Source organism: Arachis stenosperma, chromosome 5, assembly GCF_014773155.1.
Source record: "Arachis stenosperma cultivar V10309 chromosome 5, arast.V10309.gnm1.PFL2, whole genome shotgun sequence".
Taxonomy (NCBI): Eukaryota; Viridiplantae; Streptophyta; class Magnoliopsida; order Fabales; family Fabaceae; genus Arachis; species Arachis stenosperma.
Window position 1 is genome coordinate 114,551,602 of NC_080381.1, and position 72,089 is coordinate 114,623,690.

The 72,089-nt window shown below is 35.4% G+C and overlaps 2 protein-coding genes, 1 long non-coding RNA gene and 1 other non-coding gene across 4 annotated transcripts; 2 read left to right on the forward strand and 2 right to left on the reverse strand.

Annotated features, from left to right (window-relative positions):
• Window positions 1-21,498: 21,498 nt before the first annotated feature.
• On the reverse strand, window positions 21,499-21,606 carry LOC130983460 (small nucleolar RNA R71). The gene has a single exon (XR_009087449.1). It is a non-coding gene; the product is annotated as a small nucleolar RNA R71 (small nucleolar RNA).
• A 10,711-nt stretch (window positions 21,607-32,317) lies between these two features.
• LOC130981132 (uncharacterized) lies at window positions 32,318-33,199 on the forward strand. The gene has a single exon (XM_057904753.1). It carries the CDS (start codon window positions 32,318-32,320, stop codon window positions 33,197-33,199), a length of 882 nt encoding a protein of 293 aa, XP_057760736.1.
• Window positions 33,200-34,662: 1,463 nt separating this feature from the next.
• LOC130979148 (uncharacterized) lies at window positions 34,663-38,329 on the forward strand. The gene is made up of 6 exons (XR_009086526.1): window positions 34,663-34,995; window positions 35,694-35,739; window positions 36,205-36,776; window positions 37,347-37,413; window positions 37,670-37,796; window positions 38,091-38,329. It is a non-coding gene; the product is annotated as an uncharacterized LOC130979148 (long non-coding RNA).
• An 11,479-nt stretch (window positions 38,330-49,808) lies between these two features.
• LOC130981133 (uncharacterized) lies at window positions 49,809-50,648 on the reverse strand. Its single transcript, XM_057904754.1, has one exon. It carries the CDS (start codon window positions 50,646-50,648, stop codon window positions 49,809-49,811), a length of 840 nt encoding a protein of 279 aa, XP_057760737.1.
• Window positions 50,649-72,089: the final 21,441 nt, after the last annotated feature.

Sequence of the window (72,089 nt, forward strand, 5' to 3'; positions counted from 1 at the left end):
GGACCGTATTGCAGATTCTAAAGGAGAAGAAACTTTATGCAAAACTGTCTAAGTGCGAGTTTTGAAAGAGTGAGGTGAGGTTTTTAGGCCATGTGGTGAGTAAGAAAGCAATAGCCGTAGATCCAACTAAGGTGGAGGCTGTGATGGATTGGAAGCAACCAACCACCGTAACAGAGATAAGGAGTTTTCTGGGTTTAGCTGGCTATTACCGAAGGTTTATCAAGGGCTTTTCACAGATAGCTTCGCCAATGACAAAGTTGACCCGCAAAGACACTCCGTTTGTTTGGACTCCTGAGTGCGAGGAGAGCTTTCAGACATTGAAGAAAAAGTTGACCACTGCACCTGTGTTAGTGTTACCCGAGGCGAATGAGCCATTTGAGGTGTATTGTGATGCCTCATTGAAGGGTCTAGGGTGCGTGCTGATGCAGCATCGTAATGTGGTGGCGTATGCCTCACGACAGTTGAGACCTCATGAAGTTAGTTACCCTACGCACGATTTGGAACTCGCTGCGGTTGTGTTTGCATTGAAGGTGTGGAGGCATTACCTCTATGGGGTTAAGTTCCAAGTTTTCTCTGATCATAAGAGCTTGAAGTATCTCTTTGATCAGAAAGAGCTCAATATGAGGCAGAGAAGGTGGATGGAATTGTTGAAAGACTACGACTTTGAGTTGCATTACCATCCGGGAAAGGCGAATGTAGTGGCAGATGCGTTGAGTCAGAAGTCGTTATATGCGGCTTGGATGATGCTTCAAGAGGAGAAGTTGCTCAAGGGATTCGAGAGTCTGAAAATTGGTGCTCGAGAAGTATCCGGAACCTTGTGTTTGAGCCGATTAGAGATCTCAAGTGATTTTAAGTCCGAACTCCTAAAGGCTCATCAAAATGATGAAGCGTTATGGAAGGTGTTACCGGCTATTGAGCAAGGAAAACGGTGGAGAGTGTCGGAAGAAAAAGATGGGTTATGGAGATTCAAAGGTAGGATCATTGTGCCGGATGTTGGCACTTTGAGACAAGATATTCTAAAGGAGGCACACAAAAGCGGATTCTCCATTCACCCGGGAAGTACTAAGATGTACCATGATTTAAAGGCAATGTTCTGGTGGCCGGGTATGAAGAATGATGTGGCGGAATATGTTTCAAAGTGCTTAACTTGACAAAGGGTAAAGATTGAACATCAAAGACCTTCCGGGATGTTGCAACCTTTAGAGATTCCACAATGGAAGTGGGAAAGTATTGCAATGGACTTTGTGTCGGGATTGCCAAGGACTAGGGCTGGTTTTGATGCTATTTGGGTGATTGTGGACCGACTGACGAAGTCAGCTCACTTTTTACCCATTCGTATGACTTACACCCTTGAGGAGCTAGCACGGTTATACATAAAGGAGATTGTGAGACTTCATGGTGTACCTGCTACTATAATCTCTGATAGAGATCCTCGTTTCACTTCAAGGTTTTGGGGTGCATTTCAGAAAGCTTTTGGAACCCGATTAAGCTTGAGCACGGCTTACCATCCTCAAACAGATGGTCAATCCGAGAGGACGATCCAAACACTAGAGGATATGTTGAGAGCTTGTGTTTTGCACCAACCGGTGAGTTGGGATCGGTATATGCCATTAGTGGAGTTTGCATACAATAATAGTTATCATGCGAGCATTGGAATGGCTCCGTATGAGGCCTTATATGGGAGGAAATGTCAATCTCCACTATGTTGGTATGAAGCTGGAGAGAAAAGCTTGTTGGGGCCGGAAATGATAGCTGAGACTACTGAACAAGTCAAGAAAATCCGTGATAGGATGCTTACGGCGCAGAGTCGTCAAAAGAGTTACGCCGATCAGAGGCGAAAGCCCTTAGAATTTGAGGAAGGAGAACATGTTTTTCCTTAAGGTTACTCCGACCACGGGAGTAGGTAGGGCGATTAAAGCAAAGAAGTTGAATCCTCGATACATTGGTCCATTTCAAATCCTGGAGAGGATTGGGCCGGTGGAGTATCGGATGGCTCTACCACCTCATCTTTCGAATCTGCACGACGTGTTTCACGTGTCGCAGCTTCGGAAGTACACTCCTGATGCTAGCCATGTGTTGGAACCTGAGTCGGTTCAGTTAAGGGAAGATTTGACGCTTCCAGTGGCTCCAGTCAGAATCGATGATACTAGTATCAAACGGTTGCGTGGAAAAGAGGTTTCATTAGTCAAAGTGGCATGGAGTCGAGGCGGTGTTGAGGAACACACTTGGGAACTTGAGTCGAAGATGCGAACGGATTACCCGCATTTATTCTCAGGTAATTGCATTTGAATTTTGTGGGCAAAATTCCAAATTAGGTGGGTAGAATGTAAAACCCGATTAATTAACGGCTAATTAACCCATAAATGAGAATTTATTCTGGAAAGCCTAAAATGTGATTTTTATGGCTAAATGTGATAGAGGAGATTGAGACGAGAATTTTGGTACCAATTTTATAGAATTCGGACCAAGATTGGACCGAACGGGCCAAACCGGGCCAATTGGACCCAAAGTGGGCCTTTGGCCCAACATAACTTAACCAAAACCCTAGTTTTCAGCACTCTCTCTCCTCATTTGTTACACACACAAGCTGAAATTAGAGAGAAAGGGAGGAAGAACACTCTCTCAAGTTCTCTCCTTGGTTGATCTTCAAACCACCATAACTTTTGATCTAGAGCTCCGATTGCCGCTCTGTTTGCGGCCACGCGTTCACCGCGGAGAGCTCTACAAAACCCATACAACCAATCTTTAGGTAAGCCACGTGTTGCTGTTCGAAATCTCAGCCCTTATTTTCGAGTTTCATGGGTGAAATGTTGAGATTTTGGGTTCTTTGATGTTATAGGACCCAACTCTCTTGAAGGAGAAGGTTAATCTTGTCTTCATGGACCTTGGGTGTGGTAAGGTTCTTAACCCTAGTGTAATTTTGTTGTTTTATGATGTTTGGGTTTTGAGATGTTGTGTATGGGTATGATGGTTGTGGCTTAGGTTGTGTATGTGTGGATATTGGAGCTTGATTTGGTGATTTTGAAAAGCTTGGAAAGGGCTTGGTGGTGAAAAATCTGTTCTTGGAGGTATTGAGGCCTTGAGAGCTTGTGGATAAGTGGTTTGGAAGTGCTCCGGGTGAGATTGGGAAAATCGGCTAAGGTATGGTTTCGGTTTCCCGTATCTAATATGTAATGTGGTAGGAAATACTTAGGCTAGAGGCCCTAAGATAGGCATTGAATGGTTGATGTTGTTGAATGATTGAGATATATGATGTGGTCATATATGTGATGATGATTAATGATGCCTTGATGGTATGATGTATGAGAAATATGCATGTTGTGATATATGCTTGATGATTGGTTATGGTTGAATTGTGGGTTGAACCATGTTGATGGTGAGTATGATATTAATTGTATACCATGATAATTTATTGGAATTGGTGTTGTTGAGAATTGGCATGAGGAAGAGTATATAATATGTCAATGTGTTTGAGTTTGAGCCACTTGGGTGAAGTGGGTTAAAATGATGAGATAGTGATTTTGTAAATTGTGAAAGTGTGTCAATGTGTGAGTTGAGGAGGCTTGATGTTGAATTTGATATATTTTGATTGATTTCAAAGAAAAGGGATGAAATTGGCAAGTTTTGATTGAATTTGAAAAGGGTTGAAAATGGCTTGTTTTGAAAATGGCATATTGTGGTTTTGTATGAAAATATGGTTTTTGGGCATACTTTGGTGGTACGTAACTTGGACTACGGATCTCTGTTTTGTAACAAATCTTTTTAGAAATGAAATTGGATCCGGGATGTCCGTGCCGTTCAAAGAACGGGTGAAAAATGATTTAAAATGAGGAAGTTATGTCCGTCGGAAGATTGGGGTCCAAATCTGTAAATTCTGCAGCTTTTAACTTAGAAAATTTTTAGCAGAATGACCCCTTGCGCGTGGGCGCACCTGGCGCGTACGCGCCGTTCTTCCCGAAAATGCCATCCACGCGTGCGCGTGATGTGCGCGGGCGCGCCGATTATGCTGCACCCAATGCCCAGCCATTTTCCAGAAAGTTATGCCAGGACTGTGCCAGTTTTGTGCCTGGGGCACGAGAGCACTCACGCGTACGCGTGGTTGACGCGTGCGCGTCGATTTGCTAGTTTTCAATCCACGCGTTAGCGTGCATGACGCTTACGCGTCGATGAGTCTTTTAGGCCATCCGCGCGTGCGCGTGGAGTGCGCGTACGCGTGGGCCTGTTTTCATCCCAAAGTTGATTTTTGAGTTTTAAGAGCCAAATTTCATACTTCTAAGCCTCTGATCTCACCACTTATATCTTAAATCATTATGATATGCCTAGCTATTAGAAAAAGGCTAGTGAATGAGGTAACTTGCGAGTGAAGCAAGGGAAAATGAATAATCAATGAGGATCATTGAGGATTATGTGAGATGTGGAGGATGGTGGTAGAAGTGCTTGTTATGCCATTGGCCGAAGGGCCGTAATTGTTTATGAATTGGCTGGTTCTGGATTGAACCGTGAGCCGGAATAGCTGTGTATGCTATGAATATTGGCTGGTTATGGATTTAACCGTGAGCCGGATGGCTGATATGGATGTTGATCCATGGATGAGAATTCATGCATGTTTATGCTGAATTATTGATAATTGTGATTTGCACTTCCACTATCTGAGATACGAGTTTCCCTGGGTAGTAGCAGTGGCTAGCCACCACGTGCTCCAGGTTGAGACTTGATACTCTGTTGACCCTATGTCGTAAGTGTGGCCGGGCACTGTGAAAGACCCGGATGAGCTCGCCCCCGTATATATTCACCAGTGAAGGTGATGGATATAGATCATGATTATGATCAAGTTTATGACGAGTATAACTCGAGTTGGGGATGCATGACAGAGGGACAGTCCAATGGTTAGCGACCAGGACTTGTCGGGTTGGCTCTATAACCGACAAGATGATATCATCAGCCACTAGGAACAGGCATTCATCATATGCATACTATATGAATTGTTTGAGATTGCCGATTTGACTGCATAATACTTGCTAATTGTCTAAATGCCTTAACTGTTCCTATTTGTATATTCTTTGTTTGATATAACTGTGTTTGCTACATTATACTCCTGCTGGTGGTTGGGAGGTCTGAAGGAATTGGAAAGGGAAGTATTAGTTAGACTGAAGAAATCTTTAGTCAGATGCCCTTTATGGTTTAGCTTGTTTATAAGCGTTGATATTATCTGGAGGAAGTTCTAGGATTGCCTTTGGCTTTCCTCCATTATTATGTATTATATATGTGGAAGCTGTTACCATGCTGGGGACCTCTGGTTCTCACCCATGCGGATTTTGTGGTTTTCAGATGCAGGACGTGAGGTTTCTCGCTGAGGCATGCTGGAGACTTCTAGATTTGCGAAGATCCTTTGTTCTCGGAGCTATGTTTTGGTTTATATGTTTTGCTTAGATACTTTTATCTCCATTAAATAATACAAACTGTGATGACTCCTCTTATGGGAGATTTTGGAGAATAGGTTTTATGTATTTGTGTCCCTTTGGGTTTCCTTTGGGGTTTTCCTTATTTTATCATATGTATATATTGTTATGCTCGGACCGGTTATCTTCGCAGCCGGATCTTGAGTCTTGATATTCCTGTTTTTGACACTCCTTTGTATATATATAATCTCGCGTTGGTTATCCTTCTTCGTTACGTTATCGATCGGAGTGTTGCGCTTTAAGGTTGCGGTTTTTGTTTACCCCTTTTTCTACAAAGGCTCCTAGTTATAATCAATCATTCATACTACTATACGTACTAAATTTTTATTTTAGAGGTCGTAATACCTTGCCATCTCTGAATTATGACTTAAGCATAAGACTCTGTATGGTAGGGTGTTACACCAAAATGCAAATGACGCGTGCGCGTCGCTGGGTTGTGCGCATAGCACCCAACCCACATGGTTCCAGCACAACTTTCGGTTTGACCATGCGCGCGCGTCGTTCCGGCACTGTTTTCGCATGGTGCATTTATGGGGGTCTCACGCATGTGCGTCAGCCATGCGCACACGTGACAGTTTTTTTAAGCAATGCCAAAAATTATTAAACAACTAAACCATAACTGAAACTAAATAATCATAACAAAAAATGAAAATTTAACTTATTACCAATATGAACAAAAGGAAAATTAGAAAGAATTTACCATGGTGTGGTGTCTCCCACCTAGTACTTTTAGTTAAAGTCCTTAAGTTGGACATTTGGTGAGCTCCTTGTCATGGTGGCTTGTGCTTGAACTCATGTTGAAACTTCCACCAATACTTGGACTTCTAATAAGCTCCAACATTTCCAAATAAATTCACCAATCCTTGATGAAGTTCTTCACAAGCTTTGAGCTCCCAAAGTTGATCCTCTTGTATGTCGGGATCCCAAATCTTGTTTCTACACCCTTCTTTAAGTGGATCATCATTGTTCCAACTGGGTGGCAAGCAATCCGAATTCTCAATGAAGTACCAAACTCTTCTATTAGATCCAACCAATTGATCACTAGTCCAACCCTTGCATCTAGCTCTTGAAATCTCAACCTTGATGAGTGTTGATTTGCAACTTCAACCACTAAACTTCCTTCTCTTACGCTTCATTCCACAAAGCCTCCTAAGTTGGCCATCCGTTTCAAGAATACCACACTCAAGTGGGACAATAAATCTAAGAGAGATAAGTTCTACCCACTCAAATAAAGGAGTAGACGGCAACCTAGGTAGAGAAGTCTCCAAAGATCTTGACAAAGCATATTCAACTCCTGTCCAACCTTGCCGAAGGACTTCCACCTTTTGAAAAGATTCTTCACTTTCAAGCTCTTCCTCACCGAATTCATCTAACTCTTCTCCGTCACTCAAATCATAAATATGAGGTTGAGAGAAATGTACCTCAATGTTGTTTTCAATTTCATCAGGAGAAGGCTCTTCTAACTCAAGGATTTCACTTGTGGATGCAAATTTATTACTAGGATGGCTTGATTTATGATCATCATCACCAAGGGACCTTGCCTCTTGATCTATTATGTCCAATTCTTCATAGGGAACATGCCTTGGAGGTTGTGCACGACCCTCCTCAACATTAATTTCAAGCTTCTTGGAGGAATACTCTACAACTCTAGATTCTCATGGAGGTTCAGCATCTCCTAAGTCTTCGACCACTTCTTCCTCTTCAACAATTACGGTTTCCTCCAATTGTTCCAATACAAAATCACATTCCTCATTTTCCACCGGAGTTTCTAATCTCTCATTCATGCTACGCTCCTCATTAGATTCTCCACATGCAGCCATGGGGGTACTTTGAGTGTCGAAGCTTAGGGAAGCTAAATTATTTACTACCTCGGTCAAGGTGCAAGCTAGGCTTTCTGCAAGAAATGGATTTTTTGTTTTTAAGTCAAATTTCAAACTTCTAAACCTTTATTTTCACCACTTTTAGCCCCAAATCATAGTAGTAACTCTAGTAGTAAGTTGGAAGCTAGGAAATAGAGGTAACTTAGAGATGAAGTAAAGGTTAAAAATGATGAGATTTGGGATGACTGTGTGTGACCGGAATGGTCGAGATGTGTGTGTAGCCAAAATGGTCGAGATGGCAAGGTCTTGGTGCGATCTCGCTTGCGTGTTAACTTGAAAATGTGTTCGGATGGCAAGTTGAGGACGGAGGATTCCCTCTCTTGTCGTGATGGAGATGTGGGGAAGATGGAAAGGCACTCTCCTTCGTATTGTTTTCCCCACATTCTTCTCTGGTTGCAAGGTGGAAAAGCACACTCCTTCGATGTGGAAAGACACTCTCCTTCGTGAAACCTCCAAGGGAAGGTCGAAAGGCACTCTCCTTCGTTTATAATCCTCCTAGAGATGCGCAACCTAGAGACAAATATTTGGGTTAGCTACCAGATATGCCGGATTCTGGCAAAGTAACCGACGCGTGAGCTCACGACCAGTAGGATAGACATTCATCATATGCATTTATGTGATTTTGTCTGATTGTGCATTAATTGGGTTTGTCTAAATGATTATAATATGTTATCTGTTATACTTGCTATTTGTATTACTTGCATCCTACTTGTGTGTGCTGTTGTTTGTTTGTCTTTGTAATTTCACTAGAGACGGAGGGACGGAGGGAAGGCAGAGAGATTTAGGGTTTTAGCTGCGTTTCAATTAGATCTTAAGGAAATTGGTTAAGTTTATAAAGCCTTAGAGAGCCACCCTGACTTATGTTTTCTGCTTTATTTCTTTAAGCTTTATATCTAAGTATCGGCATTCTAGAATTGCCTCTGGCATTCCCAGGACCTTATATATTATGTGCGTGGCACCTTTACCATGCTGAGAACCCCCCAGTTCTCATTCCATACTGTGTTGTTATTTTTAAATGCAGGTCGAGAAACACTTTGCTAGGCGTCTGGACTTCTGAAGCAGAACGGTTCCTGGGTTTCTTTTGTGTTATATAGTTTATGTATACATGTACTTAACTTTCTCTCCAAATAACTTGTTTATTTTGTACCTCCTAGAGGTTTATTGAGAACTAGGGTTTTATGTATGTATTTTGGGCTTCGAGCTATGTTTATATGTATGTAAATATTCTCTGGCCAGTCTTGGTTTCGCAGGCTGAGTCAGGAGCTAGTTATTTTGTATCCTTGACTCTCTCTTCTCACTTTCTGTTTAATTATACTTATGAACCCTAGTTTTCTTAGCACGCAAGTTATCTCGTATCCTAAGCGTTGCGTTTTTATTTTGCGATTTTATTTTTCCCCTTTTTCAAGGCTCCTAGTTGAATATCTCTTTCACTATATATATATATATATATATATTCACTTTTAGAGGTCATAATACCTTACCACCTCAGTCTTATGACTTAAGTATAAGATTAAGTGTGGTAGGGTGTTACATCTACTATGCATCAGCCTGAGCGCCCCATGGGTGACTTGCACACTTCTACCGTGCCTCAGCTGATCATTTTACATCTGCGGACCAGCGCGGGTTGAAAAGTAGTTTGACGTGAAACTGCCGATTTTTAACAAGTTTGACCACCGTTGACCGATCCAATTGTAGATACAATTTAGATACTAATTTAAATTGATCAAATTTTTGATTTACTAATTTTTTATCTAGATATTGTTGACTGATGAGCGGATAATTTATACGCTTTTTGGCATTATTTCTATATAGTTTTTAGTATGTTTTAGTTAGTTTTTATTATATTTTTATTAGTTTTTATTCAAAAATCACACTTATGGACTTTACTATGAGTTTATGTATTTTTCTGTGATTTCAGGTATTTTCTGGCTGAAATTGAGGGACCTGAGCAAAAATCTGATTCAGAGGCTGACAAAGGACTGCTGATGCTGTTGGATTCTGACCTCTCTGCACTCGAAATGGAATTTTTGGAGCTACAAGAGTTTATTTGGTGCGCTCTTAATTGCGTTGAAAAGTAGACATCCAGGGCTTTCCAGAAATATATAATAGTTTATACCTTGCCTGAGTTTAGACGACGCAAACTGGCGTTTAACGCCAGCTTTCTGCCCTATTCTAGCGTCAAACGCTAGAAACAAGTTGCAAAGCAGAGTTAAATGCCAGAAACAAGTTACAAACTGGCGTTTAACTCCAAGAAAGACCTCTACACGTGAAAGCTTCAATACTCAGCCCAAGCACACACTAAGTGGGCCCCAGAAGTGGATTTCTGCACTTAGACTTATTTCTGTAACCCTAGTAACTAGTTTAGTATAAATAGAACTTTTTACTATTTTACTAGGGGTCTTTTTCCTTATTTTTCGAACTCATATGCCATTTGGGGAGGCTGGCCATTCGGCCATGCCTAGACCTTGTTCTTATATATTTTCAACGGTGGAGTTTCTACACCTCATAGATTAAGGTGTGGAGCTCTGCTGTTCCTCATGAATTAATGCAAAGTACTACTGTTTTTCTATTCAATTCAAGCTTATTCTTGTTCTAAGATATTCATTCGCACTTCAACCTGATGAATGTGATGATCTGTGACACTCATCATCATTCTCACCTATGAACGTGTGCCTGACAACCACTTCCATTCTACATGCGAAAGCTAGAGTGTGTATCTCTTGGGTTTCTGATCAACGATTCACATCGACTCCCCTCTGAAAATGGGGCATCTGAATCTGAGATTGGAACATTCGTGGTATAAGCTAGAATCCATTGGCAGCATTCTTGAGATCTAGAATGTCTAAACCTTGTCTGTGGTATTCCGAGTAGGATCTGGGAAGGGATGACTGTGACGAGCTTCAAACTCGCGACTGTAGGGCGTGGTGACAGACACAAAAGGATAGTAAATCCTATTCCTACACGATCGAGAACCAACAGCTGATTAGCCATACGATATCTGTGCATGGTATTTTTCATCCGAGACGAGCAATCCGACAGTTGATTAGCCGTACAGAAACCGTAGAGGACCATTTTCACTGAGAGGACGGGAGGTAGCCATTGACGCCAGTGAAACCCAACATACAGCTTGCCATAGAAAGGAGTACGACTGATTGGATGAGAGCAGTAGGAAAGCAGAGATTCAGAAGGAATAAAGCATCTCCATACACTTATCTGAAATTCTTACCAATGAATTACATAAGTATCTTTATCTTTATTTTATATTTATTTATCTTTTAATTATCTAAACTCTAAAACTATTTGAATCTACCTGACTAAGATTTACAAGATGACCATAGCTTACTTCAAGCCGACAATCTCCGTGGGATAGACCCTTACTCACGTAAGGTATTACTTGGACGACCCAGTGCACTTGCTGGTCAGCTACATGGAGTTGTGACAAAGTGTGAGAATCACAATTAGAGCACCAAGTCTTTGGCGCCATTGTTGAGGATCACAATTTCGTGTACCAAGTTTTTGGCGCCGTTGCCGGAGATTGTTCGAGTTTGGACAACTGACGGTTCATCTTGTTGCTTAGATTAGGTAATTTTCTTCTTGTTTTAACCATTATTTTATTTTCAAAAAGTTTTCAAAAATCTTTCAAAATTTTTTTCTTTGTTTTCATTTTTCTAAAAAAATAATTTTCAAAAAATCCAAAAAAAATTAATAAAATCATAAAATCAAAAATATTTTGTGTTTCTTGTTTGAGTCTAGTGTCAATTTTTAAGTTTGGTGTCAATTACGTGTTTTAAAAATTTGTGCATTTTTCGAAAAATTTTATGCATTGCATTCCTCATGATCTTCAAGTTGTTCTTGACAAGTCTTCTTGTTTGATCTTCATATTTTCTTGTTTTGTGTCTTTTGCTGTTTTTCATATGCATTTTTGCATTCATAGTGTCTAAGCATTAAAAATTTCTAAGTTTGGTGTCTTGCATGTTTTCTTTTCTTTAAAATTTTTCAAAAATAAGTTCTTGATGTTCATCTTAATCTTCAAGGTATTCTTGGTGTTCATCTTGACATTCATAGTGTTCTTGCATGCATCATTTGTTTTAATCCAAAATTCTTTATGTGTTGAGTCATTTTGTAGTTTTTCTCTTTCCTCATTAAATTCAAAAAAATCAAAAAAATATCTTTCCCTTATTTTCCTCATAATTCTCGAAATTTTGGATTGACTTAGTCAAAAGTTTTTAAAATTTAGTTGTTTCTTGTTAGTCAAGTCAAGATTTCAATTTCAAAATTTTATCTTTTCAAATCTTTTTCAAAAATCAATTCTTTTTCATTTTTTCTTAAAACTTTCGAAAATTTTAAAAATTGTTTTTCAAAATCTTTTTCTTAATTTCATTTCAAATTTTCAAAAACTTTACTAACAATTAATGTGATTGATTCAAAAATTTCAAGTTTGTTACTTTCTTGTTAAGAAAGGTTCAACCTTTAAATTCTAGAATCATATATTTTAGTTTCTTGTTAGTCAAGTCATTAACTTTAATTTTCAAAAATCAAATCTTTCTAAATTTCTTTTTCAAATCTTTTTCAAAATAAATTTCAATCATATCTTTTTAATCATATATTTTTCAAATCATATCTTTTTCAATCAAATCTTTTTCAAAAATATCTTTTTCAAAAATTTGATTTTAAAAATCTTTTCTAACTTCTTATCTTTTCAATATTGATTTTCAAATCTTTTTCAATTAACTACTTAACTTTCTTGTTTGATTTTAAAATTCTTATCTTTTTCAAAACCACTTAACTACTTTTCTCTCTCTAATTTTCGAAAATCACTTCCCTCTTTTTCAAACTTCTTTTTAATTAACTAATTATTTTTATTTTTAATTTTATTTCTTTTAATAAATTTGAATACTAACTATAAATTAAAATAAAATAAAAATATTTTTCTTTTATTTTTAAACAATTTTCGAAATTCTCTCCCTCTCATTTCTTTCTATTTATTTTATTTATTTACTAACACTTCTCTTCTCAAAATTTGAACCCCTCCCTTCTCTATGTTCGAATTTTTCTCTTCCCCTTCTTTTATTCTTTTTTTCTTCTACTAACATAAAGAAATCTCTATACTGTGACATAGAGGATTCCTCTTCTTTTCTGTTCTCTTCTTTTTCACATGAGCAGGAGCAGGGATAAGAACATTCTTGTTGAAGCTGATCTAGAACCTCAAAGGACTCTAAAGAGGAAGCTAAGAGAAGCTAAAACACAACACTCTGAAGAGGGCTTTTGATACGTACTTTAAATGTTCGTGATATGAAGAGTTCAAGTGTTATTTAGAAGATATTAGTTTATATTTTTAGAATATTTTAATTTAATGTATTTTGATTTTGTTTATTTAATTACTAGATTGGGCCTTATGATTATGGGCTTTAGGGTTTTTCTTTGTTTTAACCTAATAAGAGATTATAAATACCTCCTTAGCTATTGTAGTCGTAGCATAGAATGATTTAGAGGTTTTAAACCTTTTTTTGGTTTCGTGATGAAACCATGGTGTGGACAATTGAGGTTGAGGAGTCCCTTTCTTGTTGCATCGGGGAATTGGTTAGAAGGTTGAGGAGTCCCTTCGAATCAATTTCCAAATCATGGCGTTGACAAGTTAGGTTGAGGAGTCCCTTTCTTGTTGCGTCAAGAAATTGGGTAGAAGTAGAGTGATTCTCTTTGTACTCAATTTCAATCTATTATTTTTGTTTCTATTTCAATTTCAATATATTTTTTTATTTAATTTCAATTCTTATCTTATTTATCCTTTTATTTCCGTATCATTTGGTATCAGAGCTCAGGTATTAGATTAATTCTTATTAATCTATATCTGTTCTTCTTTTATCAATTAAAAAAAAAGAGTCCAATGTCTGTCGTATCTTTTTTTATGTTCTTGTGTTCTTATTTTCCGTTTGCGTTTCATTATTGTTTAAAAAAATAAAAAAGCACAAAGTGCAAAAAAAAAGGAAAAAAAGGAGAAAAAAAAAGAAATATATACAAAAAAAGAAAAAGAAATAAATTATCTTCCTTGTAATTATTGTCCTTTTCATATACTATTTTATTCCACCTACAAGATTCGAGGACGAATCTTTTTTGAAGAGGAGGAGAATGATACGTGCTTTAAATGTTCGTGATATGAAGAGTTCAAATATTATTTAGAAGATATTAGTTTATATTTTTAGAATATTTTAATTTAATGTATTTTGATTTTGTTTATTTAATTACTAGATTGGGCCTTATGTTTATGGGCTTTAGGGTTTTTCTTTGTTTTAACCTAATAAGAGGATATAAATACCTCCTTAGCTATTGTGGTCGTAGTATAGAATTTTTAGAGGTTTCAAAACCCCTTTTTGGTTTCGTGATGAAACCATGGTGTGGACAATTGAGGTTGAGGAGTCCCTCTCTTGTTGCATCGGGGAATTGGATAGAAGGTTGAGGAGTCCCTTCGATTCAATTTCCAAATTATGGCGTTGACAATTTAGGTTGAGGAGTCCCTTTCTTGTTGCATCAAGAAATTGGGTAGAAAGTAGAGTGATTCTCTTTGTATTCAATTTCAATCTATCCTTTATATTTCCATTTTCAATTTCAATGTATCTTTTTGTTCAGTTTGAATTTTTGTCTTTATGTTTATCTTTTATTTCCGTATCATTTGGTATCAGAGCTCAGGTATTAGATTAATTCTTTTTAATCTATATTTGTTCTTTTTTTATCATAAAAAAAGAGTCTCGTGTCTTTCGCGCCTTTCTTTGTGTTCTTGTCTTCGTTTGCGTTTCAATATTGTTAAAAAAAAGCATAAAGTGAAAAAAAAACAAAAAAGATGAAAAAAGACAAAAAAATAAATTATCTTCCTTGTAATTATTGTCCTTTTCATATATTATTTTTTCCACCTACAAGATTCGAGGACGAATCTTTTTTGAAGAGGAGGAGAATGATACGTGCTTCAAATGTTCGTGATATGGAGTTGAAGTGTTATTTAGAAGATACTAGTTTACATTTTTAGAATATTTTAATTTAATGTATTTTGATTTTATTTATTTAATTACTAGATTGGGCCTTATGTTTATGGGCTTTAGGATTTTTCTTTGTTTTAACCTAATAAGAGGTTATAAATACCTCCTTAGCTATTGTAGTCATGGTATAGAATGATTTAGAGGTTTTAAACTTTTTTTTGGTTTCGTGATGAAACCATGGTGTGGACAATTGAGGTTGAGGAGTCCCTCTCTTGTTGCATCGGGGAATTGGTTAGAAGGTTGAGGAGTCCCTTCGAATCAATTTCCAAACTATGGCGTTGACAAGTTAGGTTGAGGAGTCCCTTTCTTGTTGCATCAAGAAATTGGATAGAAAGTAGAGTGATTCTCTTTGTACTCAATTTCAATCTATCCTTTTTATTTCTATTTTCTATTTTTTAATGTATCTTTTTATTCAGTTTGAATTCTTTTCTTTATGTTTATATTTTATTTCCGTATCATTTGGTATCAGAGCTCAGGTATTAGATTAATTCTTATTAATCTATATCTGTTCTTCTTTTATCATAAAAAAAGAGTCTAGTCTTTAAAGTTCTTGTATTTTTTATTTTTCGTTTGCATTTCATTACATACAGTGCAAAAAAAGAGAAAAAAAAGAAATATATAAAAAAAAGAAATTATCTTCCTTGTAATTATTGTGCTTTTCATATACTATCCTTTTCATATATTATTTTTTTCACCTACAAGATTCGAGGACGAATCTTTTTTGAAGAGGATGAAAATGATACGTGCTTCAAATGTTCGTGATATGAAGAATTCAAGTGTTATTTAGAAGATATTAGTTTATATTTTTAGAATGTTTTAATTTAATTTGATGTATTTTGATTCTGTTTATTTAATTACTAAATTGGGCCTTATGTTTACGGGCTTTAGGGTTTTCTTTGTTTTAACCTAATAAGAGGTTATAAATACCTCCTTAGCTATTGTAGTCGCAGCATAGAATTTTTAGAGGTTTCAAAACGCTTTTTTTGGTTTCATGATGAGACCATGGTGTGGACAATTGAGGTTGAGGAGTCGTCTCTTGTTGTAATACCCGGTCTAACCGAAATTAATTAAATAATGAGTTAAGTAGGAGCGAATATGGTTGGAATATTTGGCAATTGGAATTTGATGATTTAAATATGATTTTTGGATTCAGTGAATTTTTCCGAGTCGGAAGACATAGTTTTCTGCGTAAAAGCGCGCAGTGGAATTTTGACCGGCAGTACCGGCTGAGACCTGTCTGGTACTGCAGCTGAGAAAATTGATTATGAGTAAATAAGATTAAGAAATGAGGGATTATAATTAGGGGAGGTAGAAATATTTGAAGTGCGATTTAGAGCGCTAATCTTAAAGGTTTTGGTCCAAAATTGGGCCAACGGACAAAAAATAAGTGAACCGGGCCTAAGTAGGCCCAAGACCCAACATATATAAATATTAGTTATGAGCATTTCAGCTCATTTTTACCCTAAAAGAGAGGTTGGGGCGCTGAAATAGTGAAGAGAGGAGAGAAGAGAGAAAACCTAACTCTCTTTGATCTTCAAACCACCATAACTTGAGCTACGGAGCTCCGATTGACGAGCCGTTTGCGGTCACGCGTCGCTCTTCTCATCCTCTACAATTATATCTAAGTTTTGTGGTGAGTATTCCATTCATCTCTGCCCAGTTTTCGAAATTCCCCACTGTTACACGTTTTTGGGAAGTTAGTGTTGAAATCTTGTGATTTTGGGTGTTTAGGGATACTCCAACATGGATTCTAAGTGGGTTCTATCCCTACTTCATATGGGCTGAGGTAAGAAGTGCTCAAACCCTTGTGATTTATCATCTTTATGAGCCCTAGGTTGATGTATGTATGTAATATTGGTTATGTTAGTGCATTTGATGGTTTTGGTGCACGATTGGGAGATTGGTGTTGCTTGAGGAGCTTTGGTGAGGCTTGGAGCTAAGGTTGGTGGAGACTCCCAAAGAAGAGGCTCAATTGATTTGGCTACAAGAGGTACGGTTTAAGTTTCATTTAAGTACCGTGTGGTGTGATGAGAATTCCTAGGCTAGATGCCCCTAGGATTAAGTTTGGATTGTGTAAATGGTTGGTGCTAATATGCATAGTGGTATGTAATGTGAATTAATGATTGGGTTGAGAATTGTGTGGCCTTGTATGTTTGGTGTATTGAGAATTGAATGTATGGGGTAATGAGTATTGATTTGTGGTTTATGCTTTTAAATTGTGAAATTGGGCCGGAGGCCGTGAATTTTGGGCCGGAGGCCGAGAAGAGGTAAGGAAGGTAAGTTGATATGTGCATTGTATGATGACACAAGTGATTGGATGAGTTTTAAATAATGAATGTATGAATGATTGGGTTGGTTATTGAATAATAAGGTTTGAGGAGTTGAAGTGTGGAATTTGGTAATTTTGGGTGAAATTATGTAGATGAGGTATGTTTGATTTTGGTTGAGATATATTATGTGGTCATATATGTAATTACGATTATTGATGCCTTGAGGATATGATGATGCATGAGAGATACGTATGTTGTGATATATGCTTGAGGAATGATTAAGGTTGATTTGTGGGTGAAACCACGTGATAGTGAGTATGATATTGATTATGTATAATGATGACCGATTGGAAATAGTATTGTTGGAAATTGGGATGGGGAAGGATGCATGACATGTTAATGTGTTGTAATTTCGCCATTTGTTGAAATGGGTAAAAATGGTCATATGGCGGTTCTGTGAATCGTGGGAAAGTATTAATGTATGAGTTGAGGAGGCTTGATGTTGATTTTGGTATATTTTGATTGATTTCAAAAAGGGTTAAAATTGGCATGTTTTGGTTGATTTTGAAAAGAGTTGAAAATGACTTGTTTTGAAAATTGCACTTTGTGGTTTTGTATGAAAAATATGGTTTTTGGACATACTTTTACGGGACATAACTTGGACTACGGATTTCTGTTTTGTGCCAAATATGTTTAGAAATGAAATTGGATCCGGGATGTCCATGTCGTTCGAAGAACGGGTAAAAAACGATTTAAAATGAGAGAGTTATGTCCGTCGGAAGATTGAGGGTTGAATCTGTAAATTCTGCAGCTTTTAACTTAGAAAATTTTTAGCAGAATGACCCTCCACGCGTAGGCGCACTTGGCGCGTACGCGTCGTTCTTTGAGAAGGCACCATCCACGCGTGCGCGTGGTGTGCGCGTGCACGTCGATGCGCTGCACACATTGCTCAGCCATTTTCCCGAGAGTTGTGCCAGAGTTGTGCCAGTCTTGTGCCTGGGGCGCAAGTGTACCCACGCGTACGCGTGGCTGACGCGTACGCGTCGTTATCTATTTTTCAATCCGCGCGTGCGCGTGGAGTACGCGTACGCGTGGCCCTGTTTTCATCCCAAAGTTGACTTTTGAGTATTAAAAGCCAAATTTCATACTTCTAAGCCTCCGATCTCACCCCTTATGTATTAAATCATTATGATATGCCTAGCAATGAGAAAGGAGCTAGGGGATGTGGTAACTTGCGAGTGAAGCAAGGGGAAAAGTTATGATCAATGATGATCAACAATGATTATATGAGATATGGAGGATGACGGTGGGAGTACCGTGTATGCCATGAGCCGAAGGGCTATATTTATTGATAAATGGCTGGTTCTTGATTGGACCATGAGCCGGATGGCTGAGTTATTGCCAGGTCACGGCAAAGCCATTATTGATTATGGCTGAGAATAATTGCATATATGATTAATGAATGAATGTGTTAAATGGATAATAATGGAAGATGTTGAAATGTGATGTGTAACCCCGGGTAGTAGGCAGTGGCGTTGTCCACTTGCTCCGGGTGTGAGACGGAAAAGGATGTTTATGATAAATGAGTTTAATTATGGAGTTTTGAATGAATGTAACTCTGATACCTGGGCAGTAGTAAGGGTTGGGGTTCGTCCCACTTGCTCCAGGTTAATGTTTGAGATTTGATAACGATGAAGATTGATAATATGGATTGAGATTGAATGAATATATGTTTAAGATACCTGGGCAGTAGCAAGGGTTGTGGTTCGTCCCGCTTGCTCCGGGTTAATGCTTAAGATACCTGGGCAGTAGCAAGGGTTGTGGTTCGTCCCGCTTGCTCCGGGTTAATGCTTAAGATACCTGGGTAGTAGCAAGGGTTGTGGTTCGTCCCACTTGCTCCAGGTCAGAGATTGTGACGCCTGGGTAGTAGCGGCAGTAGTGGTGAATCCACTCGCTCCAGGTTGAGCTTTTAAACACCCGCCTGGGTAGTAGCCGCAGTAGTGGTTGTTCCACTGGCTCTGGGTTGAGCGGGTAGTAGCAAGGGGGTTGTAGCTCAAACCTACTTGCTCCGCAAGGGGTGTTTCTGTCCAATGGTTAGCTACCAGGACATGTCGGGTTGGCTATATAACCGACAGATGATATCATCAGCCATAGGGCAGGCATACATCATTTGCATATGTTTGAATTGTTTGGGTTTGCCTATTTGTTTTGGATTTCTATATCATACATGCTATGTTACCTGATTACGTGCTACTTGTTCTACTTGTACCTTATTTGTGTATTACTTGTCTGTATTGCTTGTGTTTGTACAACTGAGAGATCCCTCATGTTGGTGTCGGTGGATGTTGGTGGCTGTTCTTGATGAGATGAATTGATAATGCGATTGCATGATGATGATGATTTTTGAATGAGATAATTTGAGTCCCCTGGGTAGACGCAGTGATGTGATTTCACTAGCTCCAGACGAGGGTATGATGTATTGATATAGAGTTGCTGAGACAGAACAACTAGTGATGGTTTGGCTTATGATTCTGAGTCTGATTCGTGTAAGAATTAGCGCGTTGGGAAACATGTGTAACATGAACTAGATTTAGTATCCCCTTACGACAGATGCCTATTCATGGATTAGTGAGAATCTAGGCTGGATACTTGGAGAAAAGGAGTTTAGGATGCTTAGTGAGTTTTTATTGCAGTGCATTGTATTTCTTTGGCACTTTTACCGTACTGGGAACCCATGGGCCCGGGGTTCTCATTCCGTATATATCTCTTATTTTTCAGATACAGGTTCAGGTGCTCAGAAGTGAGCTGCGGTTCGTCTGAGAGACGGCGAAGATATTTATTTTCTCTACTTTGTGTTTTCCGTAGAATCTCTCCACCTTTGTTTTGAAAAGATTATATTATGTGTTGAACTCTTTTGGAACTTGCCTATAGAGGCTCTTATGTTTCCTTTGGGAGAGATTAGGATGTACTGTTGTCAGTTACTTTCATACTGTACCCTAGCCGGCCTAAACTTCGCGGGTCGCGACTAGTGGCTATTTACTTATGTTATATATATCTATCTGTTATCTATCTCTTAATCTCCTTTATGCCTTGTCCATGTATCGCTTTCGGCTTCACGTTTTATCTTTTCGTTGTCGAGTCCATGAGTGATACGTCTTCGCGATTTTATTTCTACTCTTTTCAGGCTTCTCGATTAATACTCCTTTCGAAATTACCTTTGTTTATATATTAAAAATCCACCTGAGAGTCGTACCACCGTAATATCATTGACTTATGACTCGAGCATAAGGATTTGAATATTAGGGTGTTACACTTGTTGCATCGGGGAATTGAGTAGAAGGTTGAGGAGTCCCTTCGATTCAATTTCCAAACTATGGCGTTGGCAAGTAAGTTGAGGAGTCCCTTTCTTGTTGCGTCAAGAAATTGGGTAGAAAGTAGAGGGATTCTCTTTGTACTCAATTTTAATCTATCTTTTTTATTTCTATTTCAATTTCAATGTATCTTTTTTATTCAATTTCAATTCTTGTATTGTTTATCCTTTTATGTTCCGTATTATTTGGTATCAGAGCTCAGGTATTAGATTAATTCTTATTAATCTATATTTGTTCTTCTTTTATCATAAAAAAAGAGTCCAATCTGTCGCATCTTTCTTTAAGTTTTCGTGTTCTTGTTTTCTGTTTGTGTTTCATTATTGTTTTGTCATCATTGTTGATTTTATTGTTTAAAAAAATAAAAAAAGCATACAATGCAAAAAAAAAAAGAAAAAAAGAAATATATACAAAAAAAGAAAAAAAAAAGAAATTATCTTCCTTGTAATTTTTGTGCTTTTCATATTCTATTTTTTCCACCTACAAGATTCGAGGACGAATCTTTTTTGAAGAGGAGGAGAATGATACGTGCTTCAAATGTTCGAGATATGAAGAGTTCAAGTATTATTTAGAAGATATTAGTTTACATTTTTAGAATATTTTAATTTAATGTATTTTGATTTTGATTATTTAATTACTAGATTGGGCCTTATGATTATGGGCTTTAGGGTTTTTCTTTGTTTTAACCTAATAAGAGGTTATAAATACCTCATTAGCTATTGTAGTCGTAGCATAGAATGATTTAGAGGTTTTAAACCTTTTTCTGGTTTCGTGATGAAACCATGGTGTGGACAATTGAGGTTGAGGAGTCCCTCTCTTGTTGCATCGGGGAATTGGTTAGAAGGTTGAGGAGTCCCTTCGAATCAATTTCCAAATCATGGCGTTGACAAGTTAGGTTGAGGAGTCCTTTTCTTGTTGCGTCAAGAAATTGGGTAGAAGTAGAGTGATTCTCTTTGTACTCAATTTCAATCTATCATTTTTGTTTATATTTCAATTTCAATATATCTTTTTTTATTTAATTTCAATTCTTATCTTATTTATCCTTTTATTTCCGTATCAACTTTACTGAAATTCTTGAAAAAGAAATAGAGATGGCCGAACCCAATAACAATGGTGAAGGTGCAAGGAAGACGCTTTGTGACTTTACTGCACCAAATTTCAACTTCCATGGAAGAAGCATCTCAATCCCTGCCATTGGAGCAAACAACTTTGAGCTAAAGCCTCAATTTGTTTCTCTGATGCAACAAAATTGCAAGTTTTATGGACTCCCATCAAAAGATCCTTTTCAGTTCTTAACTGAATTATTGCAAATCTATGATACTGTTAAGACCAATGGAGTTGATCCTGAGGTTTACAAGCTTATGCTTTTCCCTTTTGCTATAAGACACAAAGCTAGAACATGGTTGGACTCTCAACCTAGAGATAGCCTAAACTCTTGGGATAAGCTGGTCACGGATTTCTTAGCCAAGTTTTTTCCTCCTCAAAAGCTTAGCAAGCTTAGAGTGAATGTTCAAACCTTCAGACAGAAAGAAGGTGAATCCCTCTATGAAGCTTGGGAGAGATACAAGCAACTGACCAAAAAGTGTCCTTCTGACATGCTTTCAGAATGGACCATCCTGGATATATTCTATGATGGTCTATCTGAATTGGCTAAGATGTCATTGGACCATTCTGCAGGTGGATCTATTCACCTGAAGAAAACGCCTGCAGAAGCTCAAGAACTCATTGAAATGGTTGCAAATAACCAGTTCATGTACACCTCTGAGAGAAATCCTGTGAATAATGGGATGCCTCAGAAGAAGGGAGTTCTTGAAATTGATGGTCTGAATACCATATTGGCTCAGAACAAAATATTGACTCAGCAAGTCAATATGATTTCTCAGAGTCTGAATGGATTTCAAAATGCATCCAACAGTACTAAAGAAGCATCTTCTGAAGAAGAAGCTTATGATCCTGAGAACCCTGCAATGGCAGATGTGAATTATATGGGTGAAGCCTTTGGCAACACCTATAATCCTTCATGGAGAAATCATCCAAATTTTTCATGGAAGGATCAACAGAAGTAAGGCTTCAATAATAACAATGGTGGAAGAAACAGGTTTAGCAATAGCAAACCTTTTCCATCATCATCTCAGCAATAGACAGAGAACTCTGAGCAGACTCCCTCTAGCTTAGCAAACATATTCTCTGATCTATCTAAGGCCACTCTCAGTTTCATGAATGAAACTAGGTCTTCCATCAGAAACTTGGAGGCACAAGTGGGCCAGCTGAGTAAAAGAGTCACTGAAACTCCTCCTAGTACTCTCCCAAGCAATACAGAAGAGAATCCAAAAAGAGAGTGCAAGGCCATAACCTTGCTTGGTGTGGCCGAACCTGAGCAGGAGGAGGAGGACGTGAATCCCAGTAAGGAAGACCTCCTGGGACGTTCACTGACCAATAAGAAGTTCCCCTTTGAGGAACCAAAGGAATCTGAGGCTCAAACAGAGACCACAGAGATTTCCTTGAATTTCCTTCTGCCATTCATGAGCTCTGATGAGTACTCTTCCTCTGAAGAGGATGAGGATATCACTGAAGAGCAAGTTGCTAAATACCTTGGAGTAATTATGAAGCTAAATGCCAAGTTATTTGGTAATGAGACTTGGGAGGATGAACCTCCATTGCTCATTAATGAACTGAATAACTTGATTAGGCAGACATTACCTCAAAAGAAAGAGGATCCGGGAAGGTTCTTAATACCTTGTACCATAGGCACCATGACCTTTGAGAAGGCTCTGTGTGACCTGAAGTTAGGCATAAACTTAATGCTACTCTCTGTAATGGAGAAACTGGGAATCTTTGAGGTACAGGCTGCCAAATTCTCATTAGAGATGGCAGACAAATCCATGAAAAAGGCTTATGGACAAGTAGAGGACGTGCTAGTAAAGGTCAAAGGCCTTTACATCCCTGTTGATTTCATAATCCTAGACACTGGAAAGGATGAAGATGAATCCATCATCCTTGGAAGACCCTTCCTAGCCACAGCAAAAGCTGTGATTGATGTAGACATAGGAGAGTTGATCCTTCAATTGAATGAGGACTACCTTGTGTTTAAAACTCAAGGATCTCCTTCTATAACCATGGAGAGGAAGCAAGGAAAGCTTCTCTCTATATAGAGTCAAACAAAGTCCCGACAGTCAAACTCTAAGTTTGGTATTGGGAGGCCACAACCGAACTCTAAGTTTGGTATTGGGAGGTCCCAACAATGCTCTGAACATCTGTGAGGCTCCATGAGAGCTCACTGTCAAGCTATTGACATTAAAGAAGCGCTTATTGGGAGGCAACCCAATTTTATTTATATATGTTATTTTCTTTTTTTTTAGGTTGATGATCATGTGGAGTCACAAAAATAACTGCAAAAATTAAAGAAAAATAAAAAATAGCATTAAAAATAGCACACCCTGGAGGAGAAACTTACTGGCATTTAAACGCTGGTAAGGGTAGCAGAATGGGCGTTTAACGCCTAGTCTAGCACCATTCTGGGCGTTAAACGCCAGAAACAAGCACTAGACTGGCGTTAAATGCCAGAAAGAAGCAACAAGCTGGCGTTTAACGCCAGAAAAAGAAGAAGGACTGGCGTTTAAACGCCAGAAAGAGGCAACAAGCTGGTGTTAAACGCCAGAAATAGGTTGTATCCTGGCGTTTAACGCCAGGAAAGGAATGAAAGCTGGCGTTTAACACCAGAAACACGCAGCAATCTGGCGTTAAACGCCAGGATTGCACAGTAAGGGCATTTTACATGCCTAAAAGGAGCAGGGATGAAATCCTTGACCCCTCAGGATCTGTAGACCCCACAGGATCCCCACCTACCCCGCCCCTCTCTCTCTCTCTCTCTCTCTCTCTCTCTCACTCACAAATCAAATCATATTCTCTTCCCTATATTCTCTTCATCAATCACCTCCATACCTCTTCCCCAAAAACCCCACCTACCTCACTTTAAAATTCAAACACTTTTCCCTGCCAAACCCAACCCTAATGACCGAAACCCAACCCTCCCCTCACCTTTATATAAACCCCTCACTACTCCTTCATATTCACACAACATAAACACCTTTCCCCCCTCTTGGCCGAACCACATATCACCCTCCATCTCCTTTCATTTTCTTCTTCTTCCTCTTCTTTCCTTCTTCTTTTGCTCGAGGATGAGCAAACCTTTTAAGTTTGGTGTGGTAAAAGCATTGCTTTTTATTTTTCCATAACCATTTATGGCATCTAAGGCCGGAGAAACCTCCAGAAAGAGGAAAGGAAAGGCAAAAGCTTCCACCTCCGAGTTATAGGAGATGGAGAGATTCATCTCAAAGGTCCATCAAGACCACTTCTATGAAGTTATGGCCAAGAAAAAGGTGATCCCTATGCAATTCAGTTGGAATTGTCATAGAGGAAGACATCTTCATTGAAGAGGATAAGCCCATCACTAAGAAAAGGATGGAGCAAAAAAGAGAGCCCATTCATGGACCTCAACAAGAGCATGATGAAGATCCTCATCAAGAAATCCCTGAAATGCCTCAAGGGATGCAATTTCCTCCACATAACTATTGGGAGCAACTCAACACCTCTTTGGAAGGCTTGAGTTACAACATGGACCAACTAAGGGTGGAGCACCAAGAGCACTCCATCATTCTCCATGAGATTAGAGAAGATCAAAGAGCTATGAGGGAGGAGCAACAAAGGCAAGAAAGAGACATAGAGGAGCTCAAGAGCACCATTGGTTCTTCAAGAGGAAGACGCCACCCACACTAAGGTGGACTCATTCCTTAATCTCCTTGTCTATTTATTTTCTGTTTTCGGTTTTTAAGCTTCATGTTTGTCTATGTTTGTGTCTTCATTACATGATCATAAATGTCTAGTGTCTATGTCTTAAAGCTATGAGTGCGCATGAATCCTTCACCTCTCTTAAATGAAAAATGTTCCTAATTACAAAAGAACAAGAAGTACTTGGATTTCAAATTTTATCTTGAAATTAGTTTAATTATTTTGATGTGGTGGCAATACTTTTTATTTTCTGAATGAATGCTTGAACAGTGCATATTTTTGATAGTGAAATTTATGAATGTTAAAATTGTTGGCTCTTGAAAGAATGATGAACAAAGAGAAATGTTATTGATGATCTGAAAAATCATAAAATTGATTCTTGAAGCAAGAAAAAGCAGTGAAAAAAAGTGGCGAAAAATAAAAAAAAAAAAGAGAAAAAGAAAAAGCAAGCAGAAAAAGCCAATAGCCCTTAAAACCAAAAGGCAAGGGTAAAAAGGGTCCAAGGCTTTGAGCATTAATGGATAGAAGGGCCCAAGGAAATAAAATCTAGGCATAAGCGGCTAATTCAAGCTGTCCCTAACCATATGCTTGTGGCATGAAGGTCCAAGTGAAAAGCTTGAGACTGAGTGGTTAAAGTCGTGATCCAAAGCAAAAAGAGTGTGCTTAAGAACTCTGGACACCTCTAACTGGGGACTTTAGCAAAGTTGAGTCACAATCTGAAAAGGTTCACCCAGTTATGTGTTTGTGGCATTTATGTATCCGGTGGTAATATTGGAAAACAAAGTGCTTAGGGCCACGACCAAGACTCATAAAGTAGCTGTGTTCAAGAATCAACATACTTAACTAGGAGAATCAATAACACTATCTGAAATTCTAAGTTCCTATAGATGCCAATCATTCTGAACTTCAAAGGAAAAAGTGAGATGCCAAAACTGTTCAGAAGCAAAAAGCTACATGCCCCGCTCATCTAATTTGAACTAAGCTTCATTGATATGTTGGGATTTATAGTATATTCTCTTCTTTTTATCCTATTTGATTTTCAGTTTCTTGGGGACAAGCAACAATTTAAGTTTGGTGTTGTGATGAGCGGATAATTTATACGCTTTTTGGCATTATTTTTATATAGTTTTTAGTATGTTTTAGTTAGTTTTTATTATATTTTTATTAGTTTTTATTCAAAAATCACATTTCTGGACTTTACTATGAGTTTGTGTATTTTTCTATGATTTCATGTATTTTCTGGCTGAAATTGAGGGATCTGAGCAAAAATCTGATTCAGAGGCTGACAAAGGACTGCTGATGCTATTGGATTCTGACCTCCCTTCACTCGAAATGGAATTTTTGGAGCTACAGGAGTCCAAATGGCGCGCTCTTAATTGCGTTGGAAAGTAGACATCCAGGGCTTTCCAGCAATATATAATAGTCCATACTTTGATCGAGTTTATATGATGCAAACTGGCGTTTAACACCAGCTTTGTGCCCTATTCTGGCGTCAAACGACAGAAACAAGTTGCAAAGGGCGTTTAACTCCAAGGAAGACCTCTACATGTGAAAGCTTCAATACTCAGCCCAAAAACACACCAAGTGGGCCCCGAAAGTGGATTTCTGCACTTAGACTTATTTCTGTAACCCTAGTAACTAGTTTAGTATAAATAGAACTTTTTAATATTGTCTAGGGGTCTTTTTCCCTATTTTTCGAACTCATATGCCATTTGGAGAGGCTGGCTATTCGGCCATGCCTAGACCTTGTTCTTATGTATTTTCAACGGTGGAGTTTCTACACCTCATAGATTAAGGTGTGGAGCTCTGCTGTTCCTCATGAATTAATGCAAAGTACTACTGTTTTTCTATTCAATTCAAGCTTATTCTTTTTCTAAGATATTTGTTCGCACTTCAACCTGATGAATGTGATGATTCGTGACACTCATCATCATTCTCACCTATGATGTGTGCCTGACAACCACTTCCGTTCTACATGCGAAAGCTAGAGTGTGTATCTCTTGGGTTTCTGATCAACGATTCACATCGACTCTCCTCTGACACTGGGGCATCTGAATCTGAGATTGGAATCTTCGTGGTATAAGCTAGAATCCATTGGCAGCATTCTTGAGATCCGGAAAGTCTAAACCTTGTCTGTGGTATTCCGAATAGGATCTGGGAAGGGATGACTGTGACGAGCTTCAAACTCGCGACTGTAGGGCGTGGTGATAGACGCAAAAGGATAGTAAATCCTATTCCTACACGATCGAGAACCAACAGCTGATTAGCCATACGATATCTGTGCATGGTATTTTTCATCCGAGACGAGCAATTCGACAGTTGATTAGCCATACAGAAACCGTAGAGGACCATTTTCACTGAGAGGACGGAAGGTAGCCATTGACACTAGTGAAACCCAACATACAGCTTGCCATAGAAAGGAGTACGACTGATTGGATGAGAGCAGTAGAAAAACAGAGATTCAGAAGGAATAAAGCATCTCCATACACTTATCTGAAATTCCCACCAATGAATTACATTAGTATCTCTATCTTTATTTTATGTTTATTTATCTTTTAATTATCTAAACTCTAAAACTATTTGAATATGCCTGACTGAGATTTACTTGGACGACCCAGTGCACTTGCTGGTCAGTTGCATGGAGTTATGACAAAGTGTGAGAATCACGATTAGAACACCAAGTCTTTGGCGCCATTGTTGAGGATCACAATTTCGTGTACCATTAACTGATCTAAATTTGATAACTATGGTTGGTAAATCTCATTGTAATAAGTTATTTTTAGCACTGTTCTTATAAATGCATATATTTCTTCAAAGAAGGTATCTACACTAAAATCTTATAACAAAATCAAACAAATATATCACTTCTTACCATACACAAACATATAATATTTAAATAAATTTAACTTTGTCTTAAATACAAATTATTTCAAACATAGAGTAGTTATTGTGGCAAAAAACAGTTGCACTACAATATTATAAGAAAATCAAATTTAGTCAAGAATAATCGCTATATATATGACTAAAAGAACAAAAGAATGGATAAATTAATAAAAGATGATGAAATTCTAATTTCTTTTTTAGAAGAATCAATAATTCACCAGTTTGACATGCAAAGTTTTTTTATTTGAAACAAAGCTTATTTTTCTAGTTTTAGTTTTTTATTTGTTACTTTTAATTAAATTCATTAAATTTTGTGAATTTTTCCTCAAGCATTTTATCTACTTAATATACTAAAACTGGGTTTTCCCCCAGCTACTAAAGGTGACGTGTCGATCTCTCATGCCTCCGTTTTCCCTCCAAAACGAATAATTTTTTTTTCTATTTTAAATTATTTTATTGTAATTATATTATAATTAATACTAAATAAATAATATATAATAATACTAATTTGGCAACATATCCTCATTATAATTATATCAAATCAATATTTAATGCACTATTAAACTACTTATTAATTATCAATTAAAAATACTTTTAATAATTTTAATGATAATAATAATATCAATAATAGTAATAATAATAAAAAATATTTGTTACCCAATTTACGTATATCAAATAATTTTTCTAAATTATTTTATAAAAAATATCTTTAATATAATTATATTATAATTAATATTTAATGAATAATATATAATTATACTAATTTAGAAACATATCTTCATTATAATTGTATCAAATCAAAATTTAATGCATTATTAAAAAATTACCTTAATAATAGATAGTTTACATATTTATTTTTGTTTTACTAAAGTCTATATATAGTGTTTTCCTGTGGTACATGAATCTAAATTTGAGAGTCAATTCATAATTTTATATTTAATGTTTTTTTTTACTACTTCATAGAATAAGAATGTATTCTTCGTTTTTTATTGAAGTTGATCCTTTTAAGGTACAATTTATAATTTTTATAATATTTTTATATACTTATTCTATTATATTATTCTTTTGATAATTTTTTATTTGTTGTTACTCTAAGTTATTCTTATCGTCTAATGTTCCAGTTCGATTGTCTTTTGCCACAATCATTTACAATGCATCACATCCATGAAATACCTCATCGAGTTGTCTTCACTGATTCGGGTTCCAACTACATGGATGTAAGCGTTCAAAGAAGAGGCAATAGTCTCTACTTTACCGAAGGATGTAAGCGTTCAATTTTGCTAAATTCATGACAAATTCAAATATGCAATTTCAACGATTGGTAATATATTTAAATTTTCTTAGTTTAAGCTGTTCATTATTAGAATAATTTTTTAACATATTTTAATTTTTTTCAGAAATTACCAGCTTTCTTTTGCATGCATGCAATGCCATTGAGGGGAATAAGAGTTAGTTTGGTTTCTCGGTGTGGCAATTCTATACCTTGTCGCATTGCATTGATAGCGGATGATGAAGCTTATCTAACAAGAGGATGGTCTGATTTTGCACGAATTCTAAATATTAAAACTTACGATGTTATTTCAGTTGATTGTCGTTACAAGAATGATTCTATACTATACGTGAATAAGGATTAGAATATGTTCAATATTGTTTAGGTAATTTAGTTTTACTATTAGTATTTGATTAAATTATAATTATAGAATTTTAAATTATTGCCTCAATTTATATATTACGATTATTTTTCGTGGATGTGCTATTTTTAAATAATTTAATAAAATGAAGTAGTGTAAGATATTATTAAGTTTATTTTTATCCTTTATTTCTTTATTTGTATTTTCATTATATTTAACAAAAAATGAACCTACACATATATTAAATCGTTGACCTAAAGGCAATTTATTTGTCAATAAAAACAGATTTTATTTATAATTGGAATAAAATTTATTTACCAATAATCGGTAGATAAAATTGAAATTACACCCGTGTCATATAATTATAATTGATTAATTGGTATAAAATGAAATTATACCCATGTCATGAGTAATAATCTAAATAATTATATCTTAACAAAATATAATTTGAAATAATTTATAAACAATTATCTTAACAAAAATAATTATTTAATAATTGATTTAAAAATTAATGCAAAAAATAATTGTTAATAATAGTATTATTATTTGGGTAAATAATATAATTTTAAATTATTACTTAAAATATAAATAATATATGAAAATCTATTGAGTAAATCAATGATTTTGCACCTTAATAATTTGACAATTATTATTCAATTAACCAGTTAATTGAATTAGTAATAACAATTTCCAATTTCAAATTTTGTATATTAAGTAGTTATTAAAAATTGGGTAATAACGATTTACACAGGAAAATCATTGATAAATTCAATTAACCATATAGAAGATAATATACTAACAGTTTTAGTATATTATTTATGGCAAGCGAAATTATTTCCTCATATTTTCTATTAAAATTGAAATTAGTAATAGTTTAAAAAAAAGTTTATTAATAAAATTACTAATAGTCACATTTTTATACACAAGATATATTTTTTCTATATATTATTTAAAAAAATATAATGAAACATGAATAATGAATGAGTATGTTATTTTTTCGACTAACTAATTAATGCAAAATCGAGTACCTTTTTTTATTCGATTGAGGTCATATTCTGTTTGGTGAAAGTTTTAATCACCTTAATTAAATCCTGTCTTTGTGCCTTAACTTATACAAGTAGTAATATGTTACATATTATTTGGTATATCTAAGTAGTTATTTCTCATAGTGGAGATGTAAAAAATCATATTAAGGTTTATTTCCAAATAATTAGTGGATGAATAATAGTAGATTATATTATTTTGGGAAAGTATTTTCATTATAATTATATCAAATTAATATTTAATTATGATAAAATATGTTAATTATAATTATATCATAGAATTATAATAATTATGATATTTATGTTATATATTTTAATCATTTATGTACGTAAATAATTAGAAATTAATCAAATTAAATTATCACGGTAAATAATATATTGTATATTATTACGGAAAATAATCTGTAGATAAAATTGAAATTACACCCGTATCATATAATTATAATTGATCAATTGATATAAAATGAAATTATACTTGTGTCATGAGTAATAATCTAAATAATTATATCTTAACAAAATATAATTTGAAATAATTTATAAATAATTATCTTAACAAAAATAATTATTTAATAATTGATTTAAAAATCAATGCAAAATATAATTTTTAATAATAGTATTATTAATTGGGTAAATAATATAATTTTAAATTATTACTTGAAATATAAATAATATATGAAAATCAATTGAGTAAATCAATAATTTTGCACCTTAATAATTTGACAATTATTACTCAATTAACCAGTTAATTGAATTAGTAATAACAATTTTTAATTTCAAATTTTGTATATTAAGTAATTATTAAAAACTGGGTAATAACGATTTACACGGGAAAATCATTTATAAATTCAATTAACCATAAAGAAGATAATATACTAACAGTTTTAGTATATTATTTATGGCAAGGGAAATTATTTCCTCAAATTAAATTTTATATAATTATAGTAAGTCTTTATAATTAAAGCAATATAAAACTGCTTCATATATAGCAATAATATTATACATATTTATATATCTCTTCTTTTATCTCTTCTTTTATCTCTTTTTTTAAAATATTGACATATAATTAATGTAAAAAATATATAATATTAAACTGTTTTGTTATGCATATATATGAATTTATATAATAACCCGTATAATTTATACGTATGGCATAATACATATGTCAAAAAAAGATTCCATAATTTTTGAAAATCACTGTTTTGTTATATGAAATTAAAATTGAAATGAAATAATTTCTATTTATATAAGTTTTTTCTATTAGTATCAAGTATTTCCATTAAAAATTCATATCGTTTGTAATTAGTATATATATATATATAAGTCGTAATAGTCAATTGTTTCAATTATTTTGACGTTAATGCTTTTGCGAATGAACTAAGTGGGTATTTAGAAAGGCTAACTAATGAGCAAAAATTTGCATACGATCAAATAATTGATGCTGTTAGCGGTAATATGGGTGGACTTTTCTTCTTATACGGTCAAGGTGGTTGTGGAAAAATATTTTTATGGTCAACTATATCATACTCAATTAGGTCTAAAGGAGGTATAGTTTTAAATGTTGCTTCGAGTGGGATTGCTGTACTTTTGTTGCCTAATGGAAGAACTGCACATTCAAGGTTTAAAATTTCTTTTGCCATAAATGAGGATTCTTTGTGTAGCATTAAACAGGGAAGTCCTATTGCAAGGTTAATATCCAAGCTAAGGCCAAATTAATCACATGGGATGAAACTCCAATGATAAGTAAGTATTGTTACAAAATTTTAGATAAATGCCTCAGAGACATCTTAAGATGCTCAGATTCATATAATGCTCATTTGCCATTTGGAGGTAAAGTTGTTGTTCTCGAAAAAGATTTTAGACAAATTTTACCTGTGATTTCTAGAGGCTCAAGGCAAGATATAATTCAATCTTCTATTAATTCTTCATATTTGTGGCATAACTGTAAGGTTTTGAAACTTACAAAAAATATGAGATTGTCACTAGGTGAAAACAACAACATACAAGAACTCAAAAATTTTGCAGAATGGCTACTCAAAATTGGTGATGGTTTGGCTGGTGATACAACAGATGGTGAATCGATCGTTCATATACCATCTGACATTTTGATTAAGAACTCTGAGACAGCTTTGGATGACCTCATTGATTTCGTGTATCCAAATATGTTATCCAATTTATCCGTTGAAAATTATTTCAAGGACAGAGCAATTCTTGCACCAACTTTAGATTTTTGTGTCACTGATGTCAACAACAAGATGACTGCAGGGCTACCTGGACAAGAAAGAGTCTACTTAAGTTCAGACTCTGTGTGTGCTGAAGAGGGAAATATGGAATTTGAGTTAGATGCTTTCTCGCTGGAGATTCTAAATGGAATAAATTATTCATGTCTACCACCACACAAGTTGGTTCTGAAGGTTGGCGCTCCTGTTATGTTGCTGCGGAATATAGACCAAACTAATGGTTTGTGCAATGGAACGAGGATGCAAGTTAAAAGAATGAGAAATCATGTGATAGAATGCAAGACTTTAACTGGTAACAAAGCTGGAAGTATTGTTCTTATCCTAAGACTGAATCTAATTCCAAATAATGAAACATTGCCGGTCAGGTTTCAAAGAAGACAATTCCCAATTATCATGTCATTTGCAATGACAATAAATAAGTCCTATGGACAAACTCTATTGAAAGTTGGAATTTACCTTCCAAGGCCAGTTTTCACCCATGGTCAATTGTATGTTGCGTTATCAAGGGTAACGAGTAAAGATGGTCTGCGAGTGCTGTTGCAAGATCATGGACACTTGGAAGATAACTGCACGATGAATGTGGTATATAGAGAAGTTTTTGAGAGCCTATAATAAAAAGGTAATAACAAAATGTCTTACTAAATCTATTTATTTATTAAAATTTATTACTATCACTTAAAAAAATTTAGAAATTCTAGGAACTAATAGATGAATTCTTATTATACATTAATAGTTTGAAAATATTAAAATTATCATTAAAATTCGTATAATTTTATTCTCTTGACAAACAATTTTATAATTATGTTAATCATATAATTTTATATACAAACATTGATACGGTGTTGTTTTATGTATATATTTTGCACGTATCAAAAGATAGCATTGAATTATTATTCAGTAGGTTTAAATTATTTATTGTTTATTACAAAACTTTCTGCATTAGGATTCTCTATTAATTTGTTCTTCATTTTGAGCTGATTTTGATATTTTCTTACTTTACAGTAAACCAACATATAAAATTTTGTTGGTAGATTTAAGTATTACTAGATTATTTATGGTCATATTGAGTATATATGCCTGATTTATTGAAAAAGTAGATTAAATAACTATTTTATAGTTAATACAATTAATATTATATTAAGAAAAGAAAAACAACGCATACAAGTTATTTTTTTATTAATTAAATTATTATAATTAAAATGAAATTTAACATAACAACTTTAAATTATGATTTCAATCTTATCACGTGCATGACTCGGGCGATTAAACTTGTTAGTTTTATCTTACAACGTTGTCTAAACTAAGGAAAGTGAATTTTCACTAGTTTCATGATTTATTAAAGTGAAAAAATTTGAATAATAATAAAAATATTTAATATGCAAACACTAATATTTAAATAATTGAGAAATCATCACTACTTATACCTAAGATGTAGGTTAACTATGGTTATTATAGAATATGACAAACTTTTAACACAACGTATTAAATAAAATAAAAATAAAAGTTAGAACCAAAAAAAAAAAAAGAAAGCTTCAAAATGTGCACTATCTTTTACCCATACAATGAATTGGGTACTATAATACTAAAGAATCTAAAATATAAGTATATAACTAAATAATTCAACTTGCTAAAAATTTATATTACTGCACTCCATAAACTTCCGTTTTATATCACTAATTCTTCTCAAATTATCTATATAACCAATAGTCAACAACATAAAGAATGAAGAATAAAAACAAATAAATTTTAATCATAACAACACCAAAAATATTAACTCTAAACTTAATTTAGACAAAAGAAAAGAAAAATTATATGCAGTAGAGTAAGAAATTACTACAAAAAAAATGTATTTTAGTAACAAATTTTTAATAGCAATAACATAATGGTCACTAATTCTCTAATTTAAGTTATGTTTTTATGATAATTATATATTTGCCATTATTATTATATATTATAGTGGCCATTATTACTATTGCCAGAAAATTATTATCTTTTATTATTTGTAATTTTAATTTTTTTAAATTATTATAGTGGCCATTATCATTATTGCCACTAAACTTTATTATTACTTTTTTTTCTTATCCCTAAATGAAATTGAAAAATGGAGAGAGAGACTGAAAAAGGAACAGAAGTATCGACACTGGGTTAATTCGTGTGCTTTCCTCCATCGCCGATCACCACTGTCGTAACCGTTGCCATCGCCGACAGTCGCCGTCCATCATCCTACTCCTTGGACCTCATTTCCATCCAATCCACCTCAGATCCGCATCACTGTCATCGTTTGTTCATCTCAGATTTATGTCGCTAAGGTCTTCCAGCCACCATTACTGCTCTTGTTACAACACCACACCTCCGTCGCTTGTACCGCCGCCGTTCTTGCATGTAGATGCACAAGATCGCCGCTGTCGGTAGGTCTTCTCCGTTTATTTTTCGATTTAGGTTTCAATATTTAGAAGCCTGTGATTCTCTCTCTGTATTATTACTTTTGCTCTGTTTTCTTGCTTGATCCTAATGAATCTGGCAGATCAAGCTAAAATCGAAGTGGTTAAGTGTTTTAGATCCTAATTTTTTGTTTGCTTTGTCTTCTCCGTTCTTGCTTACTTGATCCACCATTCTTGCTTTCTTGCTCCGTTTATATTTGGATTTCAGATCCTAATTTTAAGTGTTTGAAATGCTTTCTGTAGAGTTTCATTAGATTTTGTTTGCATTATTGCTCAGAATATAAAAATGTTTCTAATTCTGTGGTTTTTCTAATTGTATGACTTTTAGAATATCATCCCTATACTTGGATGCAAGCTCAGAAAATGGATAACAATTCTAAGCTGGTTAAAAATTAGATGGATTGGTTCTAAACTAATTTAGAGCTTATTGAAAACTAGAGAAGTAGTCCATAATCAATATTAAAACTGCAGGTTTTTCTTTCACTTAAAAGTGTCTTATACTCCATCAAGAAACAGAAAAAGAATTGAGTTATCCATAATCAATATCAAAAACATGAAATTCACTTCAGGTTTTTCTTTCACTTAAAAGTATCTGATGCCCAAAGAGTTGGTATCACATATCAACTCAGTTCCTAATATCTTTACTTTTAATTTTTTTATTTCAGGTTCAAGCAGAGGCCTCCTCTACCTTGGAAAGAAATCAATTACTCGGTCAGTATATTTCTCATCATTTTGCTTATTGGTTATATATAGCCATAAAACGAGTTAGCCTGTTTCTATCAATACCGGTAAGCGCATTAGTATAATGGGGGATATGTTTTTAAGGTTATCTGAAATTCTAAATTGTTTTATGTTTTTGTTATAATGGTATCTAAAATTTTGAATTACTTTCTATTTTGTTATTCAATCTGTTTTGATTTGTAGTTTGGTTTAACAGTATTATGTTGTTTTAGGAGGTGTTTTTCTTAGCTTATAATTTATAATCATTAAATATGAAAAATTGAAACTTCAACTGTATGCTTCAAAATAAATTTAAAAAGTGATTTTGAATAAAATTGGTTGCATATATATTAAGTGCCTTGATATTCTAGTTTTGAATTTCGTGAAGTTTGGTTTTCCATGGATTTGTATATAGGCTTTTGGTTTGATATCTCAATTTGAATTTGAATGCTACAGTTATAATCCTCTTAAAAGGAGAGAGGTTTGCAAGGGAGGAAGAGAAGGTGGCAAGAAATCAGCCTAATCACAAGCCTCCACCAAGGCTTCTTCAGCACTGAAATCTCACTCTTATCCTACTCGATGAAATGAAGTGCGGTCTGCAAATGCTGCTGCAAGTCAAGCTGCAAAGAGGCCCTCTTCTTTTGGTGGCCCTACTCATGATAAAAAGGTGTATGTCTTTTTTTTTCTTTTTCTTTTTTTTTTACAATCTAAATTTTATGAAAGCAATAGTAAAGTGTATTTATCTTGACTAATTCAAAATCAATGTCGATAACTGAGCTAAAGCTATCCATTGATAGACTCGAGAAGGAGCACGATTTCTACTTTGCAAAATTGAGGAAAGTGTAATGTGGTGGGAAGTTCAATGCTTTAATGTATTCATTCATTTATCACTCTAACATAAGTGATATGTTATTTGATACTGCTTTGTATAATGTATTCATTCATTTATCATTCTAATAACTTGTGACTTGGAAGACATGTCTTAGAATTTGAAATCTCACAAGCATTCCAAGGAAAAACCTGATAAGGTAATTAAGCCATGAAACCTCCTTTTATGTATAAATGGAATAAATTATTTCACTTCTTTTTAAATGCTTTTGTATAGTAGACCTTCACGTCATCACTCTGATTCTCTTTTTATTTATGTTTTGTGCACACCTCCAAGTATAGGAGAATGTGTACAATTGATATTCATGAATAAAAGAAAAATTTAGACACAAATGGAGTTAGTATATAAAAGTTAAAACTATAAATGCTTGCTGCACAAATGCTGGTTGCAGGGTGTACATGACCCCCACACTAAACTGAGATAGAACTATATGAGAATCTCTATAGAAAATGAGATCAACTAATTGTATTTCGATGATAAAACTATGTATGTGTTTTTATTTCAATTTAAATCAAGCTGTGTTAGTTGCCGATAATATATCTCGTGTAAAGTATGATTAGCCATTGATTATAGATTAAAAAAATAAGTTGGATTGAATTTCAGCTTGTAAAGCAAAGGAAATACGTCAATCTAATAGGATTATTATTCCGTCAGTTAATCTTGTGAAACAAACTTTGTAAGCAACATTTCTATGTACTTTTTCATTTAGGGGCCTTGCAAAAATTGTTCCCGCTCTTGCTGCTGGAAACTCCATTGTGCTCAAGCCTCCAACTCAGGTAATCAATCATATCCTCTATTCACATATCCTCTATTCACATGGTTCATTGCTTTCACTTGGCTGGTTTTCCCAAAGGCCTAATCAACTGTGTTACCGGCAAAGGCTCGGAGATCGGTAACTTTCTTATAATGCATCCAGGTGTAAACTGCATAAAGTGAATGAGAGTTTAATTTGTTCCCTTGTGAATTCTGATATGAATCATGCTGCCATTAAAAAAATTGACTTTTACTTTCTTGGTGTGTGTGTGAGAATAGCTTCACTTGTGGAGACACCGGCATTGCAATTTCAAAGAAGGCAATGGAGTTGGGAGGAAAAGATGCATGCAATGTATTTGAGGATGCTGATCTTGATCTTGGTTCCTTAAAACTCAAGGATATAACGGTACGAGCATATAGAATTTATCTTTTTCAAGTATACAATTTTGTGTTCATGTATATATACAATTATTAGCTGCATTCATTAAGAATGATATGTAAAATATTTGTAACCATTATGGATTTTCTAATAAAGTTGTAAGATGTTTCTTACATAGCAATATTTATCTCTAATCGTAGACTTAGTGGCTTACTTGAAAAGAATTGTAATATATACACAATTTTTTATATATAATCTCTTATTTTGATCTTATTAATTCCCTTCATAACAGGATTATGATCATTATGCTTTTTCATGTAGGTAGCCATGATGAATTAAGATATGAACCCTACCCATACACTCAACTTGCACAAGTGGAAGGAGACCATAACCGAGTCGCTGAGATATTAGTTAATTTATTAATGAATGTATATACTTACACAAGCTTATAGGCTTGGAGTATTTTTTGTTATTTAGATTTGTATCATGATTTATTACTTTTCAAAAGAAATTTATGTATTAATATTTTGAGTTTAATGAAATATCTCATTTTGTAGTAATTAATTTCAGTATATTTATATTATGCTTAATAATAATTGTTGGCAAAAACAATTGAGATTCTAGAAAAAAAGATAGTTCGTTGCTTCTAAGAAAATGAGTATAATATAACTAAAAAAGTCTTAAGATTTTAGCAGCAATAGTAATAGCAGCTAAAAGTGAATAATAGTATAGTTTTAGAATTTTTTTAATGGCCATATAAATTGCCGATAAAATGGATTTTAGCGACAATAGTAATGGCAACTAAAAGTGAACAATGTTTCCATTTTAGAATTACTTTTAGTGGCTATATAAATTGCCAAGAAAATTACCTCTAAAAATTATATACTTTTTGCGGCTATTAAAATGGTCTTTACCGACAAATGTTATAATGGCTACTAAAACCTTTTAGCAGCGAAGCATAAGATGGCTAATGTCTAATTACCGGTAAATGTATTAACGGCTATTTTTATTGCCGCTAAAAGTAAAATAAATGACCGCTAAAAGTGATTATTTTTGTAGTAATAAAGATTTTATAAATTATATGTAAAATATCAAGGACAATAAAAATATAAAAGAAAGTAAAGAAATACAAACCATAAATGAAGAAAATATTGTTATTACATTTTTATTTTTTGGTAATCTTTATTATATTTTCAATGAAAAGAATGAAAAATGTACAAAGTATGCAAAATAAAAATATTAAATATAGTTTAGTAGAATGAATAAAAAATTATAATTAATAAAAAATTGAATAAAAAAATTCGAACAACTTTATATGGATAGAATTCAATTTTTTATATTAAAAAAGGCCTTGATATTTCTTTCTAGAAAAAAAAGATCAAAACTTGATTGAAAAAATAATTAAATCATATAAAGACTCCAAGAAAAAATGTTAGAAGATAAAGAAATTATAAAATATTTAGATTTCTGTTCGGTAGGTCGGGTACCAGATGGTTCGTGGGTGATCCTCGGATGGACAGGTGGGACGTGGCCTAGAGATGGGTCGCAAGGTTGAAGCGGGGAAACCGACATTCTGAGCTCTCGATGTGGAGGGGAGGTGTCACCTGCAATGACACTCCGACGCTCAAGTCAGTCGAATGTGCAGGCGAAAAGGGGATAAGGTAGCAAGTGACGTACCCTAGGGGAAGGGCAGGACCTTCCCCATATAAACCATGTCAAAGGTGGGCCCATCAAGGACAGGCCCACCTTCCTTGATACCTCCTTTCCATAGCTGTGATGCAGCTGTCAGGGACGCGTGTTCGGGTCGGCGATTGAGCGTCTCATCCCTAACCGTTCGGGTCGGGTGGTACCCGGGTCGGCCCAAACCGCAGGTGATTTGGGCCAGGCCGTAACAGTGCCCCAACACGCCGGCAATAGTCACGTGGACTGTTGGTGGCGTGTTCTCTCTGCTCCCATATGTTGTCGCCAGGTCGGTCATTCGTGGAGGGAACGCGCCTCTTGTGGGCGTGCCCGTTCGTTGCGGGGATGATCATTTGTCACCTCATTCCTCGTGCTGAGTATTAAATGTTCATAATGGGTTGGGAAACCCCGCGTGCAAAGACGGATTTGCCCTTGGCCTTTTCGCGCTCCTTCGAGGAGCAGTTTTAAAACTGTTTTGTATTCGCTTCTATTTCTAATGTTCGATTATCTCCATCCCTCCATTCGATCATCTTCCTCTTCTTGGTTCCCAGATTTCCCAGAGGGCTATTCTTGCTTCCTTGTGCACTTGCTTCTCTTCTTCCTTCCTTGATATTTGAAACTAATCCAGGTAAACATTTGGTTTTCTATTTTCTGCCTTGCGTTGGTTTTAGCTCTTGCCATTGCTTCTTATCACATGCATGTTGTTCGTTTGATCTTCTTTAATATCGAGTAGGTGTACCATTAGGGGGGTTACCATTCCAGGGTAGGTTCTTGTCAGGATTTATCTTTAGGCATGCTTAGTTTGGGTTGTTGAACGAGTTTAAGTGTAGTTTCTGGGTTTTTTCGAGCTCCCGACCTCATAGACTAATCGAGTGGTACCCCCACTGTAGGTATGCCTCGTGTTGTTGCCCGAGCTTCTACCTCTGACGCGAGTTATGACCCGTATGCTTGGGTGGTTTCTGATCTCAGAGACTCCCCAAACCAAATGGGTGAGGAGGAGCTCACCGAGTTCCGTCAGGCCGAGTACCTGTGTGGGGGCACTGACGAGGAGGCCAACTATGACGTTTACGTTCCTGCCCCTCATGAGCGGTTATACGAGCTCAACTTTCATGCCTCCCGGGTTGCCGACTGGATTTGATTTTACAAAGCCATGTTCACCCAAGTGGGGTCCGCATCCCCTTCTCCGCCTTTCAAATGGGGCTTCTTGGTTGGATCTCCGTGGCACCATCGCAGCTGCATCTGAATAGTTGGGCTTCCATCCGCTATTTCGAGATGGTGTGCGAGTATTTGGAGCTGCCGGTGTCCGTCGACGTCTTCCTTTACTTTTTTAACCTTACGAATCCTTCTAAGGAGGGGAAGGCGAGGAAGGGGTTTATGTCCTTCCGATCTGCCCAGGGTCGGAGGATTTTTGGCTTGTTCGAAAACTCTTACCATGGGTTCAAGGACAAGTATTTTAAGGTTCGACCGATTAAGGGTCGTCACCCTTTTTGGTTGTCGTTGGAGGGAGAACGCCTATTGGTTAATATTTTATTTTAAAAGATAGTTTCCTTTCATATTAATATTTGTTAACAGTAACTTTACGTAATTGATTAAATTTTTTTTCATTTTAATCAAGTGTAATAAAGCTAAAAATTAGTTCAGATCACTATAAAATCGATTAATAACTATTTTAGAGTTGATACACTTAATACTAGATTAAGAAAAAACAAACAATACATAATATATTATTTTTTCTTAATCAAATTATTATATTTCAAATTAATTTTAATAAAACAACTTAAAATTATAATTTCAATCTTATCACATGCATAGTACGAATTATTATACTTGTTCAATAGTAGTATAATAGGATTGATCTACTTTATAATAGGAAACAAAATTTTTAATTAATGATATATTAATTTGATTATGTATTTTAAGAATAAATAATTATAATTATGCATAATTGGTATATAATATTAATAATATACGATATAGTTTTCTTTTAAATGATAGTTTTTTTATGTTAATGTTTCTTAACATAAATTTTATGTAATTGATTAAAATAATTATGCATTTATATAATAGTAGTATAATAGGATTGATATACTTTAAAATAAGTAAAATAAAATTAATTAATGAGTTATGCTATGTGTACACTAAAATCAGTCATTAAAGTTAACTATCAGTATAAAATATATATTAAAATACGAATACACATTGAAAATAAATTAAACCACACATATTTATACACAAATATATTGGTGGTTGATTTTAGTGATTAATTTTGATGTACAAAACTACAAATAGCATTTTTCTTAATTAATGTTATATTAATTTGATTACCTATTTTAAGAACAACTATTTTAAAGTTAAACTCTTAAGAATTACAACTAACTTGGATTAATCGAGTAATAATCTTTTAATTCGGTGGGGTTTAATGGAAACCATATTCCTAAAAGTAGCTTCTATATTCTCCTTTATGCATGTTACAATAGTCATTTCTCATTTCTTATATATGATAGATGTATGAATAAAAAGTAGTGTTTACATATTCAATTCTTTAAATGAATTACCTTTGCATGATGGGTTAATGCTAACGCTCTATATAGGGGATAGAACCATCACTCTCTATCTTCAACCCTCTAATAAGCTTCCATATTATTTTTCATATTATACCTTACATCTTCATCTCATCTATCAATTCTTAAACAGGTCTAACAATGACCAACATATCTTTTCTGCTTATCCTTACACTTGAAAAATTGACAACACAACTCTCAAAGCTGAATTTCACAATATACGATTTGTAGCCCATAAATGCATTTTATCCTTGCCCACTATCTTGTCAAGCAATAAATTTTATTAAGGAAGCTTGCTGAGTTTACTAATTAGACTTTATTCATTTTTATTTATCTTATTATTTAATAAATTAATTATTAATTATTTTTGTGATTTATTCTCATATATAAGGAACTTGAAACCTTAATTAGCAATTGATTCGCCAAATCTAATAGACGAAACATGCAATAGTTATTTTTGGTCAAAATAATGAAAAAAACATAAAATTTGTAGCCTTGTTAAGTTTAATCAAATCATTGCTATTAAAATACTCCTGTAATATTTGCTTGTACATAATAATAATAATAATAATAATAATAATAATAATAATAATAATAATAATATTATTATTATTATTATTATTATTATTGTTGTTGTTGTTGTTGTTGTTATTGTTGTTGTTGTTGTTATTGTTGTTATAGTTATTGTTGTTGTTGTATGAAAATAAAGATCAATTATTAATTCTTTAGATATAAATAAATATTACTAATAACAAGATCAGAAGCAAATTTTTAATTTGAATCAAATATTACATGTGTACAAAGAGAGGAGACCTTATTAATGAATTAGTGTTACAGTTACAAAAATAACATATGAATTTGTATATTTATTAATCAATTAATTCTTGTGGTGAAAGAAAGGAGGTTTTCTTTGTAAATCCATGCACCAAACGATTCTGTTATGATACCGATATTGTGAATTACTTTGTCAGTAAGGACATCAAAGGAAGCCAATTCATCGTTATAGTTTCCGATAAAATATATTAAATCACATTTGTTGCCCATTCCGAATGGAAAATCAACTTCTAGAATGTGCCTAACTGTAAAAAGTTTCACCCAAGATTCTTTCACACCAATTTCATCCAAAATGGATATTTCAATGCAGCTATTTTCATCAAGAGAGGAAATTAGAGCAAGAGACTCATTGAGCACTCCCAAAACTCTAATGGGGGAACATCATTTCTGTGCGCCAAAACAATCGATGTGGTTTGAAACGTTTCAGTGCTGAGGTTAAATGACACAATTACTTCTTCATACTCCTCACAGCACCAGTGACATACTCCATTTAAGTATTTTACAGAACCTTGATGTAAAAATTCATTGTAATTCATTTTAAGCTCAAGTTTTTTCCAACAATTATTTTTTAGACTATAAATTTGCCAAATTGGAGAAGGTCCATCTAAGTAAAATTCATAATCAATATAATATACACATTGAATTACTTTATAGTCATCATTCATATTATCATAACCAAATCCATGAACACTTACCTCTAGATCAAAGCCGGGCTCATCAGTAATAATACTCGGAGGAATAATTTTATGCTCGTCTGTTTTGGGGTTCCAAAGTCCAATTTTTATTTTTTTTACCTTACGACCATAAGTTTCAGAGTAACATATGATACCATCAACACATTCTATAACCATGCCGGAAACATCATATTCCTCAACTAGACTTGGCAAAACTAATCTAACTATGTTTTCATACTTTTGTCCAGAAAGCAAATACACATCTTTTTTATAGACGTTGTTTCCATCACCTCTTCTGTCATAAAAATCTCTCCATAGAAGGAGAGACGATGAATAAACAGTTTTGGATTTTAAATTCTCGTAGTACATACTCTTGAAATTAGAATTTTCAAGTAAATTTAACCAAGACTTCTGCACGCAACTAAATCGCTTCAAAGATTTAATAGGTAATTTTGCCAGAATTTCTAATGCAAGATCATTAGAAATCTGATCGCTATAGTTTTTCATTTGCATTGAAGATGAAGGTGGAAAAATTATAGGATAGGATTTGGCGCTTGTGGTGTGCCTCGCAAAATGTAATGAAATAAAGTAAAATTTTTAAAAAAATTCAACGGTTTTACATTTTTGTCGCTCTATCTATTTCTCTCCTAATCAAGATCTCCAATATTTAGGATTAAACATCAAATCAATCAAATGATTGATGGGTAATATATATAGAAAACCTAAATAAAATAAAAAGGAAGTCAATATAAATTGTGAGCATTTGAATTACATTTGCAATTACAAATATAAATGTATAATATAATTATTACTTATTACGCTTGATTTATTTATAAATGTTACCTAGATCATTTTTTATTAGTTTAATGTTGATTATGGTTAATTATGGTAGAAATATATAAGGAATATATAAGGTAATACAAATTGTTGTGTGGTTGCATTTTATGTATTTTTTTATATACTCTTATTATAATTAATTATAACTAACATTAAACTAATAAAAAATGATGTAAGTAACAATAAACAATACTAAATTCTGCTAGTTTAAAAAAATAAACAACTTAAGCTGAAAATAATTACTTGCCATTAATATTTTGCCTGTATACAATAGTTAGGTAAATAAATCTTAAAAGAAATCTTAATTTATTATTATTTGTACTACGTTGTTAGATAAATAAAATAAAATAAAAATTATAGGTGAAATCAAATAGATAGAATTCAAAAAAATAACAGTACCAAATGAAGTACAAATAAGAGAAATATGTATTTTATTTTCTATTTATTAATTATTATTATTATAGTGTGATAAATACGGATTGATTTTAAAAAATAAATAAATATAAAAATATATTTTCTTATCTTTTGGCTAGTTTTCTGTCCTCGTCTTATTTATTAGGTCATGATGGAAAGCTCTCAACTAGTAAGAGATTTCAATGAGAAATTAAAATTAAAAAAAATGTCACATTCAACTCTAAACTTAAAAATTGTCAATTTAATAGGTCTTTTATTTTATATATTCTTCATCTATTTATATTTTTTAATGATATGGGACTAATTTTTTATACTCTTCACACTTACAATGTACCGATCCTCAATATTAAAAATATAAATATAAATTACTTATAATTTATTTTATAAATTGAAGTTCTTTATTTTTAAAAATTATTTTATTAAAAATAATTAAATTAATTTATAACTATTTGAATTGAATTAAATTTATATTATTATATATTTTTGTTATGATAAAATATTTTACATAATTAAAATTATAATTTTAGTAATTTATAAATAATAAAAATTATATATATTTTAATTTGAATAATTAATATTTTTAATTTAAAAAAAATGGCCGGAGGTCGTTATTATACATATATGCCATTATATATATTCATTATGTATATATATTAAAGAAGGAAAAAGAGCAAGCCGAATGTGGCTTACATGCTTTCATATATATACTTATGACACCTAAACCCCTTATATGTGTAACATTTTCCATAAATCATGATCATTAGCACGTAAGTAGCATTGCATATTTCTTTCTTGGGTGGTACAAGAGAGATAGGACCGAGAGAGAAAAGAAAGAAACCGTGAACTTTCCAAAAACTTTCGCTTTCGATTTTTTGAGATTCGTAATTTCAATAAAAAATTTAATACGATAAGAGTGTTTGTATCCTCCTCTTCTACATATTGGCATCAATTTTTTTATCGATGAATGTTGACAGTGACGTAGCTCTCCTACTTTTGAGTTCGGCCAACTGAAGTTCTATGAGGCACAGATGATTTCTGACATTTTTTTCTTCGGCAACTCGGTCAGAAAACTTCTCCGTAGCCTCGAGTATTTTGATTTCGTATGAAAGTAGGTTTTGGTAATTTTAATATGAATTAAATATATTCTTGATGTGTAATTGTTGGTTTGATGATTATTGCTTGAATTTGAGTGATTTTGTGCTTAAAATTTTGTTGAATCTCGTTGAATTTGATGCTTTAAAGTTTGGCCATTATAGATCCGATAAGGATCAAACTGTTTTTGATGTATTTGAGGGCTATTGTTAAACTTGAATATTGAGAAAATTGATGAGATTTTATAGTTGAAAGATTAAAATTAAAAGTTGTGAAAAATTCGTAACCAAAAAAGAATTTAAAATTAAATATATATTTTGAAAGATCACAAGAGGAGGTTGTATTTTTGAATATGAAAATGTAATTTGATAAAAGATCGGGATTAAATTTATAATTATATAAGTTTTTGGGAATTTTGAGTAATAAGTAAAGTTCATGGGTAAAATGGATATTTTATAAAAACTCAGGTTATTTTTATAAATATAAAAATAAGTGAGAATTTAAATATAATTTTGTAAAATATTAAGATTAAGAACAGAATATTAAAGAGTTCGTATCTTATAAAGTAATTAGTAAAAGTTTTAAAAATAAGATTTTATAAACTAAGTTTTAAAAGAAGATTATAAATATTATTTTAATTACTTCTTTAAAATTACTCATTTATATTAAAATAAATCATTATTATAATTAGTATTTATCAAAATATTATTTTGTAAGAATATTATAATGTGTAATATTAATGAGAAAGCAAGCAGAGTAATCTTAAAAATTTTAGAGAACGCAGACTTAATTAAAGGACTTTATAATTCTTTTCCATAAAACACTTAGGAAGAGGCAAGAGAATAATGTGAAAATAATTTATACATACTATGGAATGATAGGAAAGAAAAGAAGAAGAAAGAAAAGAAAAGGAAAGAAAAATATTAAAGAACCTCTACCACAGGAGAGCAGAGGACATGAATGAAAGAATGTATTAACTAAAGAGACCTCTACCACAGGAGAGCAGAGGAAAAAGATAAAGAGAAAGTTTTAAAAGATTGTCTGCAACAGGAGAGCAGATGCGACTTTGTTTGGGCTTTAATGCCAAATGTATATTGGGGACGTCCACACACTGAGAACTATTTTTCAGATGTAAGCACATTGAAAGTCACACTGTATGTAGCCTAACCGTAAGACTTATAAGCACACAGTATGTATCTGGAAAGCCATATCCGGGACTCGTGCCCGAGCAATGTCGGGAGCGGGTAGACGACCGACACATGAGCTCATGACCTGCGATAGGACTAGACATGCATCATCCTTGTTTGCGCATATTTGTTTGTGATTGTGTTTTCTATGACTTTGTGTGCGTGTGATTGGATTCTATGTTTTGTAATTGTTGAGTTGGATTGTACTTTGTTGACTGTTATCATTTACTGAAAACATAATAAAATGAACTTAACTAACTACCCCGACCCTACTAAGAACTCCCCAGTTCTTACCCCCTATCTCCACCTCCTTTCAGCTACAGGTGCGAAGGTTTAGTGCGGAGCTACAGGAGCATAGTAGATTATTTTCATAAGTTGAGTGGTTAGAATTTATTTTCCCATCCTCGTTTATTATTTTGTTTTTTTAGAGGGGTAGGATTTGTAATTGAGGTTCTTTGACATAAGTCTATGTATATAAAACTATGTGAATATATATATACTTTTGTGATTAATTAGTTTAAAATAAAGGCTCCTTTCGTTTTCTTTAATAAGAATTTTGTTTCGTATTCGCAAAGGATTAATATTAAATAAAGATAGTATAAAATAAAAAGGTTTAGAGGGAAGTAACGCTTGAGCTTTTAGTACGATCATGAGGTGCTAAAAGTTAGGGTGTTACATTATGGTACCAGAGCAGTTCGTTCCCGTTAGAGCCTTGGGAATGGACTGACTATGCTTTACTGCATACTCTGAGTGTCTGTCATGCAGTAGGACTTGTTCCGATGACAAGAGTTTGAGTATCAAATGCATGATTGTCTATTGATTAATACTGTTACTCGACCATTGCATCTCTCATGGTATTAGGTCTGGCCAACTTAATACTGATGATTTGTGCATACAGAAACACTAATGGATTGTCATAGACAAAATAGAATTAATAGGTGATGCGAATTATGGCTTTTTGGGAACGTTAGAAGTTGCATCTCGGGGTTGCTCGGTCACGTATCTTGTCTTTCCATGGTTTATCTTGAAGTTTTGTTTGGGGTTTCTTTCTTGGAAAGTGAACTAATTATTCCCCAATCTTGTTCCTTGTTCATATGCTATTTTCATTTGATCTTAATTACATACGTTTACTTGAATTCCCTGAGATATATGCTATTCTTAAGATGCGGTTTCGTTCTTTTGCTTCATGTCTTGCATCTTTTGTATATCTCATTCCGATTAAATTTGGTTCTTTTGAAGTTCTTGTCTTGAACCTTACATTCTGAATTATTCCCTGGCTGATAGTGTTCTTAAACTATATTATATTTGGTATAAAATGTATTGAATTGAAGTATTTTTTAGTATTATATTTAGGTCATGCTACTTTGAGTAAAATTTTTTCCTCACCTGCTGAATGTCGTGGATGCACCTAGAGGCTACGCATGTAGTTTTGGTTCCCATTGGCCCCAACAAGTGCTGTGACAATTGCAAAAAGGATGGAAATTATCGAGACTAATTAAAGGCAGTTTGTTGGCATATAATATTCTAATTAGTTAGTTTTTTTTTTGCAGAAGTTAACTTTTGGTATACCATAGTTAGAATGTAGCTGGGTTGTAGTTATGGTCTAAAATAATTTCTGCTCCATTTCAAAATAATAATGATAACATGAATAATAATAACAATAATAATCGCTCTAACCCTGCCCCTTTATCTTATCGAAATAGTAATGATGATGATAGATAGAAAAACAATGAATTGTTTTTTTTAAACAAAAGAGCTCAACACAGTAAAGTAGAACAAACAGAATTAGATAACAAAACAACAGAAAACAAAAAAAAAAAACAAAATAACACAAGACAATCCTTAAGTCATCTCTGACATCGCCATCAACAACAAAAGGGATCCACACATTTCCACTCGTTATAGCTATGCAAGGTCATGTTGATAATTTCTTCTACATCTTTGCTTTGATTCTGAAAAATCCTTATATTCCTTTCCAACCAAAGGTTCCAAACTATTACACAGAAGCACATCAACCACTATTTACGATCCTTCTTTCTATGTGGTTCTTCTGTCCAGCTAAGAAAATGATCCTTTATTGAACCTGGAAAAGACCACTATCGGCTAAACGCAGCTATCCACGCACACCACACCTGCCAAGAAAACTCACAGCCAAGAAACAAGTGATGGACCCGTTCCACATCATTGTTACATAAAACGCACCCAATATCTTCCTGACTAATAATCCCGAACCGACTCAGTCTTTCCTTAGTACTCACCCTTCCTATCAAGACAAACCAAGCAAATAACTCCATGCTTGGGGGCACCACACCTTTCCAGACGGTCTTAGTGAAGTTGTAACTGGATATATCCTCCGGCAGTAATTCCATCTGTAAAACCTGCACAAATGAGTTAGTCAAAAAACTTCTTACCTCTCATATTTTTACATAACTCTATCCTCTCTGTTATTTACTAGCTTCACAGGTCACAAAGCCTCATGTAACTAACCCAGAAGGTCCAACTCCCACTGAAAAAGCTCTCTCCTCTATTGGAAGTTCCAAATCCACTCTAACCCATCCCAAAACTCACAATCCCCTATAACCGATCCACATTGGTTTTAAATAGAGAACAGCCTGGGGAACCGAGCTTTCAAGGATCAACAATGTAACCATACATCCTCCCAAAATTGAGTCCGCCTCCCATCACCAACCTCCATAGACAAGCCCGTAATCATCTTATCCTTATATGTTTCTCCTTGATATGGATCTGACAAATACCATTTCATAGACCTCCTTTAGTAGGTAGCACTTGAGTGGACAACAGCTCGTTAAGATTTAGATTATTACAGGAGCAGACCACCTTCTTCCACAATGGACACTCTTCCTTTACAAACCACCACCACCACTTGAACAGAAGTGTAGTGTTACGAACCATAGCGTTGCCCACTCCGAATCCCCCAAGCTTCTTAGGGGCCTGCACCACTTTCCATTTCACTAAAGCTATATGATTCCTTTCATCCTCCTTGGTACAAAGGAATCTTCTCTGCATAGAAATCAGCTTCTCAGCCACAGCCTTTGGCATCTTATATAAGCTCAAATAATACACTGGCAAACTATTCAACGCTGATTTTATAAGTACCAACTTCCCAGTCTTATTTAGCACCTTAGCTTTCCACAGGCTCAGTTTCTCCTCCACCTTGTCAATAATATGCTTCCAAGTCGTGACTAATCTCGAATTCACTCCAAGGGGAAATCCAAGATATTTAAAGGGTAGGATACCTTCCTTACAACCCAATAAGCTACACATTCGGTGAATCCATAGCCCTTCACAATTGATTGGTATCAAGCTGTACTTGTCAAAATTTATACTTATCCTTGACATCAACTCAAAGCAACGCAGAAGCCGCTTGTAATTCTTCACAGTCTCTTCTTCTGGTGGGCAAAACAGAATAGTATCATCCACAAACTGAATATGCAGCAACTCTATACTGTCTCTTCTAACCACCAATGGTGATATGCACCCGTTTCTGACCGCCTCTCCATCAATTCTATGCAGAACATCTACAACCAGTACAAACAGAAAAGGAGATAGTGGGTCACCTTGTCTCAAACCCTTTTTCATTTTGAACAGCTTAGATGGTGATCAATTTATCAAGATCGACATAGATATGGTGGTCACACACTCCATTACCCACGCCCTCCACCTACTTTCAAACCCCATCTTATGCAACACAATGTCTACAAAACTCCACTTAACTCTATCATAGGCTTTTTTAAAATCTAGCTTAATAATTGCTACCTCCTTTTTTCTTAGTTTAAGCTAGTGAACAGTTTCACATGCAATGAGAGTCCCATCATAGATTTTCTTCCTTTTACAAATGCGCTCTGAGTCTCCCCTACGAGCCTTGGCATCACTGATCTTATCCTCCTAACTAGCACTTTCGAGATAGCCTTATACACACACCCAACTATACTAATTGGCCTCAAGTCTTTGATCTCCTTTGCTCCAATGAACTTAGGTACCAAAGCCATCCAAGTGATATTGGCGTCTGCCAGTAACCTGAACGTCTGAAAGAACCACAACACAGCTGTCGTGAACTCAGGTCCAATCTTATCCCAGCACCTCTTGATGATATTCATGTTATACCCGTCACAACTTGGTGCCTTAGATGACTTACAATCCCAAACTGTTTCTCTGATCTCCTCAGCTGACGGCAAATCCTCCAAATTCACGGAATCAACCTCATCTATCCTCCCCCACTAGATCATCTCTAAACCCCACCAAATTCACGGCTAATTAACCCATAAATGAGAATTTATTCTAGAAAGCCTAAAATGTGATTTTTTATGACTAAATGTGATAGAGGAGATTGAGACGAGAATTTCAATACCAATTATATAGAATTCAGACCAAGATTGGACCGAATGGGCCAAATCGGGCCAATCGGACCCAAAGTGGGCCCTTGGCCCAACATAACTAAACCAAAATCTTAGTTTTCAGCATTCTCTCTCCTCACTAAACACACTCACATGCTGAAATTAGAGGCACAAGAGGGAAAAACACTCTCTCAAGTTCTCTCCCTTGGTTGATCTTCAAACCACCATAACTTTTGATCTAGAGCTCCGATTGCCGCACCGTTTGCGGCCACGCGTTCACCGCGGAGAACTCTACAAAACCCATCCAATCAATCTTGAGGTAAGCCACGTTTTGCTCTTCGAATTTCCAGCCTTGTTTTCGAGTTTCATGAGCAAAAATATTGAGATTTTGGGCTCTTTGATGTTATAGGACCCAACTCTCTTGAAGGAGAAGGTTAATCTTGTCTCCTTGGACCTTGGGTGTAGTAAGATTCTCAACCCTAGTGTAATTTATTATTCTATGATGTTTGGGTATTGAGATGTTGTGTATGGGTATGATGATTGTGGCTTAGGCTGTGTATATGTGAATATTGGAGCTTGATTTGGTGCTATTGAAAAGCTTAAAAAGGGTTGGGTCATGAAAAATCTATTCTTGGAGGTGTTAAGGCCTTGAGAGCTTGTGGATAAGTGATTTAGAAGTGCTCCGGTTGAGCTTGGGAAATCGGCTAAGGTATGGTTTTGGTTTCCCGTATCTAATATGTAATGTGGTAGGAAATACTTAGCCTAGAGGCCCTAAGATAGGCATTGAATGGTTGATGTTATTGAATGGTTAATATATATGATGTGCTCATATATGTGATGATGATTATTGATGCCTTAGTGGTATGATGTATGAGGAATATGCATGTTGTGATATATGCTTGATGATTGAATATGGTTGAATTGTGGGTTGAACCATGTTGATGGTGAGTATGATATTAATTGTGTACAATGATGATTTATTGGAATTGGTGTTGTTGAGAATTGGCATGAGGAAGAGTATATGATATGTCAATGTGTTTGAGTTTGAGCCACTTGGGTGAAGTGGGTTAAAATGATGGGATAGTGATTTTGTAAATTGTGGTAAAGTGTCAAAGTGTGAGTTGAGGAGGCTTGATGTTGAATTTGATATATTTTAACTGATTTCGAAGAAAAGGGATGAAATTGGCATATTTTGATTGATTTTGAAAAGAGTTGGAAATGGCTTGTTTTGAAAATGGCATGTTGTGGTTTTGTATGAAACTATGGTTTTTGGGCATACTTTGACGGAACATAACTTGGACTACGGATCTCCGTTTTGTGCCAAATCTATTTTGAAATGAAATTGGATCCGGGATGTCCATACCGTTCAAAGAACGGGTGAAAAACGATTTAAAATGAGAAAGTTATGTCCGTTGGAAGATTGGGGTTTAAATCTGTGAATTCTGCAGCTTTTAACTTAGAAAAATTTTTAGCAGAATGACCCCTTGCTCGTGGGCGCACTTGGCGCGTACGCGCCGTTCTTTCGGAAAGCACCATCCACGCGTGCGCGTGGTGTGCGCGGGCGCGCTGATGTGCTGCACCCAATGCCCAGCCATTTTGCCCGAGAGTTGTGCCAGAATTGTGCTAGCTTTGTGCTAGGGGCACGAGAGCACCCACGCGTACGCATAGCTGACGCGTGCGCGTCGCTTGGGTATTTTTCAATCCACGCGTTAGCGTGCATGACGCATACGTGTCGATGAGTTTTTGAGGCCATCCACGCGTGCGCGTGGAGTGCGCGTACGCGTGGCCCTGTTTTCATCCCAAAGTTGATTTTTGAGTTTTAAAAGCCAAATTTCATACTTCTAAGCCTCCGATCTCACCACTTATGTCTTAAATCATTATGACATGTCTAGCTATGAGAAAAAGGGCTAGTGAATGTGGTAACTTGCGAGTGAAGCAAGGGAAAAATGAATGATCAATGAGGATCAAAGATGATTATGTGAGATGCGGAGGATGGTGGTGGAAGTGCTTGATATGCCATGGGCCGAAGGGCCGTAATTATTAATGAATTGGCTGGTTATGGATTTAGCCGTGAGATGGATGGCTAGATTATTGCCGTGTTATGGCGGAGCCATGATTATGGCCGTGTATAAATGTATATATGCTGTTGAATGAATTGTGAATGTTGCACTTCCACTGTTGGAGATGAGAGTTTTCCTGGGAGGAAGCAGTGGCTAGCCACCACGTGCTCCAGGTTGAGACTCGAAGCTCTTTTGACCCTATGTCATAAGTGTGGTCGGGCACTGTGAAAGACTCGGATGAGCTCGTCCCCGTAAATATTCACCAGTGAAGGTGATGATATAGATCATGATTATGATCAAGTTTATGATGAGTATAACTCGAGTTGGGGATGCGTGTTCTCCCAATCCCAATTTTCCTTCCCTTCACGATTCCTCCCAGCTCCCAGGTTCATGCTCCATTTCTGTTTGTTTTTCTGTTTTTTTTCTTTTACTTGTTCATTTCTGTAGTTACTGTAATTGTCTTAGTTACTTTAAATTCAAATGTTGCATGTTAAGCTAAGTTAGAAATATCTGCTGTTAGGTAGCTAGGACTGGATAGAAGATTCTAGGCCTGATAAGTGCTCCGTTTGTGTTTATTTTCTGTTTGTTGATTTGTCTGATAAGTGCCAATTTTGAGCTGCTCTGTATATAAATTGTGTTGCCTGCATGCTAAACCACTGCTGCTGTACTTGATTGATGTTGTGATTATGTTATTTGTGCTATTTTGCTATCCGGGAACGTCCAATTTTAAGCTGGAATGCTACCCGATTTTCCAGAAAATTAGTTTTCTTTTGTTCTTTCTTTCAATTTTGGGCCAATTTCCGCTTCCTTTTAAACTTCCCAGATTTGCATCAATCATTGTGAATATGAACCGCAACTTCTCTTGTCTTTGAGCAAAAATATCATCATGCCAACTAATCCATTTTCTAACTTACTAATTTCTTTAACCATTTGACATTTACTCACCTCTAACCCTCTTTAACCATTCTTTCTAAAGTGTGATGATTTTATGCTTAATAGGTATGAGTTGTTGACTTTAATGAAGCTTGCATTCTTGGTTTACTTGTTCACTTATGTTTACTTGTTCACCAAGTCTTTTCATATTCATTGCAACATCATGATTGTTCTTAGCCAAATGTATCCTGAACATGCCTTCTTTGTTACATGCTAAGTGTTTTATTGCTTATGTTCTATCATATTTTTTCAGGATGTCGGATAAAGGGAAAGCTATAGCCACTGCCTCCAAGAAAAGGAAACTCTCTACACCCTCTATTCCCTCCATCTACAAGCATTATGCTAAGAATCCATTAAATGATGAAGAAAAAGAAAATCAGCAGTTACCTTCTACCGACCCAACCAAGTTTCCCAATCTCTACTGTGAGCTTCAATTTTCCAAATATCGAACAACGAAGCTTAACATTGAGAAGAAATTGCTCCTACCCAATGATGTGAGGCGGTCGATTACAAGTCGCATCCTAGAGTTGGGTTTGGACTTTGTTGATAGAGATTTGGGGGATATCAACATTTCTTGGGTCAAGGAATTCTACTGCAACTTCTTCCGCCCCACTTTGGATTCGGTTCAGGTGCGGGGTAGAGAGATCATGATTACTGAGATTGCCATTGGAGAGGCATTACAGTGCCGGCATATTCCTGATGACTTGTGTGCCCATCAGCAGGCAGAGATGGCTATCCATACCATGACTTTTGATTATGAGGCACTTAGGAGCGTCATTGGTTTACCGGATGCTACATGGGTTATGGATGCAAACAATACCAAGTCTAAGGGGATGCTATTTGCTTATTTGACTAGAGAGGCCAAGACTTGGCAGATGATCTTTGCCCACTATGTCTTGCCTACTACTCATTTCTCTGAGATCCCTATGGAGATGCTTCTGCTGATTGGGTGTGTTATGGAGGGGAAGGATGTCTCTTTTCCCCGCCTTATCCGACAGTGCATGTGGCGGGCGCATATTCGTGGCCTACTTCCATTTCCCACCTTGGTCACGAGTATGGCGTCCCTAGCTGAGGTACCCTGGCTGGACGATGATGTGACACCACCACCCCCTGATGCAGATGACAGGGAGGTTACTATTCCCTGGGGTGGTTGGGTGCATGAGAAGCCCCCTGCTAGACGTCGTTCTAGGGCTAGAGCAGTCGTGGGGACACTTTCACCGTCAGCCCCTACTGCAGCCCCATCCTCTTCTACCGCCGCAGCTCCATCTTCATCCACAGCTCCACCTTCAGTCCCTGAGCCTACTTACCTACTGATCCAGTGTCTATTCCGGTTCTTAGAGCGTGAGAGACTCCATGTCAGACGCCGATTAGATCGGATGGACCAGGCGCTCATCTCTCTGGGTGCCGAGCTACCTCCGCTTCCCGATTCTCCGGCCTCCGATGAGCAGGATCATCAGGAGGAGGGTGCGGAGGTGCTGACTCAGCAGGATGCTCCTCCAGCTGCCCCAGACACCACAGAGCTACAGCCACAGCCACAGCCAGAGCCAGTCCCACAACCACAGACAGAGCCCGAGCCCACCGTTGTACCCTCCACTGATCCTCCGGTTTAGTATCGAGGACAATGCTTGTTCTCAAGTGTGGGGAGGGGACCGGTGAACTTTTCAGCTACTCTACTAGTTACCTTATTTTTGCATATCTTTTGTATATATTTTGATGCATTTTTAGTTTACTTTGGATACTTTTATTGCTTATTTTAGATTTTAGATATCTTGATACTTTTGGATATTTCTAGATATTTTGGATTTTAGATTTCCATACTTTTAGTTGGATTTTTCTTTATATATTTTTGCATATCTTCCTTCTTAGTTTGTGGTTGTGATTAGAATTCATACTTTGAATTGCAAACACTTAGTTACCCTTTTTGCATAAGAAATTGATTTTAAGTGGAAAAGAAACGGGTGAACTAAGAAAATTTTTAAATTTTTCAATCACAACAATGCTTAGTCAAATAGTGAGATTTTCCAAGAAATTTAACTATAGGGCATTAACCCAATTGATTGAAAGAAAACTTTTGGTGAAGCTTGCTTGAATTCATACTTTGTGAAGCATGTATTGAATTAAGAACACAAGCTTGTGAGACTTGAGCCTATTGATGTGGTTACATTTTATAACCACTTATTTTCCATTCTTGTGTGAAATTGTTCTCTTTCTATGATTGTGATCCTTGATTTGCTTAAGTCTATATGTCCATTTATTTCTTGTATTTATGCATTTGTATGATTGAGGCCATTATTTCATTAGCCTACTTACCCAAATAGCCCACCTTTTACTCTCCATTGTTAGCCAATTTTGAGCCTATGCTTAACCAACTTGTTCTCATTTTAGCACATTACAAGCCCAAGGCGGAAAACCAATGAAAGTCCTTGTTTAGATCTTTGATTAGCTTAGGCTAGTGAGAGTGTTTATTATTTAAAGTTGGTGAGGCTTGGGAACATTGGAGGGGATGAAAAGGGTAGTACACTTTCATGTTTAGGAATTGGGAACATATTCATGTATTGATTAGATGTATAGACCTTATGCATTGATGTTCTCGTATATAGCTTGAAAAAGAAAAAAAAAAGAGAAAAGAAAGAAAGAAAGAAAAGAAGAAAAATAATAAAAAGGGGACAAAATGCCCCAAGGTGAAGTTCAACAAAAAAAAAAGGAATCAATGCATAAGTGTTATGAATTAAAGAATAGAATGCATGAGTATGTAAGAAAAAGTGAAGAATGGGTAGTTAGAATAGTTTGAATTTGTATAGGTCATTATATAGGATAGGTGGGAAAGTCTATACTAATCCAAGATTCAAATCCTAGTCCACTTAACCATAAATGATCCTACCTTGACCCTAACCCCATTACAACCTAAATGAAAGACCTCATGATGAATGTATGTATGCATTGAATAAGTGTTGATTGTTAGAAGAAAATCAAACTTTGGAAAGCATGAATAGAAGAGAGTTGAGTGAATTAACCCTTAAACACTTGAGTGAATAGAGCGGATACACATCCGGTGAGGGTTCAAAAGTTCAATTACATGTATTCACCCGTATTATCTATATTCTTGCAAGTTTGAGCTTCTTTTTGATAATTCAATACAATTGTGGTTTGGACTTAACTCCTATTGCCCTAACTATTGTGCTTTCACATGTCTCTTGGGAATTGATTTGTTTGAACTAAGCATTTCCAATTGCTTTAGGTAGTTGCATTTAGATAAGCTCATATAGCTTAGTTGCATTCAATAAATGTCATACCCCTTAGTTCCTTCTTATTTTAGCATGAGGACATGCTAAGGTCTAAGTGTGGGGAGGTTGATAAACCCCATTTTTAGGATTTATCTTGTATTGAATTTAGGGTGTTTTGATAATCTTTCTCACATTTAGCCCATGAATTAGCATGGTTTTGTTATCTCTCCCATATTTGTGCTTAAGTGTAAAAACATGCTTTTTAAGCCTTATTTTGATGAATTCTAATTTCTCCTTGATTCCATAAGATGCCTTGATGTGTTTGTTAGTAATTCCAGGATTGAAATAGGCTAGGCATGGATCAAAGGAGCAAGGAAGGAAGCATGCAAATGGAGAGAAGCACAAAAGACAAAAGAATTGATCTCGGCCAAGCACACGCACGCGCACAAGGCGCTCGCGCACACATTGCAGAATCGGCCAGGGACGCGCACGGTACGGCCAGAGACGCGCACGCGTACCGTGCGCGCACGCGCCAATGGTGGCACATGACTTCATTAATGCAACACGTGCCTGGCGATTTGAGAGGGTTTCTGAACCCATTTTGGCGCAAAATGCTGATAGAAAGGAATAAAAGGATCAAGGATTGAAGGGGAAGGCAATTATTGAATCTAGGGAATCATATAGCATAATTAGGATTAGTTTTAGAGTTAGTTTTAGAGAGAGAAGCTCTCACTTCTCTCTAGAATTAGGATTAGGTTTAGGTTAATCTCTCTTCTTAGATCTAGGTTTAATTCATGCTTTGATTCACTTTTCATTTATCAATTCTTAATCTTCTCCCCTTCCTCTTTCTAGTTATGTGCTTTAATGATTGTAATCTTTCATTTGTTTTGGATAGATTGTTGTTCCTTTGTTTCTTTCAATAATGCAATTTGAGGTAATTCATGATAATTGTGATTTCCTTGATTGTTGTTGTTAATTCCTTTCAATAATTGTTGTTAGATTCTATTCTTGTTGTTGATTTATTATGTTTTCCTTTTATGCCTTCCAAGTGTTTGATGAAATGCTTGGTTGGATTTTAGTGTAGGTTTTGTTCCTCTTGGCCTAGGTAGAGTAATTAGTGACTCTTGAGTTATCTAATTCCCTTGTTGATTGATAATTAGAGATTGCTAATTGGTTTGGAATGCACCAAAGCTAGTCTTTCCTTGGGAGTTGGCTAGGACTTGTGGCTCAAGTCAATTCATCCACTTGACTATCCTTTATTTAGTAGAGGTTAACTAAGTGGTAGCAATGAACAATTCTCATCACAATTGAGAATGATAACTAGGATAGGACTTCTAATTTTCATACCTTGCCAAGAGCCTTTTATAGTTGTTAGTTTATTTTCATTGCCATTTACTTTTCATGCTTCTTATCCAAAACCCTAAAATAACTCATAACCAATAACAAGACACTTTATTGTAATTCTTAGGGAGAACGACCCGAGATTTGAATACTTCGGCTTATAAATTTAGGGGTTTGTACTAGTGACAAACAACTTTTTGTATGAAAGGATTATTGTTTGGTTTAGAAACTATACTTTACAACGAGATTTCATTAGTGAAATTCTAAATCGTCAAAAATCCAATCATCAGTTAGCTACCAGGACTTGTCGGGTTGGCTCTATAACTGACAGATGATATCATTAGCCACTAGGGACAGGCATTCATCATATGCATACTATATGAATTGTTTGAGATTGCCTATTTGACTGCATATTACTTGCTAATTGCCTAAATGCCTTAATTGTTCCTATTTGTATATTTCTTGTTTGATATAACTGTGTTTGCTACATTATACTCCTGCTGGTGGTTGGGAGGTGTGAAGGAATTGGAAAGGGAAGTATTAGTTAGACTGAAGAATCTTTAGTCAGTCGCCATATATGGTTTAACTTGTTTATAAGCTTTGATATTATTTGGAGGAAGTTCTAGGATTGCCTTTGGCTTTCCTCTATTATTATGTATTATATATATGGAAGCTGTTACCATGCTGGGGACCTCTGGTTCTCACCCATGCGGATTTTGTGATTTTCAGATGCAGGAAGTGAGGTTTCCCGCTGAAGCATGCTGGAGACTTCTAGATTTGCGAAGATCCTTTGTTCTCAGGACTATGTTTTGGTTTATATGTTTTGCTTAGATACTTTTATCTCCATTAAATAATACAAACTGTGATGACTCCTCTTATGGGAGATTTTGGAGAATAGGTTTTATGTATTTGTGTCCCTTTGGGTTTCCTTTGGGGTTTTCCTTATTTTATCATATGTATATATTGCTATGCTCGGACCGGTTATCTTCGCAGCCGGATTTTGAGTCTTGATATTCCTGTTTTTGACACTCCTTTGTGTATATATAATCTCGCATTGGTTATCCTTGTTCGTTATGTTATCGATCAGAGTGTTGCGCTTTTGAGTTGCAATTTTTTTTGTTTACCCCTTTTTCCTATAAAGGCTCCTAGTTATAATCAATCATTCATACTACTATACGTACTAAATTTTTATTTTAGAGGTCATAATACCTTGCCATCTCTGAATTATGACTTAAGCATAAGACTCTGTATAGTAGGGTGTTACAGTTATCAATAAAAAATTATTCTACTTTAAAGACAAATACTATTTTTTTATAGTATTGTCTATTTCAGTAGATCGAAAACTAATCCACCATGAATTAAAACTCTATTTATTAAAGGTATGTCATTAGCCAATAAGTTATTACATATATAACACAAGATTCAAATTCCTAATATTCCCTTAAGTGGACGAACTCAACTAACTCAAATTAGTTAAGACAAATACTAATTATTTTTAATATATTTAATATTAAAAATATTTTAATTATAATTTAAAAAAATATTTATAGTCATAATTTATATATTTTTTGTTTAATTTTTTAATAAAAAAGTTTTATATATTTTTATGTATAATGCAGAGAAACACACACTAATACATAAAAATCAACTTATTTGCACAAGTTTTAGCTTCTGCTCTTCTTTACACAAATGGATTGGTTTCTATCATTTTAAGATTGCCAATCTTTAGTTGTAGAAATAAATAATGGTGGTGATAATATCGATAATTCAAAGTTCTGATTTTTTTTTTTGTTACAAATATACCATAGAGAAAAAAGTTTGTAAGTTTGGCCATTAACGAAGTTGGACGACCATGATGAACTGAGAAGATACGAAGAAGATGTTAGGAAATTATTTAAATTTCTTAATTTATTTGTGGGTAATACATATATTAATTATAATCATAAATTATACTATTTTAACTTAAATAACTTATATAATGGTATCTTATTTATTATTATAAATGCTAAATTGTATACGTCATAATTATTTTTAATTTGGAATTAAATGAGAATAAAATTAGATATTATCTTTTGAACTTTAGATAATAATCTTTTAGATTTTAGATATATTATCTTTTGGCCTTTAGATACTATTTTTTATTTGGGCTTTAGGATTTAATCGGTGCCGTGCTCAAATATAAATAGTGCATTTGTAACACCCTATCACACAGAACTATATGCTTAAGCCGTAAAATAAAGGTGGTGTGGTATTACGACCTCTAAAATAATATATATATATATAATATAATATAATATAATATAATATAATATAATAGCAAAAAGAATATAATATATGAGGAGCCTTGAAAAATAGGTAAAACAAAATCGCGAAATTAAAACCGCAACGCTCAAAAAATAAGATTACTTGCGTGCGAAGAAAACTAAAGTTCATAAATATAAATAGGAATAGAGGGTCAATGATACAAAATAACAAGCTCCTAACTCATCCAGCGAAACTAAGGCTGGTCGGAGAATATTACATACATACATATACATATATGCCAAAACCCAAAATACACACACACACACACACACACACACACACACACATATATATATATATATATATATATATATATATATATATATATATATATATATATATATGCCAAAACCCAAAATACATAGATAAAATCCTAGCTCTTTGTAAACCTCTAAGAGGAACAAAATAAACAAGTTATTTGGAGAGAGTTAAGTACATCTATATACATAAACTACACATCAAAATATAACCCAGGAACCACTCTGCTGCAGAAGTCCAGACGCCTAGCGAGGTGCCTCTCGACTTGCATCTGAAAAAGCAATAATATCGTATAGAATGAGAACCGGGGATTCTCAGCATTGTAAAGGTGCCAGCACATAATATATAAGGTCCTGGGAATGCCAGAGGCAATCCTAGAACACCGACACTCAGATATAAAGCTCAAAGAACTAAAAATAGAAGCCATAAATGGGTGTCCATCTAAAGGCTCTCTAACCTTACTAAACTTAACCTATACACTAAACTTTCCCACCTTTTCTCCGTTCCTCTGTCTCTTATAAGTTGCACACACAAACAAGTAAAACAAGGCAGACACAAGTAGTTCACAAGTAATACAGATAACAATTATGACAAATAGCATATTATAATCACGTAGGCAATCCCAAATAGTTCATAAGCAAGCAAATCAGACAATATGCACATGATGTATGCTTCTCCTATAGTTGATGAGTCTCATCTGTCAGTTATCAAGCCAACCCGATAAGTCCGGCTGCTAAACTCTGGCCTGTCCCTCTACGCGCATCCCCAAGAGTCTATGCATAGTTTTTTCTCATATATATGTAAAATTGCTCAATGGGGGTCAATATTCCCGGGAATTTATAAGTGCCCAGTCACACTTACGTTATAGGGTCAACAGAGTATCGAGTCTCAACCTGGAACATGTGGTGGCAAGCCACGGTACTTTACCCAGGAAAACTCGTTTCTCAGATAACATTGAATTCATAAAACACATGAGCATTCATAATCATTCATATTCATCACATAATCATTCGTCATAGCCATGGCATTATATATCCTTCATGCATACATATTCTTCTCATATAGCTCATCACTTTTTAACCTTTACTTCATCCCCAAGTTACCTCTATTTCCTAGCTTCAACTTATTTCTAGGCTTATCACTATAATCTAGGGATAAAAGGGTAAAAATTGAGGTTTGGAGGTTCAAAGTTAAGCTTTAAAACATAAAAACTCATGTGCTGAAAAATAGGGGTATGCGTATGCATGCACCTGTCCGCGTACGTATGTACACTAGACAGAATAGCATGCATGCGTATGCCCTATGTATGTGTACGCATAGGTACCAAACAGAATCTACCCTATGCATAGAGAGGGTATGCGTATGCATGCAAGGGTATTTTGCCAGAAATTTGGCTAAGTCTAAAATCTGCAGAATTATCATTTTGAACCCTAAACTTCCGACGCGCATAACTTTTTCGTTTTAAACCATTTTCACCCATTTTTCAAACTGTGTAAACTTCACGGACATAATTTTCATATAAAATAAGTTTGAAATTATTTGGAGATCCGGAAGCTAAGTTATGACTCGTCAAAGTTTGGCCAAAAATTAATATTTCATAAAAACCTCAAACCTTAATTTTCTATCAAGTCACCTTTCAAAAATCAACCTAATACACTCAAATTCAGCACCAACTCATATAATATCACTCCACATCCTTCCACCACCCCGTTATACTCCAATTTAAGCAATTCTAGTACATAAACTTCACACTTATATTAATAAGAACATCAATAATTCATTATCTATACAAATTTATTACTATCAACATGTCAATCATCATCATAGCATCATTTAACATTCTATTTCCACACCCAATATCAATAGCAAACTTCCAACCTTGTTTGCAATTATCATCAGGGCACTAAGCATTTCAATATACACATGCATTCATTCTTATCATATGGTCATCTAGCCTAAGTTTTTACAGAATATTATATATTAAATACGAGAAACCTAAACCATACCTTGGCCGATTTTCACGTATTTCCCAAGACAACCCACCAAGCCAAACATAGCGACCAAAGGTCCAAAGTCACCAAGGCCAATAATACCCGACCTCTACCAAGTTCCAAAGCTCACAATTCAAGCTCCAACATATACATATATACACCTAAATTACATATATCACACATACATACCCGAATTCAATACCCAATACACAAATTTAAGGAATTAACTAAGGTTAATGATCCTTACCGTACCCACAAACCAAATGAACCAAACCCAACGAGTTCCGCAAGCTAAATCGTACCTAGAGAACCAAAATCAACAAATTCTCAACTTGGATGCTCACAATTTTTGAAAATCAAAGGGGTAGAGAAACTGGAGTGATAGAGTAGCTTACCTATGAAATTGTTCCAATAGATTTGTAGATTTCGATGTGGTGGTTGTGTGGCCGCAAATGGTGCGGCAATTGGAGCTCGGAGTGAGAAGTTGTGGTGGTTAGAAGTTGGAACAAGAGTTTAGGAACTCCACCTTCTTCCCCCTTCCTCCAAGAATGTGTTTCTTGGCTTTGGGAAGGAGATGAGCTTCAGCTCATGGTGTTAAGAGAAGTGGGTTGGGCTTTGGGCCTGGTTCGATCGGTTTGGCTCGTTCGGCCCAATCTTGGGCCAAATTTTTTGAAATTAGTGTCAAAATTATTATTTTAATTAGCTCTATCCTATTTTACTATAAAATTTACATTTTAAATTTTCATTATTAAGAATTTAATTTATTAGCTAATTATTTGCTAATTTAACGGGGTTTACAGCATTCAGGATTTTGGTCCCCAAAATACCAAAACCGCCTTTGTCGCACTTTCCCATCAGAAGAGTCACAATTCAGCCCTAGTAGGGATACAGAAGGCTTTGGTTGAAGAAGATCGAAAGAACCACAAGATTGAGACAATCCTTCCATCAATTTCTGATTTCTATGAATCAAGGTACACTTTCGCATTATGATATATTTTTTGGTGATTCAATATGGATGATCTGGATTAATAAAATAATGGTGGTGATAATATCGATAATTCAAAGGCTAAGTATAATTTTTTTTTACAAATATACCATAGAGAAGGCCACTAATGAAGTTGGACGACCATAATGAACTGAGAAGATACGAAGAGGAATGAGGCAACATGACAACGAGTTCTGTAAACCCCAGAAAATTAATAAATAATTAGTCAATAAATTAATTATTATTCAAAGATATTATAAAATTAATTTTACATTTTAGAGAAGTAGAAATATTAAAAATACGAATTTTAACACTAATTTTAAATATTTTGGCCCAAAACCGTTCTATCGGGCTGAACCGGTTGAACCAGGCCAAAACTGGCCTAAGGCCCAACCTATGTAAGCTTCCAACCGAAGCTTTCTCCTTCATTTTTCGCTTCAATACGCTGAAAGAAGAGAGGAGAAAGAGCGTTACCGAAACCTTAACGTCTCCAAAATTCAATCGTCCGTAACTTTCAATCCGGAGCTCTGATTGACGAGCCATTAGCGACAACGCGTTCGTCTCAGAATTCTCTACAAAACTCACATATAAATTTTGTAAGAATCTAGCAATTTATTACGCAGACACTCTTCCCTAATTTCAAAATTTAAGGTTTTGAGTTTGATAGATTATGTAATTTTGATGTTCTAGCCTTGAGTTAGCTTGAAGAAACTCTTGGATTTTGTTCATTTGAGCTGTGGGTAAGGTAAGGAACTCCTATTTCTTTGGTGAATTTCCAATTTAGTAAACTCTTGTTGGTTATAGTGATATTATATGAATTAGATTGTGTTCTTGTTGATTTGGAGTTCAATTGGGCGGTTTAGAACAAAATCTGGGTGATTAAACTTGAGGAATTGATGTTTGGAAGCTTGGAGCTTGTGAAAGGAGAGGTTTTTGAGGAGTTCCGAGTTTAGGGAGGAATTGGCCAAGGTATGATTTTAGTTTCTCGTAGATAATATATAATGTTTTGTGAAAACATAGGCTAGATGACCATATGATAGGTTGGAAATGTGGGAATATGTTAATGCTAGTAACCTTGATAGAAATATGGAATTATATTGCAAATGAGTTTATGAATGATGATTCTGATGAGTAGGTTGTAGGAATTGTGTTAATTAATGTTGTTGATGGGAGTTGATGAATGATTATTGATGAATGTGAATATTGATTATGAAAGATTGAGGATTGGTTGAGTTATGTATATATGTGTGTGTGTGTGTGTGTGTGTGTGTGTGTGTGTGTGTGTGTGTGTGTGTGTGTGAATAATGAATGAATTGAGAGTTGAAAATGATTTTGATATTGGGATTGGTTTGATTGATTAGAAATGATTTGAAAAGGGTTTTGAAAGGTGGTTTGGTTGGGACCCGAGAAGGGTGGCAAAGTCCAAATTTTAAAGAAGATGCTGTTGAAATTTTTATAAAAATTAGAGATTTTGTTTGAAGTATTATTTAGACAAGTATGGATATAAGAATTATATTATTTAACTTCGATTTATAAAGAAATGAAATGTATTATGTTTTTGAACTTGATTTATTTATAAAAGTATTATGTTGGGGTTTCAACTTATCGAGAAAAGTATTATGTTTTGAGTTTTACTTGGTTAAGAAGAGAATTATGTTTTGAGTGTGAATTTTTTTATGAACGGAATGGGAGGTGTGAAGATGATAATTGTTGAATGAATTGAATGATGATGAGGATAAATTTGATATAAAATTATTTTGTGGGGATCGTGGTTATTTACCCCCCACCAGATTTTAAAGAAAATTGTTTTTTGGGGATCGTGGTTATTTACCGCCCACGTGTGTGCTGTTTTCCAATTGAAAACGTCTGTAGGGATCGAAGTGGTTTACTGGCCGCAGATGGTGGGGATCGAGGTGGTTTACTGCTCACCAGATGAGGATCATGCTACTTTACTGCTCACCAGTTTTCAAGAGGACGATGTCCGGATTAGCTACCGGACCTGTCGGGTTGGTTGTATAACCGACAGATGAGACTCATTAGCCATAGAGTAGGCATACATCATATGCATATGTGTCTTTTGTTTGATTATGCATTAATTGGGCTTGCCTATGTGATTACCATGCTTACCTGCTATATATGCTACTTGTTGTATCTGTATCCTACTTGTGTTTTCTTTGTCTGTATTGCTTGTCTGTGCATTGGAGTTTTGGAGGATTGGAGGAAGGCGGAAGTTAGGGCTTAAGTTAGAAAGGAATTAGAAATAAGAACCTTAGATAACCTACCTTGTTTATGGTTTTCCATTTATAAACTTTAAGATTTAAATCTGAGTGTCGAAATTCTAGGATCGCCTCTGTCTTTCCCGGGACCTTATATATTATGTATGTGGACACCATTACCATGATGAGAACCTCTGGTTCTCATTCCATATCTATGTTATTGTTTGCAAATTCAGGTGGAGATGTGTCTTGGTGAACATCTAGAGACTTCTCTGGCAAGCGAAGTTGAAAAGTTATATTTTGGAATTGTCTGTTATGCATTTTCTGTTCATTGATTCTCCTATGTGTATATATAGATAAATGATGTTTAAACCTCTTAGAGGCTTTTTGGAGAACTAGGTCTTTTCTTTATGCATGTTGGGTTATCTTGGGATATATACTTATATTTATATATGTATTTATACTCCGGTCAGCCTTAGCTTCGTAGGTTGCATCCAGAGTTTGATATTCTATATTTTGGTACTCAACTCTTTGTATATACTCACGTCTTACCCTTATCTTGTCTCTGGTTTTACGTTTTTGAGTGTAATGCGCTTTTCTTTTCACGGTTTTTGCTTAAACCTTTTTTCAAGGCCTCTAGTTATAAATTTCTTCAATTATATCTTTATATATATACTTTATTCTTAGAGGTCGTAATACCTCACCACCTCTGTTTTACGACTTAAGCGTAAGGCTCTGCATGGTAGGGTGTTACATTATGGTATCAGAGCGGTTCGTTCATATAGAGCTTGAGGGACGGACTGACTATGTTTCTGGGCATATTCTAAGTGTCTATACATGCTAAATTAGGTTATCTAACTGATATATCTGGCATGAATGTCCATGAGCATGCATTTAGAACTTTGAAGCACTAGACTTGCGATATTGAGATTGATCACCTTGATATAACATGTTTGGTGTGAACAGGAATCAGATGGCAACTCGTGAACGCCGTCACGGGTGAGGCAGAGATAGAATAGGTACTGCGGACCCTGAAACAATGAAAAACGACCCTGTGAAATTTATGGCTGCCCTGGAAAACATGCTTGCGGCTATGCAGACGATAGTCGAAGCGTTAGGGAATCAAGCTGGAAATGAGAACGGCACTAATGAGGATAATAGGACAATGACGGTTGCAAATTTTCTTAAGATACATCCACCGATCTTCGGAGGAACCACGAACCCTACTGAGGCCAACAACTGGTTTCAAGCAATCGAGCGAGCTTTATAAGCACAACAAGTCCCTGGAAATCAACGCGTTGAGTTTGCAACTTATCAGTTAGCGGGTGAAGCCCAGTATTGGTGGCAAGGGATGCGACACCTTTTGCAACAGGGTGATGTTGCTATACCCTGGGATGCATTTTGAACTGAGTTCTACAAGAAATACTTTCCCAGCTTGGTCAAAACGGCTAAGGAGCTTGAACTGCTGCAATTGAAACAGGATCAGATGTCGGTCGCTGAATACACGAACAAGTTTGAGGAATTGTGCCAATTTTCTATAATTTCTCAGGGAACTCCAGAAGACTTCGAGGAATGGAAGTGCATCAAATATGAAGGAGGATTTGAAGTGATACATTGAGTTCTGTGGACCCGATGGAAATCAGAGTTTTCTCAGACTTGGTAAACAAGAGCAGGGTCATGGAAGAATGTTTAAAGAAGGCTGTTGTGGAAGGGGGTGATAGCCGGAAGTTCCGTCGAAGGGACCACAACCAGAATTTTGCACCGAGGGGCCAATACTTCAAGAGGAGTGGCAGTTGCCAAGGGAGTGATAAAGGGAAGTAAGTTACATCTTACCCAGAGGATGTGAGGTGCCAAAGGTGCAGAAGTTTTCATCCGAATAGGCTGTGCCGAAAGGGTTTAGGTCTATGTTATAGGTGCGGGGAGCTAAGTCATATCTTCAGAGATTGCTTCCGTAGGAAGGCTCAAGACGCTGATCAATCATGACCACAAGGTGGTGGTAATCGTGAAAAATGTTAATAGAATTCTAATTGCATTATATGATATTGGGAATGCCGCATTTAGACATAGTGTATGATGGAGGTGAGGATTTAGAGCTAAAAGTGTTAAGACTTAGTTGTAACTCGAGTGTGCATATACCAACTTCTCAACTTATAATACTTAGACTCGAGGTTCCTTCTTGCTTATCGCTGATAGAATTGGACTAGTTATCAATGCACCACGTGTTGCTGGATTGCTTTGAATATACAATTCAATTTATGTTCGAAGGATCTGAAAAAAGCTGATGGTCGGGAAGGGTAGTGGTTGAATTCTATGACAGTGAGCTATAATGGAGAGAGATTGATTGTGCGATAGGCTTAGTATCCATGGATCTTCGTGACCCGATCTATTCTTTTTCCCTTATAACTTGATAGAGGATGGTTGGAATTCATCCAACGTTCCATCATCCCTACTAGCAATCGGTCAAAAGTGACCATTGAAAGAGCCATCATGATTCATTGCATCATGATTGGAAGTGAGGTGGAGGTACATGAGGTAATACCTCAAGAGTTGTACAAAGTAGCGGACAAGCCCTCCACCAAAGCTAGGCTAGCTTTCCCTCATCTCATATGTCACCTATACAATTCAGCTGGAATTGTCATAGAAGGAGACATCTTTATTGAGGAAGACAAGCCCATCACTAAGAAGAGGATGGAGCAAACTAGAGAGCATGCACGTGAGCATGTGTAACTGCCTCAGCGAGAAATCCCTACGATACCTCAAGGGATGCAATTTCCTCCTCAAGGCTATTGGAATCAATTGCATAATTCTCTTGGAGAATTGAACACTAATATAGAGCAGTTGAGGATGGAGCATTAAGAGCATTCCACCATCCTTAATGAAATAAGAGAGGATCAAAGGGCTATGAGGGAAGAACAACAAAGACAAGGGCGTGATATTGAAGAGATCAAGCACTACATTGGATCTTCAAGGAGGAGTAATAGCCGCCATCACTAAGGTGGATTCCTTCTCTTAATTCCCTTTTCTTGTGTCATTTTTCTATTTTCTGTTATGTTTTATTGTCTGTTCTCTTGTTCTTGTTGCATGATCATTTTCATCTATGTCTTAAGGCTATAAAATGTTCCATATATCTCTCACCTTTCTTAAAAGAAAAATTTTTAATTTTAAAAGAATTGAGAGATACATCAACTTTGAGTTATATAATAAGAATATTCAATTATTTTGACGTGGTGACATTACTTTAGTTTTCTGAATGTATGAATGAACAGTGCATATTTGAAGTTAGAATTTATGAATGTTGGCTCTTGAAAGAATGACGAAAAAGGAGAAGTACTATTGGTAATCTGAAAAATCTCAAAAATTGATTCTTGAAGCAAGAGAAAGTAGCAAAAAGAAAAAGAAGAAGCACATTGCAATAAAAGAAATATATATATATATATATATATATATATATATATATATATATATATATGCATGCGAAAAAAATAAAAAATAAAAAGCAAAAAAAAGCCAGTAGCTCTTTAAACCAAAAGGCAAGAGCAAAAAGCCAATAACCCTTTAAACCAAAAGCAAAGGGCAAAATGATCCAAGGCTTTGAGTATCAATGGTTAGGAGGGCCTACAAGAAACAAAATCTTGGCCTAAGCGGCTCAAACAAGCTGTCCCTAACTATATGCTTGTGGTGTGAGGGTGTCAAGTGAAAAGCTTGAGACTGAGCTGTTAAAGTCGTGGTTCAAAGCAAAAAGAGTGTGCTTAAGAACTCTGGACACCTCTATCTGGGGATTCTAGCAAAGCTGAATCACAATACAAAAGGGTTCACCCAGTTAAGTGTCTGTGGCATTTATGTATCTGGTGGTAATACTGGAAAACAAAGTGCTTAAGGTCACGACCAAGACTCTAAAGAAGCTGTATTCAAGAATTAAAAAAAAAACTAAACTAGGAGAGTCAATAATATCATCTGGATTCTAAATTCCTAAGGATGCCAACACTTCTGAGTTTCAATGGATAGTGAGATGCCAAAACTGTTCAGAAGCAAAAAGCTACTAAGTTCCGCTCATCTAATTGAACTGAACTTCATTGAAAACTCTGAGATTTATTGTATCTTACTCTTCTTTTTATCCTACTTTGTTTTTACTTACTTGGAGACAAGCAACAGTTTAAGTTTGGTGTTCTGATGAGTAGATATTTTATATGCTTTTTGTCATCATTTTCATATAGTTTTTAGGATATTTTGTTTAAGTTTTATTAAGTTTTCATATGTTTTACTGAAAAATTTACATTTTTGGATTCTACTTTGAGTTTGTGTGTTTTTATGCAATTTCAGGTAATTTCTGGCTGAAGTTAAGGAGCTGGAGCAAAAGTCTGATTCAGAGACAGAGAAAGTGCTGCAAATGCTGTTCGGATCTGACCTCCTTGCATTCGAAAGTGCTTTCCTGGAGGTACTAAAGTCCAAATGGAGCGTTTTCAACGGCTATGAAAAGCTAACATTCAGGGCTTTCCATCAATATATAATAGTTTATACTTTGCTTCGGGATTGAAGGCCCAAAACTGGCATTCAACGCCAGCCTTCTGCCCTATTCTGGAGTTCAGTGCCCAAAGGAGAAGAGACCAGCATCCAACGCCCATAAAGGACCCCCTAGCCAGCGTTCAACACCCTAGAGGCCCCCTAGCATGTGGATCTCAATCAAGCTCAGCCCAAATACTCACCAAGTAGGCCCCGAAAGTGGATTTTCGCACTAAAAGACTGTTTTATCCTTCTTATGTAATCCTTAGTCATTAGTTTAGTATTTAAAGAACCTTTTACACTTAATCTGAAGCCTCATATAGGGGACACACACCATATTCACGTTTTACATTGTATTTTCTATCAGTATGAGTTTCTAAACCTTCTACGTTGAGGGGAGGAGCTCTGCTGAGTTTTATAGATTAATAAAAGTACTACTGTTCTAATTCAATTCGTGTCTGATTCTCTATTCTAAGATGTATCTTCGTTCTTCATCATCATGAATGCGTTGAACCGGCACAAGGTTATCTCATTCTACATGGGTTCAGAGTGAGTCTTTCATCGGACAATGATGAACCACTAGCTTGATTATACATCTCTTAGACGGATAATCCATAACTTCGTTGGGGGCTTCTCGAGACACCAGTTCAGCCGAGGTATGGGGAGATTAGAGTCTTTGTGGTAAAGGCTAGAACCAAGGGCGCATCATTCTCTGATCCGGAAGATTTGACCTTGTCTGTGGCGTTTTGAGTAGGATCACTAAGGAAAATGGACTGTAGGAGCTTCACCCTCAATCAGACTGGATCCGCACTAACCCTCGGGTTCATATTTGGAGGAGCATTGGCGACCTCTCAACCGGCATTGTTCACATACA

Bases quoted from the DNA above. Each gene is read 5' to 3' on its own strand.
- LOC130981132 (XM_057904753.1), top strand. From the start codon at position 32,318: ATGAGATTGTCACTAGGTGAAAACAACAACATACAAGAACTCAAAAAT.
- LOC130981133 (XM_057904754.1), bottom strand. From the start codon at position 50,648: ATGAAAAAGGGTTTGAGACAAGGTGACCCACTATCTCCTTTTCTGTTT.